Raw genomic sequence first — 70,941 nt, forward strand, 5'->3', positions numbered from 1 at the left:
CTATTGTTGATCTCGATTTAATTGCTATTTAATCAAAGTGACATCCATCGCTCCACAATTAATAGTAGACAAAGATGATAATCGTGAGGGGTCATTATCGAGATTATGGATGATATTGAGCCGGGACCATCGCTGAATAGAGAGTTCAGAGGAGACTATAAATTAGATGAAGAGTTGAATTCCTCACCTCTAACATAGTCGATATCATAAAGTAAAATTATATTAGCTTAGTTTGGTGAATATATATATAAAAGAGTTTGATATGCTACCACTTTATGTTGCACATTCGGGATCCATTTTTTTTATACTAGATATTTACGGAGCTTACGGAGTGTGTAGTATAAGACATCCAGCATATCAAGTATATATATATATATTTTGTGTCTTTCCTTAAGGTAATGGACCCCAAAAGTAATAACCATGATTGAACTAGTTCAACCTACAAATTTAATGAACAACTACATGCATGATTTTCTTTTCTTTATAACAAACTCAATTATGACTAATTAGTGACTTCAGATCACTTTCACGCACTGAATTATAAGGATTTGACATCACCACGCTCTGTTTACTTAATGTCGGACCATGAGCTAGAGTTTTATTTCACTATCTAGATCTAGAAAGATAACTTTATATTATATATCAATGATTGCGGACCATATTATTCTGTGACATAATACCTACAAAACAACTTTTAATCTTGTGAAAAAGAAACATATTAACAAAGCGAATCTTGAATGAATTAATTAATGACCTCACTTGAAAAATCCCAACTCACTAAGAATAAACAATAATATATATATCAACTCACTAGAGCTGCCCAAATCGGTACATACTGAGGGGAGTAAGATTTGTTCAGTCCAAACGGAGCTATATATACATCGACACTTTAAAGGATGGGAAATTAATTAATTAATTAATTAACTATCACAGGTGGACGATATCAAGCCCAATATCGAGATTCTTTTTGTCGACCAGTCTCGATCCGATCGATCGAAGATAACTATTAAGAACAAGGAACAAGGAAGGAAGGAAGAAGAATAAATTAAATGCCCGAATTAAATCCCAAACTGATGCGTCAAAATCAACAAAATAAAGTCGCAAATAATTGAGTGAGGGCATGCGAAATGATCATTTAATTTAATTTAATTCAATTATATTTCAACTTTATGCAGTTCTGGGGTGTCCTTATCGATTTACCTTCTTACAGATGGTCGTGAGACTAACTGTATGAACCGCTAAGGTGGCAAATCGACTTTATGGATGGGTTGTCCTTGTCGGCATCAGCAGCAGCGGTCGAGATGGATCCATTTGCCGCCCGTCGATCGACGACGACAGATTACGCGTCAACGACGAGTCTTACCCATGACCGTGCCTTTCTTTTCTCCTCCACCTCTCGCTCCTTTTCTCGTGTAGTGTTTTCTCGTGGCTGCTAGCTGATGGATATACTCATATACAATAATTTAACGCGTTGGGAATTTTCTTTACGTATAATTAATTCGATCGAAGAACATGCACGTTGCGAGTTTATTCACGGGAAATTAACTTGATTTATATGACTGAATAATTTCTATTGAAATCGAGTTCTGAAGAGAAAGATGCTGAGCTGTTGTCCTCCGCTTCCCCCCGCCGGGTCGATCATGTGGAACGACTCCGAGTCTGTCGAGCCGATCACCCGCTCGAAGCTGGCCCTCAGGTAGAGCAGCTCCCCTGCCTCGCCGGCGGCGGGGGAAGGTAGAACCCCGGTGCCGGCCGAGACCGAACGCATCATCCTGAACACCTCCGCGTCGGACTCTGTTGCCCTCCTCCGGATTGCGAACCCCACCTTCCGCCCGTTGCAGTACATCGTCCACACTGGCTCGCCGAGCAGCGGCCCGCGGCCGCCGCCACCCTCCAGCGCGACGCGCAGCAGGCCGTGCTGCATCTCCCGCGCGAGGTACGCCGTGGGCACCGTGAACTCCATCAGCAACAGCGCCAGGGAGGCGGTGGGCTGGTCGTGGACGCAGAACCGGACGCGGCCGCGGCGGTGGCCGAAGAAGGTGCCGGTGACGGTGGTAATGGCGGCGGCGGCGGCGGGAGAGGAAGGGATGCTACTATTGGTAGTGGAGTTGTTGTCGGAGTCGGAGTCGTCGGACGACGTGTTGGAGATGGGGAAGCCGGCGCAGCAGGGGACGACGCGCTCGATGAGGCTGCGGAAGGAGCGGCGGCCGAGGCGGACATCCTTGGTGCAGTCGACGTCGGTGGCGGTGTCGATTATGTAGAGGCCGGTGCCTCCATGGCTGCCCAAGTCGATCATCCTCATGAGCTCTTACTGTTTAGCTAATGTGGAAAGGGGCAAGGCGAGAGTGGCCAAGAGGTCGCAAAAGGGCTGCGGGTTTAAATAGGGAGACGAGACAAATATCATTTCATCGCTCGGTAATGAGGTTAAGGGTAGACCCGATAACTTTTCGGGAAGCAACGGTTCGATAGTTATTAATTGCCAATTTAAATGTCTCACAACATAATTGAGTTGGTTACAATAAAACAAATTTAGTAAAGTGGATAAGAGTTTAATTTAGGTTAAGTTGAGTTAACGTTCTCCTTCATCGTGATCAATTGTAATTTCTCAATTTACCTCCTCACAGATAATTATTGGATCGATCGTATAAAATCGCCGGAGTGACGGATTCTATCTTTTGTTAAAGTAATTATCAATTAACAAAACTGTCTGACTCTTAATCTTAACTTTTCAAAATGATTATAATTTACTGTTTGAAATTAGATCGCAACACTTTAAAATTATTATTAGTTATTTATAAAAATATAAAATATAAAAAAGATTTATATTTTTTTAAGTTACCTATGTATCCCCTTAATATATAAAAAAATAAAATCATGTGATTTGTTAGTTATTTCAATATTATCATCTTTTACTTCATCCTTGAAAAATATTATCGTCAATTAACGATAAATAGTAAAGTACACTATATTTACAATGAAAATGATTTCGTCATAAAATATAATTTTTTTTCACCTATTCGGCTCATTTTTATATTTTCTCGTATATACAATTAATGATCCAATCGGATTGATCCAATCATATGATATATATATCAACTATATAAATAATTTGTTCATACATAATCCATATTAACTATACAAACAACTTGTTCATACAAAATCCATATCTATTATACAAACAACATGTTCATACAAAATTAAAATAATGATACAAAATCCATATCAAACAATCCTTCAAGTTATAATACAAATCCATTTCAACCATGCTTCAACATGATACAAAGTCCAAATGACTTGAACTCAGCTCAGCTCAGTTCAGCGCAGCGCCTGCGCTGTTTACTTTGCTCTGGCGTCTTTGCTTCTGCTTGGCGTCTCGCAAGCTGCAGTACGATAAACAAACTTGAACTGATTTGGCTAATAAATTAAATTAAATAATAAATTGAATCGGATGAGCCTAATGATGCATTTTTTTGTGTGTAATTTTTTTTTTTTCAAATCTTACAGAAAACTTCCTAATTCTTCAGTTAAGCAAAGTAAGTCAAGTCTTCTATGAAAAAATTGCAAGGCCCATGGAGATTTTCGCAATGCATGGGCTACATTAATCCAATAAAATGTTCTGGGCTCAATTATGAATTTTCTACTTAAAAAATGTTCATATATTCTAGATTTTTTTTTTTTACCTCAGCGCATACGATAAGATAAACAAATTAAAATTTTATTATAAAGATTATTTAAAAAATTAAAAAGTTTAAATGTATCAATATGCTTTTTAATTTATAAGTGCCATAAAATAACAAAACTTTTAAAGTTGAAATAATTTTATTTATAAGTGTCTTAGTCAATTTCATCAAATAATTTCATTTATCCCAATTTAAAATAAACTGAGTTTCTTTTAAAAAATAAAAAAAAAATATTTTTAAAAAAATTATAGAAAAATTTTTATTATGCAACTCAATGGGCAGTTTTGTATTTTTAATCAGTCAAGCTATTTCACAGATACTCGTTATCAACTAAAATAATTTAGCTTTTAAAAACAAAAATACATAAAAACATTTTTTTTTAAAATTTAAAATAAAAAAACATTCTAGGAAATTAATGTATATTTTAAGAAAAATGAGCATGGAGTAAAGCGGAAAAATAGTATATTTTAAGAAAATAAATAAATGCATGTGACAAAAAGAACCAATAATAGAAAGCTATTGACTTTGACTTTTTACAAGCATGCTATTCTCCGGTCCAAGTACACGACAGGAAGGAAAACGAAGGACGTTTATTACTAGATGACCATGGAGATTCATGATGCAGATGGAGAAGACGACTATATTAACGCCGAAGAAATGACAAGGAAACAACCAAACCCTGCAGATAGAGCAGAAGAAGGTAAACTACGAGACTTATGATCAGAGTCGTTATCGCTGAAAGCAATGATGATCCAACTTGTTCGTCGATTTCTTCCAATTTGTTTACTGTACTGCACTGTGCGGCCTCCCAAGTCTTCGTTAATTTTGTCTCGATTGTCGATTAGACTGAGGAAAGTCCATCTCTGCTGAGGTATTGCGAGGTGGCGTACCCGGACGATGACGCATAGTTGGAGGATGTAATGCTGATGCTAACCATCGCCGTTCTCCGCCGCCGCGCCTCCTCCTCGTCTTCGTCGTCGTCGTCCACCGGATCGGATGGCCACACGAAGGAGGGCTTGATGGCCGGCAAGGTCGGCGGAGGCACCGAGCGGGACAGGATCTGGACGATGGCGTCCGCTTTAGGGCGTTCGGCGGCGATTGGGTGGCTGCAGGCGAGGCCGAGGAGGAGGAGGCGCTCGGCGTCCTCGGCGTCGAACTCTGGGGCGAGGCGCGGGTCGACGGCGTTGAGGATGCGGCCGTCGCCGTGGAGCTTCCAGACCCAGTCGGAGAGTAGCTGGGCGTTGTCGCCGCGGGGGCGGCGACCGCAGACGACCTCGAGGACGACGGCCCCGAAGCCGAAGACGTCGGAGGTGCGCGTGGCCTTGCCGGTGTGGAAGCACTCGGGGGCGATGTAGCCAAGCGTGCCGGGGATGCCACCCAGCTCCAGCTCGGCGTACGAGGTCTTGTCGGTCTCCAGCGCGCGCGCGAGGCCGAAGTCGCCGAGGCGCGCGCCGAAACCGACGTCCAGCATGACGTTGGAGGACTTGAGGTCCCGATGGATCACGCGCTGCTCGTACTCGTCGTGGAGGTAGTGCAGGGCCGAGGCCACTCCGGCCACGATGTTGTACCGCCGCTCCCAACCCAACAGAGGCCGCCCATCGTCGCCGCCGCCGCCGCCGCCGTAGAGGTGTTGGTCCAGGCTGCCGTTCGGCATGTACTCGTACACCAGAAGCAGAATCCCCTTTTCGTGACACCACCCTGAAGCATGCTTGCAATTAATCGATGGATTGATCACATTTTCTCCTCGATCGAGAAATGGATTTTTCTAGCTGGATTGAAGGACTCACCGACGAGGGGGACGAGATGCTTGTGACGGAGGCGGTTGATGATAGTGAGCTCCTTGAGGAAGTCGTCGGTGCCGCTGCTTCCCCTGGAGAACTTCTTCACCGCCACGTCGCGGTTATTCTCCTCTTGCAGAATCCCCCGGTAGACCACCCCGAAACCACCCTGCCCCAGTTTCATTTTTTCATCGAAGTTCCTCGTCGCCCTCCGCAGCTCCCTGAACTCGAACTTCCTCGGCGTCCCCGGCAGACTCTTGAGCGTCCACGCCACCACTGCGCTCTGGCCCACGCCCCTCCTCCGCCTCATGTACAACCCCGCCACCACACCCACCACCAACGCTGCCGCTGCTGCTGCTGCCCCGCCAATCAACGCTCCCATCTTCCACTTCGAGAGACCGTCGTCGTCCCCATCCGGCAAGATCTCCACCGTCAGATTCCACGCCAGCACGCAGTTGAGTTGGTAAGTCTCCCCCGTCGACGCCGCGAAGCCGAAGTAGGATTGCTGCTTCAGGTGTTCGCTAAGATCCAGCGGCGCGTGCAGAGCCGGAACTGCCGGCTTTGACTCGTCGGCGACAGCTATATACACCCGGATGTCGCGCGCGCCACCGTCGTAATCAATCCACACCATGTTCGTCTGTGTTGCATTGACGGAGGCGATCTGGATGCCCAGCGACGTCAGGCTGGTCGTGTTTTCTGAGACAACGCCGTTAATGTCGAGGCCGACGTGATTGTCGTTCGGGTCGCTCGCGTTGCTGCTCATGACGGTGTCCAGCTCGACGGCGACAAAGTGGTTATCAGGTTGTCCATTTAGGGTCGCGTTGGTGAGGCCAAGGAAGGGCCCCTCGCTGCCGGGCGGCGGGCCGTCGAGGGAGGGAGCGATGAGGAAGGCGAGGCCTTCGCCTGGTTCGGTTCCATTGTAGAATATGCTGAACTTGAAGGAGGTGTTGAAGGACACCACGTGCCGGGTGGCGTTGGCGAGGTCCTCCCAGAGCTTGAAAGCGCGGTTGAGGAAGACGCGGCCGGCTTTGTTGGTGAGGTTGTAGTTAGGGTTGGGGTTGCTGGAGTCGGGGGTGATCTGGAGGGCTCCCTGACTGTATCCGGCGTCCTGGAGAAGGAGGAGATTGGAGCCGTTGTCCACGGTGTAGAAGGAGGGGAAGATGAAAGAAAGCGAGTTCGAGGAATTTGTGGCAGAGGCGGACGAGAGCTGGGAGAGCGCAGGGAGGAAGAGGGAGAGGAAGAAAGCGGCCATCAGAACAGGATCAGGGCGGAGGAGAAGCTTCATTAGGGAGGATGAAGCGAGGCTACGCTAATTCTTCTCGACTAAGCACTAATTTATAAAGACTATAATCTTCTCGACCGCATTGAGCCCCCGCGGTTTGACCCAGAATGAACCAAACCGATCAGTTCTAGACGATTAGAAAGTTTCCAAATTTTCATCAGCAAGACAAAGTCTTATTTTGGCCTTTTTTGAAAATATTTGAAGGAGGACTTTACAGTATGAATGAGTTTAGTGCTTTGATGTACATATTTTTTTAAGAAATAAATTTTATATTTAACGATACAAATTAAATAAATAAGAACAATTTTCTTTCTCCTCTCTTCTCTCAAGTACACTGAACCTAAACAATGCTTTTTTGACTGACAAACATTTGACTCATTCGTGGACCCCTTTGATTTTCCCTGTTTATGCTTTGAGAAGAATAAAGATATAAAAACTATATAGTAGTCCTGCTCTGTCAACAATGATTTTATAACGAACTGTTAGTTGTAAATTTTTTATTCGGAATGCAAGGGAAATAAAGAAATTTAATTTTCATCAAAACATCAAATAAGCACGAGTGATACAACATGACTTCTTTCCAAACAACAAAATATGAGCGTCAGCCCAAAAATGTCTTTAATGTTATTGCCAATAATATGACATAATAGGCATATTAGCCTCTACATTAACAATCATCTTACTCAAATGTCCTACAGCTTTGAATTAGTCTTCTCAAGACTTACATATCCTTGAAATGGATCTGCACTTCTGTTCTTAATTATTTTATATAACTAATTAATTCCTCCTTAATCACCATCTACTCACCGTGTAGGATAAACTATTCTCCCATGCATAGTGCCACCGAAGAGGTTTGTCCTGTGGTACACTCAATTGGCAAACTACTCCATGGTGTAATTTCATGGAAGCCTCACTGAAAGCAATTTTGAGATGAGTGGACATTTTATTCTGCATGGTTTCACATTTATTCTACAAACCCTGGTCAAATCTTTGACTTGTATTTATCAAACTAGTAATCTTACGGCTATCCTTGACGTCATGAATGAGGTAGGATAGTTAGGACCAGGGGCCTTCTGTACTGTTCCTGTACACTTCAATGGATGAACAGAGAGGATCATCAAGAACATTTATTTAGGGTTTGCAAATGGATATACAAATATTTCAGATTGCAACAAAGCTAAATATGTAGATAAACTACTAGAGCATGGAATTCCAACATGTATCTTCTACAAAACTAAGTTTGAAGAAAGAACTGCTAACTATGATAAAGCTTGAGGAGTTAGACATTTGACTTGCTATTTTGATGGGTCTCGGAAGGTTTTCTTGAGGGGAAAAAAAAGTTTGACGAGAGCAGAGTTTGACTTTCCTGATTCTTGCGGTCAATCATCAAGTTGAGTTGATGACACACAACTAGGTTTTTTTTTTTTAACTAAGATAAATAGTTTTTTTTTCCTTTCAAAAAAATAAATCCGCTACCTCAATGACCCCTTTAGAGCCAATCTCACGGATATGGAAGAAGGTTCATGCAGGTACACAGACGTTAGGTACAAGACGAGATCGACCCTAAATCATCACCTCTTGCAATCGACCCCTGACTGTTACACTAGCATTCAATCTATCTTCAAGTTATTATAAAAGAAAACACAATTTCACTGGTCCATGCAGACCACATGCTTGTACCGATAATGTTGCTTGGCCAAATACTAGGAAAGTGAGACAGGTTCTCTCCATCCGTTCTCTCTGAAAAGAATATGATCGACTAACTTCTCGTCAACAAATGACCTCCAGCTTTGTCCGTGAAGTCGACGACTGAGTATTCCTTTGAGTCAGGACAAAGTTTTCAGGATTTTATGTCTTCGCAAAGCATCTCCATGAAAACTCAATATTGATAGGATAAGATTGTCAAGCTGTGTTAATCTCGACCAATTACATAAATCTTATTCCATCATTTATAATATTATATCACTAAAAATAAACCCTTAAACAGAAGTGAGACACTATACCAACGAAAGATAGATGTTCAAGCAATGAACATTGTTTAGTAAGAAGTGGAATATGTTAAACAAACGGATGAAACTAGGTTTAGCAATAGGGACATGAATATTAAGAGTGCAAACTAACCGAAGAAACTCACCAGTAGAGCTGCTCCAGAGCCAACTGCAAGAAGAAAGCCTAACAAGAGGCCATACTGATTAACAGTTAAAAAGGTAGTTGCTTGCTCTTGAGGTGAAGTAGCGCTGAAGGCAGTAGCACAAGCTTTATAATATTTGTTAGTTTGCTGAAGAAAAAATAACTAAAATTTGAAAGTTTTGATCAAATCTAGTCCGAACTTTCATATTAAAAATCTATGATAAATAAATTTATCACAATTGCCCATTGTTAAAGTTGACTACTGTTTGTTTTAGGAAACTTACGGGAGCCAAGTGGCAAACATAATAGCGGGTGACAGTTCTTAGCCCATTTAAAAATCTCGATTAGTTAAATAAACTCAAGAAAGAAATCAAATATCATACTTACTACCAAATGTTACACGATTAATAATGAATTTATCAATTAGAAGAAAAAAAGTTTTGTTGATCATAACATGGGATGTATTGTTATATATATAGATTTATGTTTTGTGGAAAAATGAAAGTTCGGACTACATTTGTCAAAACATGTACTAAAAATGATTGTCAAAATTTATCTATCTGGAGCTCATCGGCCTTATACCCAAGCACATTGTTTTGATTTTCGGTGGCTCGTAGAAGCCTACTTTACCTTATCCTCGATCCAACACTCACTAAAAGCAAACACAGGGACGGCAGCCCATGACATATCTTTCGAAGTTTAAATCTGATTTATCAATCGCGATCAAATGCGGACAAATTGGGAATGAAGAACATACCACGCACAAAAGCATTTGTAATCTCGCCAGTAAAAATTTCCATACCTGCAACCAGATATTGCCATGAATTAAAAAAATAAAGTGCGCAAATGAAACACGCATGACCTTTATAAAATTGAATAAGAAATATCCCATGAAGCGAGTGACGATGCCACTAAACACGACATTAGAACTTGGGACTTTATTTGTCCCAACAGAGGAACTTTTTACTCTAGCGTTAGGAAATTGAAATCATACCTCCCTTTCATATGAATACAATGGAAGAAGTTGAAGATACACCACGGTAACCATGAGCCAACTTCAAGCATCATATTTTGCTTGCATAACCGAGAACAATGGAAGTCAGACCATAGTTGATGAATAGATGAGTTTCATCTACCGCCTTTAAGGTACATATTAAGCCAATCTTCCGTATAATTCTAAGAAAAAATGAGCACCTGTTAAGTATGATTTCCAGGCACCTTGTTCTTAGAATCTTGAGTAGTGTTTGTTGCCACGCTAGTAACTAATTAAGGATATTGAAACAAGTCCGAGATCCAGTTGCATGCATCAATACTTTGGAAAAATGGTGATACAAAAAAATAGCATTAGTAATTAGCCACAGGAGTAGAAAGGTATTGTCACATCCAGTCTACTCTTATTTGGAGGGGGACCAATCCATTAGAAGATCCATCGAACTACAAACAGCAGCCAACTACACAAGGACAGGGTTTAGGCCTTTACAAAATTCTGATGCACCAAGCCATTCATCTTTCTGCAAAATGTACTAACAGAATTGAATGGAAGATGGATGTGAAATTAGGTATAACTTATATCTTAAGTAGTTGGAGCAGGCAATATAAGACTACAACTTTAAAGAGATGGAGAGAAATGCACCGTGCTATTGGTGGTTGCTACTCTTTACTATAAATCAATGAATCATTCAAGTTATATCCGATACAAAATTTACAAATTTCAACAACCTCACGTATATTGAAGGGACAACAATTTATTAACCTTGATGCAGGAGCTTGTGAGCAGTTAGCGAAGAAATCGAGCAAGCATTTTGCTTCGCCTGAAACATGTTGTTCAAAATTGAAGTTATACATCCACAGAAATGAGCATTACGTATGGTAAGCATAGTACAACAGAACAAATTGAGATGGAATCATTATGAACAAAAATCGCATATCAAGCAAACTTGGAAAAAATATACATATATCAGTTTCTGAATTGCATGTTTTTGAAGCATTTGCATCTTAGTCTATTTTGAATATAGAATATAAAGATTCTAAAAAATGCTTTAAATATTCATATGCACATGCACCATTGATACGTTGAAATTTCACCTATGTACTTCTAAATGAACCCTATATCCATCAAGGTTGTCAAATCATCGTCCATATTGTGAACCATTTTGATGAATTCTTGAGTCATGAATCATAAATCATAAGATTCAATTAAAAATTTATTAAATGTGTTTAAAAAGATCTACTTCATCTAGAGTAGTTTTGACATCCAAAAAAGTATAAAATAATAAAATATTTTATTAAACAACATAACAGTGTCAGATGAAGTTAATGATGATTCAAAAACAAAAGTACAAAAGTTCATATCTTAACAAGGAATAATTATTGTTTGTTTCTTTCAATAAGATTAAATGAAATGAGAATTTCGTTGTCAAATGGTTTTCATATAAAAAGACAATTGTCATTAGATGAACGATGAATTTGCTATAATATAAATTATAAATCACCATCAACTTTGCCTTCCTATCATTTTGAGCATTCATGTCCGGTCCAATTTGGCTCTCATCAATTGTGTCTCCATGTGAAATTTGGGTTTAATTTATTTTCTTAATGGGTTTTGTTAGACTTAACTTGTATCTAATATATTGAATTGAGATAAATCATCATTATTCTTTTCATTTTGGTTCATATGTATGATACAACTAACGAATAGTAAGATTATGACAACTATACTATCCATATTTCAGGATGCAATTTAAAGTAACTCAAAACTGCAGGGATCAGCGCAAATCCCAGTACCGAACTCTAAGGTCATACTATCATCACACCACTGTCAAGATCATTTAGATCACTTTTAACCATTTATACATAATTATGCAAACTCTCTCTTATCCCTAACATAAACAATATTTGTCCTAATCTCAGAGGATGAAGTTTAGGGGTTTCCTTAGGCTTTAGAAGCTAGGCTGGCAAAAATCAACCAACAAGCACCACAGACCTGACAAGTCTGGAAATTCCAGATCTCAGGTTGGATTCAAGTGTAGTAATCGGTAAATTGAATGTTTAGGTCATTTAAAGCTCCAGACTAAAAAATGTGATACCTATTAACTTAACAATCAACCTGTATCTACCTAAGCTCCTGATTACTGAACTATCTGTGCCTCCTAGTCCCCCACTCAAGGAATTGCTATCTTAGGCCCACTGCTTGTGTCTGTCCCTTTCCTATCTATGTGACTTGCACGACTATAGCCGTCATACCTTCACCAGCCCCTAGCCTTTACTCGTACTCTATACTGCACCCGGTCTCGGGCATGATTTGGTATTGGGCAACACATCACTGATGTCAGAATTATATATGAGCACCTGGGCATCTATCATGTAAGACAAATGCAACCTGCTCCTTTATTCTGAATAAACTTTGTGGAAGCCAAGGAAAGTGTTTAAAAATTATAGAACATGAAGGATAAGCCTATTCTTTGGATTACTTATATGTTTCTTTTTGATGATTTGCCCTTCAGCAGCAAACATATTCAATCTCTTAAATCATAAAGGATGTCAAGCAAACAAAGCGCAGCATACTGACTGCAGATCAAACTCATCAATGAGGATAGGTAAAAAAGATATAGTAGCAGACCATCCAAAAGTGTTAACTTCCACTTCATCGATGTTGCCTGAGGTGACACATATCGGGGATGTAATTATCAAATAACACTTTGATACCTTTGAAGCTAATCAAAAACAATGCAACCACCAGTACAGGCACAAAGCCCTAGAAAGGCCAAAATGAAAGTTCATAAAACATCAGTAGAGATGAAAAGATATTTCACAAAGTTGAGGAGTAAATCTAACACAAATGCTCACCATGCATAGCAACTTTTTTCAGTTCATGGATCCTCGACACCTAACAAAAGGAGAATATTAGCATGTCAAGTATCTCAAATACCAACTAACTGTTTCAGATAAAATTTTAGTCTTGAGCATCTCTCTCCCTTGCAAAATTTGATTTTCCAGAATATAGAATATGCAACATCTTAAGCTATCCTTCAACTTCTGGAAAGATTTTTTAAAAAATGTAAAAGGTCCAAAAAACTGAAAATTTAAACATGTCTTACAAGAATATTGATGAAATATTACAGATAGGGACTAAATAGTCTGCAGAAAGAAAGATAAAGGACTACAATATTTACAATGATAAATTCATGATAGCGACATAAGGTCGATTGGAGTCATTTAGACAACCGAGCTGTCCCTGCAACTAAGAAACTTGGAGTCTGGCAACTTAATAGTCTTGGGGGAATCAACAGAATTGGTGTTTTTGGGTTTTTCCTCCAAACAATTGAGTCTTGGTGTAATCAACAGAATTTTTTTAAATTGGTTAGTTAGATCAATATTTATTGGAGTCTTCTTTCACCTCAAGAATGCTTGGTGTCACGTAATAAAGATGTAAAACAAGCATACGAATGACACAAGGAAAAGAACAGATGGCCACTATGGGTGTTATGCTATACTGGAATGAAACCCAGAACAGAATTGTCAATCCTTGTATGAATTGTTCTAATTTTTGAATGGGCCAACAGTCCAAAATGTCCATAGGAAGAGAATATAACATTCATTCAGGATTTGACCTGGAACGAACATTTCACCTTTGAAAAATCATTTTATTTGGTTTTCTAATATGGTTGTGCATAAAACAAAAAGGTAATTTTAGAAAATCATACTATAATTATATTTCGAGCCATTCTCCTAAACAATTCAAGTCAAATGAGATGAAACAAAATAGTAAAATGACCATTCCACCATTTCATTTCTGATTTTGACTTGCCATACTAAACATTCCCTAAGATGGTGCACACGTGTTCAATTTTGAAACCTATTTTAGCAAGTAGCATAAATTCAAAAAACACTACAAAACACAAAAGAAAGACTGAACATTGTGACATAAAAATGAAAAACTCAACAGACAATAAATTGGATTTGATCCTATTTTGGTCTATGTAATGTGAATAAACCTCAATGCATTACAGCTATATTATGACAACGGTCAAACAACATGCATTCAAAAAACGTTTTGAAACACCAAATACAATATCAACTGGGAAGGATATGTTAAACCAGCATTTATCAAATCAAATGAAAAATAAATATTTGCAAACAATATAAATCCAAAATTTGGAATTGCTTATGACAATCAACATCAGCTAGCATACCTTTGAGAACCACAATTGCATGGAATCTTTTGTTCTTCTAGAGGAAATTTGTAATTGTATGTTATTTCTTCGCCAGCTGATATATGTCGCTTCGCATAAATAAAAATCTTTTTCTGACCCTCAACGGTAATAACTTTTGTATAACAGTTTGGCTGTAAAAAGGATGATCATGTTCCGAAAGTCGAAACACAGTAAAAATTGAGAAGAATCAATGATATTACCTCACAGGAATGATTTATAAACCTTGCTAATCCACCACGTTTGGTTGCATCAACCTACAAAATAGAAGACTGCAAATAGTCATATGCAACAATATAAAAATAGAAGAATCGGCAATCGATGCACAAATACATTGTTAGTATTGGAACAGGTAATTAGCATGAGTGGTACAAAATTGAGGATCCACAAAATATGTATTACTTGGTAGGTAATTGCAATGACAGCCTATTTCTTGCTCTAAACACTCAGAAAGTTAAATCAGTGAATCAAATTATAAAAACATCAAGGAAAATCATGGAAATGATTAAATAATTGGACAGAGAGAAGAAACATCCTGAACATTAAGCATTGAAAGAGAAGAAGATGGATATGAAAGAATGTTACAAAAAAAGACAATTCTGAAATATGTTACACCTAGAGTTATATCTATAATAAAACACAATATTCAGAATTAAAAAGAGTATATTAGCTAAAGTGATGCCATAGATAAAGTATGACGACAAATTATATATAAGAAATACTAGATTGAATTAAACAAATATGAATAATATGAATTTGAAAAACAAAACAAGTTAAAGCATAGGAAAAATTACCCACCACATAATCATCATCCAATCTAAAGAGATAACTACTGCCGATTCCCATCCTTTCATATAGGTGCTCACGTATATCAGATATCTGCACGAAAAGTGCTGCTGAATTTTTTTTCCAAAAGAAGAAAAAAGTATAGTGCTAAAAGAACATAACTTACTCGACGGCGGATCAACTCCCCTACATATTCAATGACAAAATCTTCTGCATCAATTGGCTCAAGAGCAACCAGACCCCAATCATGTATTTTGCTCCTTTGAAACCGCAGCCGTTTCTTTCTTGCCTATTAAGTGAAGAGAGCTTGTAAAATATCAAGACTTGAAAACACTATAAGAAAGTGGTTCTCTCTCGCACCTTCAACTGAGTGACTTTCAATATATCAGCACCCTCGGCAGCAGCAAGAAGATTCCGATACTTAACCCTATTTGTCCTTGCAGAAGGGCCCCTCGGATTTATATTATGTGGAGCATTAATATGAAAATCTAATGAATAGTTTTTACGAATTCCTCTCACACGCGCCCTATCAGATGGAAGTGCAGTTTTTGACCACTTATGCCAGTCCCACCCGTTGATTGCACACCGAGCGCAACCATCTGACTTTGGACATGGTAATGTAGCTTTAACCTTCTTCTTTGCCACGCGTTTTTTCTTTGATATCTTCTCTGACCGTATAGATGATATTTTTGAACTTTTAGGAGGTGGTAGTTCATTCAACTCAACCTTCCTCTTAAGCTGGGATTTTCTTCTTGCTACTGAATTGAAGGAAACAGAAACAATAAATTGACTGTTTAATGGAAGCTAAGAAAAATTCATAACCGAAACAAAGTGAATTATATTCTTACAGTTTGCATTATCATTAGAAATGGGCAGTTCCTTTTGTCTTTCCTGTATGCTCAAACTAAAGTGATCAGTGTCATCAACTTTGTTGTTCATGTCAGAATCCTGCTTCGAAACTAAGATAGCATCCAACCTGTCTTTTCCATTACCAGTGGAAATCCCTTGAACCATATAGCAATCATCAACAAGATTATATGTATCAGTTGTTGTCAATTCAGCATGGGAAGACAGTGAACAAGCATCCTCACAGCTCCTATGAGCAGCTTTCTTTAACTTGTGCTTTTTTCTTGGTATATCACAAACATCCTGTATGTCACAAAGATCTGATGATTCTTTACAATCATCTGCCTCATGCTTCTGACCAAGAAAACCCAATTTAGCTATGCCAAGTAAATCATCAATATTAGAATCTGCATCATTCATAAAATTCAATCCAGAACTGCATGGAGGTACAGATGGTTCTTTCTGACACTCATAAGCCTTCCTCAATCTCCGCCTTTTTCTTGGTACACTGCAAGATTCAGATGATTCTTTCTCGTTCAAAGCTAGCACTGATGGTTTGCACTGATGATCAATATTGTGACTTTCTAGTTCACGAGAACTTGACTTGTGTGCAGTCTTTTTAACTAGAGGCCTTGACATTGATTTATCCTTCTTTTGCACTCGCAGAGTGTCCATAGGTTGCTCAGGAAACCCAGAACAACTTGAAGTTGCTAGGGGCTCAGATATTTGCTTGCCAAATCTTTTCTTACGGAAATATTTATATTTACCAGTCCTCAAAGAATCATCAAATAACAGTAAACTGTTAGATATCTTGGATCTTTCTTTGTGTTTCTCTAAAGCAGCAGATGGAGCAGAGTTACCATCTTGTGCATCATTAGAAGCTTGACCCTAAAAAAAGGCAGTGATACAGAAGTGATCAACCATCAACCTAGCTAGGTATTTCCTTACTCTCACAAAAGAGGAGATAAGGCATAACTGAAGAGCAAAAATAGGCAAAGAAAAGTTAAGAATATACCAAAACAAAGTCTTTCAGACGGTGTCCCTTGCAGTCAACATCAGTGACATTTACTTGAAATTTTCTCAAAGCCTTGCATGAAAGGAAATGTTTGCAAAATGAATCACTGTAGTAAAAGGGCTTCCACTCGTTAAGAACTTGTTCATGAAGCCTTTGACGAAAAACAGCTAAAGCCAAATACTTATTAATGACAGGAATATATTCAGTTGACTTTCCAGGGCGGAATTTAGCTTTCTGATCAAGAACCAAAGGTGAACAATCATCCAGACCAGGAGGTGGTGGTTCATCCAAAAAGACATCCGACTTATCATAAAAACTGGAGCTATTTGATGAGTTCAACAGCTCAAAAGCATTGCACAACTGTTCAAGAGCTACAGTTGATTCTGTACCAAAACACAAGAATTCTGCGATCAAAGAACAAAAGAAAAATTCCACAGAAAGAAAATAAAAGAAAAAGACATGCTTACCATAAGGCTTTGTCACTGCACCAGCAGTCATATCAACTGAGCAAGATGGAGACTCATCGTGGTTTTCGGTCAAATTGACCATGCCCTGTACCTAGAACAATTAATGATTAGATCATGTAAAGACATGAGGTCCAATGAATGACATTACGAGGATGCCATATCAGCACAAAACAAGTAACTAAACAATGCATCTCAATAATCGAAGATGAAAAAGAATAATATAATGACAATACCCAAAAAAATGAAGTACAAATGTAATTGTAAGTCACTTACAGCGGTTGAATTGTCCTCGACTGTTGAACAAAGTAAATCTGTCAACGCATCTTTGATGACACCTTCAAAAAATTGAAATAAAGATACCTTGGCTGACACAAATAATTGATTTTCCAAACTTCCCAGGATAATAGTCAGAGTTCCAAATAAGGAAGTGGAATCCTTTGTCACGTCCACTTCCTTCACCAGACAACTGCCTTCTGAAGTCAAAGATGACTGAGCACAAGTATCTAGGGCCCCTATGTTAGGTCCAAATCCCGGAGGGAAATCCATATCATGTCTTGAAGATACTGGTTCCAACTCCATGACCTAAAAAAAACATCAACACTACACCATGTAGAGAAAAGATATTTCCTAAAGATAAACAAGTTGACAGAAAGAACATTATATGGAAATTAAAATCATTACTTTATCAGCATTCTTTAGCACCATATCCATGTGATTTGGATCCTGCACCTCAGAATTAACAATTGAGGATGAACATTGTAAGCCAGACCATCGCTTTTTCTTGAGCCATGCACCACAATACTCCATTACAGGATCATACAAGACCGAGTCCCACAAAACTTTCATACAGTCATAGTAACAAAATTTGCTAGTTTCTAATAATACTTCTTTAATGTTTTCATGGATGTCAGCAATTATAGAACATGTTTGCTGTGAAGAATTGACTTCTTGTAGCACGTTAAGAGGAGCTTGTTCCTACAAAGAAATGTGTTATGTGCCACTTGTCAATTAAGAGAAAGAGGTTCAGCAACATTTTTTATGAAAGATGGTTCAATAAGTAAAATTGCTCTCACAAACAATCATTACCTTCCCTTTCGATAGATCATAGGTTTTAGCATTCTTATCCATAGACTCAGCCCTAAGATGCCGTTGAGCTTTCTTTGTTGAGATAAACTCAGGGATGATAGTGCTAAATATTTCGTCCAGTAGGACTCGACGAGCTGCTTTCATTATGGCAGAGTGCAGCTGAATTGAGATTTCTTCTGATGAATTAAACAATAGATTCATGAAAGAATTGTCTAATTCAGCATCATCACCCTCGCTCTTAATATCATTTTCAGATATATTCTCACAGTTAATTCTGCTCCATTCTTCAACTAAAACAGCAAGAGAAAATGGCCCCAACCTATTGTCCACATGGTAGATCTACAAAAGGATGGAGTTTAAGCAACGGATAAGAAAATTGAGCTTATAGACCACAACAAGGACTATAAAAAAAATGTATTAAATACCATACGGCATTGCAACTGAATACAACAACAATAACCAAATGGAATATACAAATCCTCCTATGTCATTGGACTCAATCCCCTACTATATCCTCATCTATATTTAAATGAATTTTATCACTTGCTAACCAAGTCTTCAGCATTGCAACTGAATATAACAAAAAACTTGCCTCCAATATATGCCAGCCAGCTTAGACCTCTAATCCATTTAATAATATGACAGAACAAAAAGTTCTCATAGCAAGGATCATATCATGCAAACTTATCCTGTTCTCAAGCAAGCAATAAAGATTTGCAAGTAGTTTTAATGATAAACTCTTACTGTTTTTTTAAGAAGAACATAAGTTGCCGAATGGAAATGCCTATTAGAAGGCTGAGCGAATAGCACAGACAAATAAGAGGCATCATATCTTGGAGGAGACAACCATAAGCATTTTCATACTAGTTTAGCAGAGAACACCTCCCTCCTTTGTTATAAAATAAAAAATTAAGAATACACATTAAGAAGCAATATTCTGTAATCCAAAATGCACTATTGGCATGCTGGTTGCCAACAGCTTTTCACAAATACAATGAAGTCGGCTATGGCCGATGTGGAAGTAAACAATCTATCAGAAATTAGCTCGAACCCATGCCAATTTGTGTCATAATATAGTCACGGGGTCGAGCTAATTTCTGCTGGATTGTTTGACACAAATTGAAATCCACAATGGGAAACACCTTCGTGGAAAGAAACTAAAACATCTACCAAGACAGTGTGAAAGCAGGGAGATACTCTAGCATCATGATGAATCTTCAAATAAAAGTGGTATTATTAACACTAAGTTAGTTCAGTCCTTTTATTTATTAAGAGAGAGAAAAATGGAGGGGAAAGAAACCCATTTAAGTAAAGGAATTTAAGTTAAGGGAAAGAAAAACAAACAAATCAATCATAATTTCCTCTAGCATCTTATTCAATTGAATGGAAACAAAGGAGAAGACAAAACAAAATTCTTTTCCACTATGGAATTTACAGGGTAGTTAATATAGATTACAGAAAGACGATAATTAATATATAAGCATCATTCTTATGTATGGAAAAATAGGAAAAAAATGTCTGTTTCAACTCCCTTGTCTCGATTTCTCCATAAACCAAAATAAAAAGGGTTTATTTGACATATATGGATGGTGTTGATTCTGTTTCATCTTCCTTTCCCTTATTTCAACATAAATGACAAAGAGAAATCATTTATTTTCCTTTCCTCTTCTTTAGTTTCTTTCCCACCTGCTTACATAATGGATGCTCTAATGGGGTGTTATAACACCCCATTGGTGTTAAACATCATTGTAGAGGGGTGTTATAACACTCCTCCAGTTGAACGCATTCAAACAATTGAATGCATTCAATTAAAAGTGGGGTGGGCTAGCCAGGAGGCTGGCCCACCCCACCTGTATTTTTTTTATTTTTTAATTATATTTATTAAAACGGTTAGTTTTAACGGCTATTTTAAAATTAAATAAAATTTTATTAATTGTTAGTTTTAACTTTTATTAAAAAGTTATACATTTTAAAATTAAAAATTGAATAAAACGGTTAATTTTTTAACAGCTAGTTTGAAATTTTATCTATAAATATTTTAAAATATTTTTAAAATATATTTATTTAATATGATATAATTTTAAGATGATTGAGTGGACGGTGGAATGCATAAATAATAAGTGTTAATGTTAAAAAGAATGTAGGTGAAAGAGATATGTTGTTATAACGAGTATGTGGCAGTGGACCCCATGCTTTTTAATGAGGTGGTGGGTGTTATAATGGGAGTGTGTTGTGGATGCTCTAATAAAGGAAAGAAAAGGAAAGGGAGGGAAAGAAAGAGAGAGAACCATATTAAGTTGTTTACTAGGATCTAGAAAAAAAGGAATAGAAAATGGCTTATCATTTTACCAATTGTGGACCACATACAACTCAGCAGCAGCAGTGAAATGACTACAGAAAAAGGGAACAACAGGACACGGACCTGTCATTGTGTAAAAAAAATGTGTTTCCTTATTTTGCTGCTTTCCACTAAAGTAAACAAAACAGGTGGCATTTTCTTCCCTTTCACTCTCTTATGGTTTGAGCCTAGAAGGTTGGAATTATGTATCAGCTATTCAGCAGTGCTAAATTTGACCACAAGCTTCTCAATGCTCAAGATGGTAGCATTTACAAAAGAGATTAGCATCCCAGTACAAACTAATCAAAAGGTTGTACAATTTTGCTTTTATTATATATGCACAATTACCAACCTAGACTAATCTTCAACCACAGAGAAAACAGACAATCAAGATAAGACTTAGAGCCCAATAAAGGAATGAAAAATAAGACAATTAATAAAACATTAAAACTTATGCACAAAATATAACCAGCATAGGAGAAAATTTCTAGATTTGCACAGTCAAACATAAGGAATAGAATGTAGCCTATGAAAAACAACAATGCCTAAGCAATTTAACAAGCATGTAAGACAGATTAAATAGATTTTCTACAAAATTTCATTGATTGGGGGAATGAGGAACACAAAATTATAGGAATACCACTCAAATGGATCACCAGAATTAGCAACAAAGGTATTGACACACAATTAAGAAGTGCCAAGGTTCCAAATGCAATGAACCCAATTTAGCCATTGGCTGAACTATGAGAGTCGCTAGCCTTGATGTGTTCATATTCTTGGTGTCATAACATCAAAATATCAAGATCACCATTTTTGCCCATAAGTTTTTACAGGCATCCTACTTTATAAAACATAGAAGTCTAACAGCATTTGCAGAGGAAAAAACGAATCTGAATGATAATAGCACTTGAACAAACAACCAGCCAAGAAAGCCTTAAACTACACAGATAGCTAAGAAGTGCCAGAATTATGTGCTCAGAGCCAGATAAAGTTTACCAATTTGTGAACCCTGGAAATAGGGTTGTAAATGGACCAGGCGTTTGTGAACAAGCTTAGTGTTTGATTCAATAAAGTTTGTTTATATTCATTCAATAGTAAAAATATATATAAAATAATGAAGCTTGAACACTAGTAAGTTTGGATCGTCAACATTCATGAAGAAAATTCAAGAATAATTTATGAATTAAACTTATTTATTAACTTGTGTAATATTTAATTGTAAGTTTATTTCTTAATTTTTTATTCAAATATATAAAAAATTAAAAAATAGTCATTTATTTATAAATTTTCATAATCTTAAATTACTCATAATATATTAAAAATAATAAAATAAAATAAAATTCATGGATTAGATATACATTTACCTAATTTATAAGGGCAATAATGTTGTTAGTTGAGCTCGTTAAAAAGCTCAAGCTCTTGGTTGGATAAGATTTTTCATAAACAAGTTTGAACAAACTCGATGACTAAACACAGCCAAGTTACACCCCTACTAGAAAAGCATCCCTCCCATAAGCCATTATGAGCATTTCTAAGGAAGGCTTTTTACTGAGTTTCCACAAGAAACTCACTTCAGTTACAGAAGGAAACTCCAAAAATGAAGGATGAAACTGAAAAATTGCAGATAAAATGGAGATATTGCATTGTTTGCGCTATACGCATAGAATGAAAATTTCCCATAATAAGAATATTCATTCAAATAGAAAGAAATAAAGGTGCCTGCCAAAAAGAAAAATAATAGACTAAAAACACAAAAACATGTTATCTGAACAAACTAAGAAATTAATTTAGTGTATAAATACATCATTAATTTATTATCTCTTCAGATTGCTTCTACTTTACAAAAAATAACTCAAAAAACAAAATGATATAGTTCTGCAAATGTCTGTCTAGGTAAAGTGTACTGAAGACTAAGAGCCGTGTACTTTCCAGTATCAAAGGAGTATCCAGCAGCAGAAACAACAAAAAAACAATAGAAAGAAAGAACAAAGATAATAAGACCCTTACTCAACAAATGTCTAAATGGCCCATGCAAATAAGACAAAATTCATAAGATTGTCATCAAGGAAAAATAATCCACAACAAGATCACAGAAGAAGCTTACAGATTAGAAGACCCAACTAGCTGTGATTGCAAATTTTCATCCTGAAAACTGGCATATTGATTGCTTCAAATCCAGTAAAAAGAGCGTGTACAATACGAAATTAACTCTTTGGTTGAAGGAACATAAGGTTCTACCATTGACCATCAACCAGAATTCACTAAAAAGATGAAAGCAGTCATGCAAAAACTGTAAATAACATCCTTGTGTAGTTCAAATACAATGCAGTATTTGTAGAATCCATCAATAATCATACATTTGTAACAAACCTTCCAAGGTTTAGGAAAAAAATTTAATACATTGAACAGAATGGAAAGCGTAATTCGTCTATGATTGAACAAGAAAAACACTCATTCGTACCATTAATGAATCTTCAAGATAACTGTTGTGATGCCAATAACACAGTTCAGCAAGCGAATGTGGCCCATGTTTCATGCCTTCCTTATCCTCGAACATCCAGCAGCTCTCTTCACTTGAAAGTGACTATCAGAAACAAATCCATGAGCTTGGAAATTAATGCACCTTAACTGATCTGTTTGAATAAATTTTAACTTACCCTCATCAGCAATGATGTAGACTTGGTCATTCCAGTGTTGTTTTTTCCCTGTCCAGAACCTTGAGAAGCAGTAACCGTTGCATCATGTAATGTTCTTGAATATAATGAGGAATAACTAACTGGATCCTTTCCTGCCAACTGAGAATTTTCATCTCTTGTCGTGGCATCTACACTTGATGGGCAATATCTTGGGCTTGAAAACTGTTTCAAATATTTGAGGGTTACTGAAGTACTGATGCTTCCATTTATAACAGGATAAACAGGAAGTTCTTCAGGTAAGAATCCAGATGATAAGCCCTCGATAAGCTGTTCTTGACTGTACGGTCCACACATATGGCCATTTTGATTAACATACATCCATCCACTGATTGAAAATTGAGCATATCCATCACCACTACTGTTCTGGGTAAGTGTGGCACCAGTACCATGAGGTAGCTCGCAGATATTACTAAAAGATTGAGAACTTCCTTCCATTGCAACATAAGGGCCTACATCCACATGTTCGTGCAAACAGGAGGAACCACAACCATCATATGAACACCTAAGTGTTGTATACAATTATAAGATTATGCTCACGTGAGTTACAAAAAAAAAGTCATAGGAACCAACAAAAAACTAAGTATGGGAAGCAGAAGTGTACCAACATGATGAGCACGTGACAGCATGACTGTGAGGGAAGAAATCATTTGTGTCACTAGCACATTTTGTTGATCCATGTTCAGGTAATGCATGTCCAGAAGAATTTATTTTTTCATTATATACATAACTAGTGCAATCACAGGATTCTGAACAAGATCTTGAGCAGTTAGTGCAGCCTATGCAGACTACTTCATTGGGTAAAAGTTCCTCGCTTGCCAACTATGTGCAGGAAAGAGGGGTAAAAAGAAAAGAAATTAGCTCAAATGGAATAACTGGATTGGGAACAAAAGAAATTTTGGAAGGAAAAGGAAGAGAAATGTTTGGGATGCTACATAAAAGTTGCAATGAGCCTCAATAAGCAGAATGAATTCAAAACTTTCTATGGAAAAGTAAAATTGTCGTTAAGTTATCCTGGGTAGGTTCAAATCATGTAATGATCTGACATAAGACTATAAGGGCCTAATGCTATGGTAGCCTCATCAAAGGCTAGAAATATTTTAGGATACCAGTATCAATAGGAGGACAAGAATATTCTGTTTGTGGCAGAGATACCCATTTCAAGATAGTAAGATTTTTGAACTACATAGTAAGGGACTACAGATAAGAAGCTTAAAGTAAAATTAATCTTGTGTGTACATCATCATATTCAAGACACTTTCTAAATATATATTAATATATGATAATGTTAACCAACATTTTAATTAATTTTCTAGAGATTAAAATTCATTGTGTGTGACCTAGAAATATAGAAATATTTTATTGCCTGTAAATTATCATAGCCACATATCCTAGCTCCATACCTTCTATCAACGACAAATAAAATGCCCTAAAATTCATTTTATTTAATTCTATATAAGAAAAATATGGGAACTTGTCTTAAGCCTTCAATGAGAATGGCTACAAAAGATATGACAGATTGAAGGATCTTATTTAAAATGAATAACCTGAAAGCAACATAACAATAATGTTTCTCTCAACAGCGTTTCCCACAGGTAACAAACAATTTCCACCCTCCATTGGTAACAACCCATCTTTAATTCTAAATAAAAGACAGTGTTGAAGAGGTACCCAACAGATTTGCCATTATTAGGCATGTAACAAAGGCATTCTCTCATAAGCTTACAAAGTATATGAAAAAAAAAGGCAAGAACATTTCATCAATTACTGCTCCTTTTTTCTGGATAATGACAAAAATTAGAATTAGCCATGCCATGGTATATGATACATGTTAAATGTTCAACTTTCTCATGTGTTGCTTGATATTCAATTTAATCAAAAGTATACAATGTTGTCATATCACGAAACTTTGAAAAATGATGACGAAGAGAAAACTACGAGATGAAACAAAATATTTTGAAAATATTTTAGTTTTATGCCTGAAAATATCAACTATATTATCAATGACGACGAGGCAACTCATCGATAATTATATATAAAAAAGAACATTGTGAAGAATTTTATCTACAAAAGATGGTATTAAGGCTATTGGGTGTCTAAAAGATGGTCACTTCATGTGCATAAAATACCTCACATGTAATAAACTTTCTTTATCTATAGGCATAAAAAAACCAAAAAAGAATGTAATAAAACTTTCTTTATCGTCCTTCAAACTTGTTTGTTAATAAATGTTTACAGATATCATCATAATAAAAAATATGAAGACCTCATGTGTTGTGTACTTATGCCTACAAACTGTCGTTCTAAAGCATAGTGGAACCTTCTAAAGAAATTTAACATTTCAGCACATAGACTACCTAACAATGAGCTGATGTTAAATAAGTCCAAGAGCATGCATGAGCCGATTGGCTTGGAAACCGAACATGCACCATAGATAGTATTACAGAAATGGGGTTATCTAGATTTGGGCCTAAGTAGAGGTAAGCTCAACTGATAAGGATTAAAACATGAACAAGAAGGTGGACAGGAGAAATTCCTCAATATCAGCGTGTAACTAATTAATGATAGTATGAAAGTTCAAGATAAGTATACAATGAAGCTTAGGCCTCTGAATCACTGATAAATACATTTAAAAATATTGTACAAACAAAAAAAAAAAACGCCTCCCGTCCCTAAATTCAACTTCGCAACTAACTGCAGAGCCTTGATAAGGATTCTCGAAACATACAGTTTATGGTCATAACGAAGAAAGTTGCTTCTGGTGCATCAGCCAATCACTAACCAGGCCCAATACAACAATGAAATAAATAAATCCCTAATCCAAAAAGAGCTCAGGCAGGCACATTATGAAACCCTAGTCCTAAGAAAACAAAAGATCTGACATCTAATTGACGAATCGGAGAGTTCGGCGTTGCTGGAAAAGATGATCGTGGGAGCAGGAAAGGAATCTTCACCGGATCGATGTGCGAGAGGCGAAACCGCGGTATCCCTCGACGAGAGGGAAGGCATGGATGCGGCATCGTCGATAATGGAAGGGCTGTGCCCGGATCGGAGATCCTTCGGTCGCAAGACGGCGGAAAGAGCGAATCCTGGGGAAATTGGAGAGATAAAGCTTTGGAAACAAGAGGGGAGAAGGAGAGGTAAGGGAAAGAAAAAATATAAGGGCACGCACTTTAGCTGTTAACGATGCGCGGAAATTAATAGATAATGGAAATTTGGGGAAAATAATAATTAAATGGGCACAACTTTTTTATCATAAAAATATATCCTAATTTTTTAAAATATCAAAACAGCAGCTATCCTATTTTCCATTTTTTTAAAAAAAATCTACTATTTTTATCAAAATTATTAAAATATAAAATAAAATTATTCCTATTTAATGGAAATTATTATACATATAACACTGTTATGTTAAAAATAATAATGAAATTATTCTAACTTATCAAAAATCATTCCAATTTTGTTAAATTTGATTCAATAACCATTTTATTTAAAACTACTATAACATATAATAATTTTGATAAAAAAAATCTTCTAAATTATTTTATATTTTAACAGCATTGACAAAAAATATTATAAATTGTAATAATTTTTTAAAAAAGTTACTACTAATTGTAATAATTTTGGATAAAATTATTACATATTGTAACAATTTAAAATAAAGTAATTATAATATATAGACATTTTGAATAAAGTTAATACAATTTTGACCTAAATTATTATAATAATAAAATAATAGTGGTATTTTATGATGCAAAATGTGACGTGGCACAGTTTTATATTTTTAAATATTGAAATGTCTATTTGATGAAAAATGATAATAAAGCACACTCTTTTAAATTTTGAAAACAGAAGTTAAGCCTTCGGAACATAACTGAATTGGACGGGATCTCTTGTGCCCCCTGATTGAATCAGCACACATACTCCTTCAACGATTTTTTGGATTTCTGTTTGATGAAGAAGAGGTCCATAATTGTCTTCCGATACGTCCGGCTAATGGCGAAGTGCCTTAAAAAGGCGCTCCTGAAGTCATTGAAGGAGCAGATGAACGCCGGAGGGAGATGATTGAACTAACGGAGTGCCGAGCCGGCCAAAGTAGTAAGAAAGACTCGGTACTTGATGGCATCCGTGTACTGGTGCAGCAGGGCCGCATTCTTGAATCGACCCAAATGATCCTCCGGATCAGCTGCTCCAGTGTAGTCAGAGAGTTGGGGGAGCTCGAAAGTGGCGAGGGAGCTCCTCCTCTAAGATCCAAGGGGCAAAGGGAGACTTGTGGGAACTGCTGCCCTCGACAGGGTATGGGCCCTTGCCACGTGCTGGATGACGGGTGGAGTCCGGGCCGCAGCGGATTCCATGGACATTCCGCCGTAATCTTTGATGATGTAAGGTTGAGCCTGGCCCTGGGCCTGGGGCTGATGGGCTTGGGCCTGATGAGCTTGAGCCTGAGGGGCCTGTGCCTGATGGGCCTCCGCAGGTTCAAACAACCGGTGTACTAGTGTCGGTGGAACTTCAGCATAAAAGGAGGGAGGTCATGACGGGACGACCAGCGCCTGCGGCTGCTGTCTGGAGATCGCTAGGACGGCAGCGGCCACTGTCCTGTCAAAATCTTCCTGTGTCATGGTGAGGAGGCGAGGTTGATGAGAGTCGTCCGTCGACATCTCAAATCCGGATGCTGACCTTCCCACAGATGACGCCAAAATATGTTCCGGTTGAAAAGAGCGTCTAGACAAGTCACTGGACCTTCTCCGTCGTCAGTGTAGAACAGGAAGATGGGTTGAGTGCGATAAGACCTCTAGGATCTGCGAACACAACACACGTGAGTAGGAAGGCCAGGGGGTGCCCTACCACGACCACTCTGACGCTCAAATCAGTAACAATGGGAGAAGGGAAAAGATGAACAGTAAGTGACTTGAGCGGGGAAGAGAGTAAGAGAAGAAGGAGAAAAAACTTACCTGCTAAGGAAGGAGTGGTCGTTTTAAGGGGAGATGAGCGTGCCCACCTGTCACGTCATCATTTAAGGAATATCCTATCGAGATTAATGAAGTGTCAGAAACAATTGAGTTTCTTGTTCCATCGCCGATAAGTAGCCATCTTGTCATGGCTCACGCGGATGTCAAAGGGATGGCGGTAATAAATGAGAGTGTGGACTTGTCAGAAGTCATGATGGGATATGCTAAGGCACTGTAGGACGCTTCGTTGATTCGGCTCGATAAGAGATATGCACGACGAGGGCGGTGGCTGCCTGGCGATCCGGGCACTGAATGCCCCCCATTCGGCGCTACAATCGAATAGGGGTGTAACCGAATGGAAGTGGGGACGAATGGACGATTCGGCCACTGAGCAGACCGAATGGGCGATTCGGTCATTGAGCGGACTAAATGGGTGATTCGGCTATTGAGCGAACCGAATGGATGATTCGGCCACTGAGCGGACCGAATGGACAAATCAACCCCTGAGCTGCCCGAATGGGGATTCGGCTCGGCAGCTTATTCGCTCCGAACCGAATGGGTGATTCGTCGATGGTTTCTTTAAACGAGTAGAGAGGGAGAGAAGGGACTTGGCCAATCAAGTCTACAGGTGTGGCTGACTGGGCCTTTGGGCGAGACCAAGATCAGATTCAAGTCGAACCCGAAGGATCTCTTGGATTATCCCCATAATATTAATTATATTTTAGGGGCCACGTTGTTAGAATAACAAACTAGGATGAAGTGCCCTAATTTGTTTTCAATATTGAGCGTGCTTGGGTAGCTCCTGTTCTGTTGGATTTTGACTGCCCGCCAAACTTTTGTGACATTTTACAATTTCCCACCTGAAAGTTTTTGCATCATAAAAAATGTCATCGAGCTTAAGTAGTTAGTCAACGATTCTCTTGGGCTGAGACCTGATTCAAAACATGCTGACGATACCAAAATTACCTTATTACTCCCAAAAAAGGGTCTCTTCGCTCACGTGTCCAACAGCCAATGTTGACTTCCCGAAATTAAGATCGAGGGCGTTTTGTTAATCAGCAAGAAATTATGGGTCGAATTGCTATTTTCAAGGGCGGAATTGGATTGGTGCGGATTAATCCGATCCGGAGCTTCCCGGTAGTTTCCTCCCTCGACAGCCAACCAAATCCAGTGAGTCAGTGACGGCGTCCAAGGACGAGGCAGCCAATGCAACGTCGCCAGCTGGAAAAGCTTAGATTTGACCAACTATAATTAAATGTTGATTCACTTTATGTAAATTAATTTTTTATCACTAAAACTAAAACTCCGTGTGCAATTAAAAATAGCTTCATTTAATAAAAAAAGATAAGAATTGCAAAAACATCTAAATTAAATATATAAATAAAAAAGTAATTAATCTTGAATAGGTTTAAATATCAATATAGTTAATAGTTTAATTTACCGCTAAACTGAAAATATATAAACATTAAGGGGTATTGTGATAATTCTCTCTTCTACTGCGACTCTGCGAGGTGACAAGAAGAGGTAGAAACCGCTAGCTTAAAGCTTGGATCGATCGAGAGGGAAGAAAGTTGCGACACGCTTCCCTTCGGCTCCTCTCACGGATCGCCCCCCTCTCCTCTTCCTTCCTGTCTGCCAAGAGGGTGGGAGGGATCTCGATCAACGGTTGACTTTCCGTCTGCGAGAAAAGCGGATAGGGGATGGGTGCGGCGAGGGATGTGGCTGGGCCTGCCGATGACCTTGGACCTCCGGCGATGGATCCCGTTCTAGGAGAGTCCAAGTGTTGGCCGCCTGGGTTCAGATTCCACCCCACCGACGAGGAGCTCGTTCTCTACTACCTCAAGCGCAAGGTCTGCGGCCGCCGCATTAAGCTCCCCATGATCGGTGATGTCTACGTCTACAAGTGGGAGCCCTGGGAACTCCCTGGTATGCTGTGTTATTCTATGCTGATCTGATGATTCTTCTTGGTCTTCGCATCTGAATCAAGCGGATCGTGAACACCAGATTCTAACCTAAACTAGTCAACGACTTCCCTTTTTTCTGCCCTATTTTGTATGATCAGTGGGTTTGTCATAGGAAGGCTTATTTGATCTCTCGATATTACGCGAACTCTTCAAATTGTGCCTTTTCGTCGATCGAATTTCTCTATTTTACTTCTCGGATCACCTTTGTTATTTCATTTCTTATCGTCTGAAGTAGAAAATGTTTGTCTTTAAAATTCTCCTCTTTTATTCAAAAAAGAGTTGCAATGTCAAGTTTCTCCAAAGTTGTCGGCTTTTTCGTTTATTTTTCTTGGCTGTCTAAATTTTCTCTTTGTTTATGTTTGCAGCGAAATCATTATTGAAGAGTGGTGACAAGCAGTGGTACTTCTTTAGTCCGAGGGATAGGAAATATCCCAATGGATCAAGAGCCAATCGGACTACAAATTGTGGTTATTGGAAGACCACTGGTAAAGACCGGACCATCTCTCAGAATTCTAAGGCCATGGGCAACAAGAAAACACTCGTCTACTACCATGGACGTGCCCCTAAAGGAGAGCGCACAGATTGGGTGATGCATGAGTATACCTTGGACGAGCAGGTGCTCTCATGCTATAACAATGTGCAGGCAAGTCTTGGTTGAACAAAGAAGAAATTTTGTCATAATTCTTGGAGAGATTTTACTTTTAATTTGTTTGCTGCATAGTTTTTAACAGTTCAATTTGAATTCTCAACATGTGCAGGATTGTTATGCTCTCTACAAGGTCTTTAGGAAGAGCGGACCTGGTCCTAAGAATGGGGAGGAGTATGGAGCACCCTTCAGAGAAGAGGAATGGGATGATGACGTAATGGATGAGAGCTTCAGGAGCCGGGATAACACAGAATCACAAGTGAATCATCAAAGCCCTGCAGTGCCAGTGACCGAGCCTGTTCAGGATGTAAACTCTAGTGGCAGAATAGATGATGTTGGGAACAATCTTCCAATGAATGATTTGGAGGATCTTTTGCTAAACTTAACTGATGAGCAAGACGCGACCGGGCAGTATTCTGAATTTGCTGCATATGCTGCTGAGGTAATCCTGATTTATTTCTTTGGTTTTGCTTTAACATGGAATTTAGTCTCAAGTAATAACTTTACTAACTGATGCACGGAAAACACACACGAAAAAAAATGCAACACGAGTTGTAATCACAAGAACCAAGCACAAGCATTAACAGACACACACATGGCACACTTTATGCAATCATCAATGGTGCATCTCCACTCTATGGCACCATACTTGGAAGCAAGCAACATAAGTACGCTTGCCTTCCTTGAATTCCTTTCAATCAAAGAAATAAGATATTAACACATCTTAGATCAATGATTCTTTGATATCCGGATTGATTAACTCAATTAGGATTGGTATATATAGTTAGTTTCTGACTTGGTCCTTACTTTGTGCAGATTGATGTTGAAACAGAACTTGGAAATCTCAATTCATGTCTGCCTTTAACTGAAGCTAGTTCTTTTGAAGACAGTGTCATTTTGTCTGAACTGAGCACCTTGGAAGACAACTTTTTAGCACCCGAACAAATTTCTTATGCACATCCTGTTGAAAGTCATGAGATGCCTTCATTAACCTGTAACCCTGATCCGTCTCTAGTGCAGACTGATGAAGAGTTTGTAGAAATCAAAGATTTAATCGATCCAGAATCTTTCATACTTGGCGAGGAAAGTTTATGTAACAGAGACCCGGTAGATGGCCCTGATGGTTTATATGGATATGATGTTTATTTTGACGCCCAAACAGTTTTTGAAGATTATTATGGTACGCTACCTGTAGCAGCACACAACTCATATCTTGATGATTTTGGTGATGATGGAATACTAAATCAACCATGTCTCACATCTACTGAACTTTGGAACCATGATCATGGTGTCGCTGTTTCAAACACCAATGCAAATCAGATGTTCATAGAAGCATCAACTTCAGGTGCTTAATCAATTTGCTTTTACATGATCCAGAATTGCAGACCTCTTACTGTACAATGTCCATAGTGTCAATAATTCCTAATGCCTTCTTTCTATATATCCCCAGATGGTGCTTATGCTTCTCCTTCATCAAATGCTAATGAGGTCTTCTCGGCATTGCCAACTTCAGGTCTCATTATACGATTCGAAATACATACCTTGTACGACTTTAGGCAATATATAGAATCTTTCCTTGTGCAGTTTCTCATTTGTCACTGCTACTTGATGCACAGGTGTGGCATACGCTTCTGCATCACAAAATATTGAAATGACACAAGGGCAAAACACCCACGTTGGATATGACTCGGGATCATGGATCACTTCTGCACTCTCAACCTTGTTGGATTCTGTGCCCAGCAGTCCAGCACTGGCATCCGAGAATGCGTTCATCAACAGGGCACTTGAACGTGTCTCGAGTTTCAGAGGAGCGCAGATCGGACTTTGTGGTCCAAGCACTGTAACAGATGGACAATCTTCTACTTCAAGAAGAAGACAGTTCCACAACAGTAGTTTCCTTCTTATTTCATTGCTGGTTGGGCTTAGTGCCTTATTCTGGCTCTTCATTGCAGGTGCTTCAGTGAAACTGTTCAAGGTGTTTTTCTCCAAGTTCAGTTCCTCTTAAAAGTGGGAATGAACATGGATAATTTACGGTCGTAACCATATTCAAGTATCGTATAATTCATGTGTAATGAGAAAGGAAGCTCTAGTTTTACTTCCTGATTTAGTTGGCTTGTGTTTGCAGTCCAAAATATTTATCCTATCTAAGATTTTAATTTTAATTTTTTTATTGCTTTTATGAGTGCTTTGTCATCGCACTATGAAAATTTAAAAAAAGATAGAGCAAGAATAAATCATTGCTCTAAGATTCAAACTCTTGTTCTACATTTTCTAAATTAAGATGGTAAATTCGACCAACTGAAAGCTATCAAATCGCAACCATGAGTCAATGAATTAATTCGAGAACAAAACCTTTAAATCCTTAAATTCAAAACATTTCCAACTACATCACAAGGACCAATTAATTACATTAATAATTTGCTATTAACAAGCTATATCCCCAAAAATTTTCAGCACCAGAACATAACAGTATTTATATAGCACGCATAGCAGTATAGTAAGCTAACATCAAGGTTGTCCGATGGTGAAGTTCCTCGTCAAGTAATCTTCACCATCGTCGTCGTCGTCGTCATCGTCATTCGTCGTCACCGTCGCTGTCGACGACAGCAAAAGCCCAGACCTCCAACTTATCACACTTCTCTAACACACTCTACATGCAGAAAAGCTTGAACTCATTGCCTTGATCACGGTGCCGCCACTCAGGGCGGAGCTATTGCTTAATTTACTTGGGTTGTAGCCCGGGGACTGATCATAGTAGACCACATTGAAAAAGAGAATGTCAAAGGAGTTGGCAGTGGGAGGAAGGAAATCAGCCCGGGGAAATCGATGGCGGAAGAATGGAAGACGCCCGAGGCAGAGATGAGCCTAGGTAGAAAAGCAGTTTTGCCTCTGCCATTGCCACTACCATCTTGGCACACTGCAAGAAGCTTACAAGCCCACACCACGCGTACACTTGCACCAACAACCCTTTGTGTGCACGGTCGACTGACTTCTGCCTCCTCATTATATCATCCATCTCCTCCTCCTTTGCTTCCGCCTCCCTGTGTCTCCGCTTCCTCTCACAGTGGATGTCACCGTTGAGGCTGATCGTGACACGCTCCTCTAGGGAGAGGAGGTTGGTGAGATTGGTCGCCATGGAGTTGGTGAGGAGGTACAACCGGTTCTATTGCGCTACTAGGTCGGACTTCTCTACCACCTTCCTCACAATAAACCATGCACCATTGGTGACATTGTCACCATAGAATTACCATCTCGCCAAGTCACAGTCAGCCACCTGCTCCAGCACAGTGTGGGTGGTCTCGCTATCATCACTAGGACACTTGCGTTTTACCAGTATGGTGGCTGATGTGGTGGAATCCTCCCACCTCCATATGACACTTTGTGTCAACAACTGTATTGATCTAGTGGTCAAAGTCAACTTGATCAAATATGGTCCAAGAGGAATTGAACTCAGCTCAAGCGATGTTCAAATCTGATCAAACTCACTTTGTATACTCATCCCAAGGGATAGAACCTAGCCTAGATACAAGTTAGCCAATAAGTCTTCACACCATCTCTGTCTCGACCTTAGACCTCAGCGTCCTCACTGTTTCAGCCTTAGATCTTACACATTCACTGTCTCGGCACCCTCAGTATCTTCGCCTCAGATATTGGCGCCATCTTTTTCTCAATCTTAGACATCGACACCATCTTTGTCTCAGTCTCATACCTCGACACCATCTCTATCTCAACCTCAGATTTCGACATCATCACTGTCTTGGCTTAGCCTCGGATCTCAGCACCATTACCATCTAGGCTCAGCTTCTCGAATCTCGACACCCTCTCTATCTTGGCCTTGGATCTCAACACCTTTACTATATTGATCTCAGATCTTAGCACCCTCACTGTCTTGACTCAGTCTCGGATCTTGATACCCTCACTGTCTTGGCCCCAGTCGCCAACACTGTCTATTCTCAAGGCCACTTAACATTGACCTCACTTGCTTATCCATCTTCGGGCCGAATCAACACTCTACGGAACCCATTGAAAACATGTTCGGACAACAACAGTGAATATTTCAAAACATAGGACACCACATGTTCTATAGTTGTCAAGTCTGATCCCCTTGATGTCATCCATTAGACACGTGCTGTTCAGCTAGTGGAAAGGCCACCAATGACTGTCAAATTTGATCCCCTACTAGCTCGCATGGGAATGATGAAAGAAGGATAATGTCCAACGTGGAGATTCTAGTATTTTTCAATTGTTATTATATTTAGTAAGGCACCAAATGCTTTTCTCCTTTTTCCTTTAAGTGGCGAAGACTTTGCTTGCTAGGAAAGAACTAATATCATTTAATTTTGGATCGGCTAGAGTATAATATTTTTTCGTCAAAAATTAGAAGGATGCCCTAATTTTTTATTTGAAATCATCAAAGAGATTTTTAAATATTTTTAATAAAAATATCTCATCCCACTCGTAATTCATATATAATTACCTCACTACTCTTTAGTATACTATTTTTATTTTTATCTCTCATCTAAATTTTAAATTGATCCAATGCGTTATTAAAAAAATGATAAATCCCTGGGAATCCGGTCCCACGGAAGTTTCTCACCGACCACCAGGATAAATGGTATATAGCATCCTTTGATTATTCCCATATTTAATATCTTCGATTTCGTAGTTACTGTTGCACCATTGCCTCGGGGACTGGATGCGTTATAACAATTACAATATGTAGTTGCTATACATGTTTAATATCTTTAATAATTATGATTTATCATCTAATATTATTATAGTAACTATAAAATCGTAACTATTATATATATTAAATAGTTATAAATTATAACGATTATAATGTATTTCCGATTCAGAATTTAAATGAAAGATAACAATAAAAATATACCGAAAGATAGTTAAGTAATTATATATGAATTATTAATGGGGTGTTATTTTGATGATAAAAAAATAAGGGCAGTTCTTTTTTATTTTTTTATTTTTTATTTTTTTTAATTATTATATATTTGATTGAATTGGTTTAAATAATTCAATTATATGTAATATACTTTAAAAATTAACACATCATTTTTTTTTTTTGAAAAAGCTAACACGAATCCAAAGTTGGCCGCCTTCCACTTTTGCCGTCCCCGCCAGCCATCTCGCGTAAAGTAATCGATACGACAACGGAAAATTGCAATTCTCCACTTTGAATCTACTAATCAACACGTGGATTCCACTCATCTTTTATTGGACTCTTTGCTTTCGGACCCACTCAACACGTGGCAATGTCCTTGACGTGAACGTTGGCGATTGGTTTCGAGTTGCAACGTCGATTGGAGCGGATCCTTCAGAAGAATTAAAAGCTGGGCTCTTTAATTTCTGCCCTTTATAGAGACTTGCGCATTGCCAGTCTGTTCGAACAGGAAACATAGAAATTCTGGTTTCCATTGGGTGTTTTTTTAATAGCCCACATGTAACGGCAGTTTTTTTCCTGTTTTGTACATTAAAGGAGACAGGGAATCGAGACCTCGATTACCACCGGCCTCGGGACTTTCCATTTGTTTTTTTTTCAAAAAATTAAAAATAAAAAACGTTTTTTTAAAATAAATAGCTGAAACCTGCCGTTTTTTCTTCGTTCCTCCATCTTACACTCCTCCCTTGTTCTGCTGCGATCAATCTTCTACGTTCTTCCACCTCCTTCGATCTCTGCGATAGGTAAAAACCTCTTGTTTACTCTCTCTGGTATTTTCTCGATCTTGGTTTTTTCTATTTGGATGCTTTGCTTTAAAATACAGTTTCTGATTTTTGTGATCGGTTGATGTTTGGGGATAAAATCTTTCTTTCGTATTTGTCTAGTGTTTCTTTCTTTGGTTTCTATAGACTCCCTAGCGTCTGCACAAACTTGTGATGGCTGGATCGAGAAGAGATGTATTAGAAGCAGTAATTTTTGTGGAAATACCTTTTTTGATTAACTTTTATTGATATATGGTGGCTTTGCAGATGCTGAATTCGCTATATTGACTGGTAGTAGTGGAAAATACTGATAGATATTGTTAACTTTCTGGATCTAGTTCAGTTAACAGTGAAAGGAGGGAGGATCCTTGTCACTTACCTGACGAGTGTTCTCTTTTGGTTTTCTCTCGGCCTTATTTTGTTCACTATCCTTTTCTGTGTGTGTTTCGTTGATTCATTCTACACGGTGCTGCACAAAGTTTTTGTTTGATCTATATTTTCATTGGATAGTATATTTGTGATGTTATCTAAACTTGTCTAAGATCCTCACATGCATAGTTCTCTTAATACAGTAGACTCTCTAACAGACTAGCACAGGGTAGCATATGGATCATGAGGAGACAACATCAAAATAAAATCTTTTAGCTTTGAATATATGGAGCAAAAAGTATCCTTCTGGATTTAATATGATTTGGTGTAAGAATGTAATCAACTTATTGGCATTTTGTTTACAGGACAATGAATTAGAGTTGAAGTTCCACAATATGGTAGTTATTTAAGATATCTAGCCATACATTCTTAGTTTCCCCCTGCCATGAGACCTAAAGTTTTTTCCTATTATTGAATATTAGATGCTCTAGTTTCCTGTTGTGATTTCAATATGCACCTAAAGTAATTAAAATGTAAGTCTGCTGATTCTTTCGCCTTACATATATATTTGTTTCAATGGGTAAAATTGCATGATTGATTACCTTGTATCATCTGTCCTATTGAAGTGTTTTAAACTAGTCTTTCTTTGCATTGTGATTCCTTTTTGTTTTCAAGTAGCTCTCCCTAATTTCCATTTGATAAGAGTTTCTCCGTAACATGTACAGTTCAATTAAACAATGGCTGATGATGACATTCAACCTCTTGTCTGTGATAATGGAACGGGAATGGTGAAGGTTAGGGATATTTTCATCTGATTATTTTGTTATTCATTTAGTATTTTATTTCTCGAAGGGAATTCATTATCTTCATTGCAATAGGCTGGGTTTGCCGGCGATGATGCTCCGAGGGCTGTTTTTCCTAGTATTGTTGGACGACCTCGACACACTGGTGTGATGGTTGGGATGGGACAGAAAGATGCTTATGTAGGAGATGAAGCCCAATCAAAACGAGGTATTCTGACTTTGAAGTACCCTATTGAACACGGAATTGTTAGTAACTGGGATGACATGGAGAAGATCTGGCATCATACCTTTTACAATGAGCTTCGTGTGGCACCAGAAGAACATCCAATTCTTCTCACAGAAGCCCCTTTGAATCCTAAAGCGAACAGGGAGAAAATGACACAAATCATGTTTGAAACTTTTGATGTCCCTGCCATGTATGTTGCTATCCAAGCTGTCCTCTCTCTCTATGCTAGTGGACGAACCACAGGTAATTTTTCATGTTCATTTACTTGCATTTATTTGCCATAAATTGTTCATCTTACTCAAAAATAGGAGACAACACCAAAGCCTACACAAGTGTATTTGATACAGTTACTCAAATATATGATAGGATCCTAATAATTTTGGCTAAACATTTTTGGTAATCAAACCTCAACTAATTTCTAGTTCCTTTTTCTTTACCATTGATTTATGTTTACAGGAAAAATCTAGCTATCCAAGCTATCCTTTTTTTTGTTTTATTTCCAAACATGGAAAAATTATAGAAATCCTTACTGCAACACTGCTATTCTTGTGAAACTTTTTCTATATCAACAAACTTGCATGTGCCTATCGTAAGGCAAGATCATTGGTTAGTTTGAACTTTTGATGTTTTCTCTCCTCAGGTATTGTGTTGGATTCTGGAGACGGGGTTAGTCACACTGTTCCGATCTACGAAGGCTATGCACTTCCGCATGCTATCCTACGTCTCGACCTTGCCGGAAGAGACCTGACAGATTCCCTCATGAAAATCCTCACTGAACGTGGATACTCCTTCACAACCAGCGCCGAGCGAGAAATTGTCCGCGACATCAAGGAGAAGCTTGCCTATGTGGCACTCGACTACGAGCAAGAACTAGAGGCTTCCAAGACGAATTCAGCAGTCGAGAAGACCTACGAGCTACCTGATGGGCAGGTCATCACCATCGGAGCAGAACGATTCCGCTGCCCGGAGGTGCTCTTCCAGCCTTCTCTCATCGGAATGGAATCCCCGGGCATCCACGAGACGACGTACCAATCCATCATGAAGTGTGATGTCGATATTCGTCGAGATTTGTACGGGAACATCGTTCTTAGTGGCGGTTCGACTATGTTCCCTGGCATTGCCGATCGAATGAGCAAGGAGATCACTGCGTTGGCCCCGAGCAGCATGAAAATAAAGGTTGTGGCTCCGCCGGAGAGGAAGTACAGTGTCTGGATCGGTGGCTCTATCTTGGCCTCACTGAGTACGTTCCAGCAGGTAATGCTCTAGCCGACTTACCATCGCTTCTTTTTCTGCATCATTTTCTTTAGCCAAATGATAGCTAGCATGTCTTCTGTGTCGCAGATGTGGATTTCGAAGGCAGAGTATGAAGAATCTGGTCCTGCGATTGTTCATCGGAAGTGCTTTTAGATGCTCTGGAGTTTATAAATTAGTCTGTTCTGGAGTTTTGGTTTGCTTTCTTTTCCTTTGTTTGTCGCTGTAATGCTGGTCGCTTGTGTCTTGCTGCAATCAGTCTTTGGGTAATATGTCAAGCACGTCTACTTGAAAGTTTGAATCAGCAGGAATATTTGGAAGACTATAATTATATTTGGGGGAAAATCAAGAAGGTATAAGACATGCTCTATTTAAATTTTTTATCAAAAGAATGTCATATCTTACTGTTTAATCGTATATAATTATTCAACGACTTTCAAATATTAAATAATATTTGAGAGTAATTAATATGATTGGATAATAAAATGAAGTATTTATTTGCTAAAAAAATTAAAATGAGAGGTCTTTTTAATGATTTAAAAAATATATATTTTTATCCATTATATAAATTTTTTAATTTTTACCCATTATATTTTGTAAGTTATTTTGTGTTTTATTTACCTATTTTATTTTACAGACTTCCCAAGTTTAGTATATTTTGACATTTGTAAAAGTAGCACTCAATATAGTTCCATTGAAAATTGCACTACTTGCAACTATCATTACTTATTTGAAAATTACAACTTGCAACTTTTATAATCAAAAATCAAAATTAAAAGGATATTTTTATTTTAAAAAATATTATATTTTTAATTTTTATTTTGAAAATATTTTTTTTTATTTTAGAGTTGTTGTATTATTTAACCGTCCTAACATGTTAGCAAAGTACTATTATAATAAAACTTTTTAAAAATTTAGTTAAAATTGTAAAGTGATTTTAGTTAAATTGAAATGTTTGATTAAGTTTAAATTTGGGAGCCGATTTCAACTTACCTAAAAATTAATAAAATTGACTTTAATAAATGGGACAAATTTATTAAAATAGACAAGGATCGAATTTTAACGAAATCGAAATAATATTTTTTCACATCATGATCAATTGTAGTTTTTCGATTTACCTCTTATTAAATTTATTATGTGAGATTGTTAGATGATAAATTCCATTTTTACTAAATTAAAATTGACTTCAATAAAAGTATCTTTATCCAACAAAATTATGAAATTATCATTCCAACGGATATAATATAAATGATTAGATATGAATGACAGATACAAATGTATAAGATTAATTTTTAATAAGGATATTTGTCTAGCTCATAGAAAGTTCAATCGTGAATATCAAATCACTTTGTATTTTTTTAGATTTATTTTAATGATCAATAATTTTTTTTTTATCGCATCAGCAAAATTAATCGAAAAAATACTTCGAAAAAAAAAACTATAAATAATTTATTTTTTTTTATTAAAACAAGCTTTTAAGAAAAGGCTTAATAAATACTACTAAATTTGGGTTTCTCTTGGGGCTAATTATAAGTTATTTGATTTGGTAGGTAATTGTCCCTCTTTCCTCCTATTTCTGCTTTCGATCCTCGCGATGAGCGCCTGTTCCCTTCCGGCGGCGGTGTTGACGGCGGCAGCAAGATGCATCATGAGCTAGACGGCTTCTTCATGAACGGTAATCCTCCACCTCGTCTCGCCTTTTTTTTTTTTTGTTGTCTCTCTTTCACCTGATTGATTTCACCATTTTTTTCTCCTGTTGAGCGATGAAGTGAAGGAAGGGGTGGACGAGATGATCAAGTTCTTGGCCAACGAGCCCTCAATGGGATTCTTCTTCGTCCAGAAGCATGCCCATGCGTCGATGCCCTACCTTCTTGACGTCAAGGTAGCTATAGCTTTGTTCCTTTAGTCCATCACTTCCAGGCCTGATTTTTGTTCTGGATCTCCTTTGGTACGAAAACATGGATCTGCCTGTGGCGACCCAAGTCTTGCAAATCAAGTATTGGTGGGCGTTGTCGTCCAATTTCAATCAAAAGTTAATTTTATCGGACTCACTCCAGGTGGTGCTCCTCGCTTCATTAGGATTTTATTCTACTTTCGACCTAATAGTCATCTTTTAGAAATAGCAGGGGTGCAAAGGTCTTTAGCTTCCCTTTTTAACATTCATAGCGCCTAACTACGGAAACTTTGCTGAAGCCTTTTCTCTGCATTATACATTTGTTCCGTATCGTTTTGATGAGGTTGTTGTGTAACTTTGATTGCTTATTTACTGTAACCTGGCTTGAACACAGAGGTTACTAAATCTTGTTCCCTGGTACAGATTAGTTGAATTTTCGATGTAGGTAAGCATTTGTTCGCTTGAGCCTGCCACACTCTCACCAGCCCAGTCTAGGAGGCACCTGTTTAATAATGTTTACTGTAGAGATATCTGCTGTCGAGTAGAAGATTTGTATGTTGAAGTTGGTTTTTTTTGGAGGATATCAATTAGATGAATATGTGAATTTCCTGATTCTGTGGCATGACATATAATCTAACCATGCAACATGTCAACCTTGCTTCTAATAGCAACATTGAGATGCCTATTTGAAACTTTATGTTCTTGTGCTTTAAATGTTCGTAGGAATATACATATCTTATTTGGAAGGGATTTAAAACTTAAATGTGGTCTACATTGCCGTCGTGGATAGTAGACACTAACCTATTGTGGATGTACAGTTCATTTTATTGGTGATTGGTTTGCTGCCCTTCCCAGAGGAATGAGTGAAGGAGATCGAGTCAAAAAGTACTATGATATCTACATTCTTACTGCATAATCTTGTGTTTTGCTTCTCTATTCTTACACTTCACTATGCATATTCTTTTCTTCTACAAGTTCCTTATATATTACTTATGTAAACTGTGTCCATAACATCCTTGTTGCCCATTATGATTTTTTAGTCTACATGAGTTTTTTTCTCTGATCATTTGGAATTTCAACCATCAATCTTTATGGGAAAACCATTATTGGGTAGGATTTTCTTCTTTTAGGACAAGTTCGACGGAAAGATTCGTGAAGTCACCCTGCATACAGAAGACTTAGAGGACTCTATCTGCTCAGTGGAATCAATAAAAGAATTTGGCGTTCCTATTGTTGAGGAGATGATGAAAGATATAAATAAATCTCTGCTTATCCTGTCAACATCTCAACCTAAGAGAGGGTATGGGTCTACATCTTTTGTTTAAACCTGATTTTGGATATCTTTGGCTGTCTCTTATTGATTATATGCGTTTGATTCATTTTTTTGGATCTTACAATCCTACAACTCAAATAGGCCTTACTGATTCAGACCATGAATTGGATCCAAATTAGCTGGAATCTCACAAACCTAGATTAGATCTCATATTTTATTCTCAATCATGACAATCTTGACTAAATTAAATGTAGCTGTAGGACATTCACTAAAGCTTTTCATTGTATTGTAAGTTTATCATCTAAACCCTAAAGCTTTTCAACTGTTTAACTAATATGTAGAATTATCTTTTTTTAACTTTATCATCCATATTCTAAAAGTTTCTACTTGTAAAGAACAAAAAAATTTCTACTTGTTGTTCAAACATGCTACACCTTCACAATTGCATTCTATATATGTGTGATCGCATGAATAATTTTGATTATACTTTACATATTACAAGAATACATAATTTGAAAAGTTTTAGTATTATTAGATATTAAAAGTTAATACATATGATAAATCACAACTGCCCAATACAACATTCAAATGTTAAATTGCAGTTTCTTATGATTTTACAGCTCAATCTTATGATCCGCATGTCATTCCTAGTTAGGATCTCTATCATGACAACGTTACATCTTTACATTTCAGTTTGATATGATTAGCTACAATATAGTAGGAGCCAGGAGATTCTCATTTGTATTCCATTTATATGTTTTTTGAGGAAGTATAGTTGAAGCTATATAAAGTTAATTTTTAAAAAAGTTTTTTAAAAAAGAAGATACGATGGAGAGGGCAGCCCCTTGCATAAGGTTCTTGCAAGTGCGGTGTCTCGGGGAAGGATTGGACCACATTGGGTCTATTGTACGCAATTTTACCTTGCATTTTACATGAGGTTATTTCTTGAAATATCAAATTGAAAAGAAAGGAAAGATTTACAAATAAGTTTAAGCTAATGGTTATTTAAAAATCTTCTGATATTATAGAATTTCTGATGCAATAAAAAAATTATCTTAACCATATGAATTAGTCAATGGTCTACTTTTTTATTTTTTTATTCCTGACTAAGAATAGATTATATAACTTCTAGTGTAACTAACCTTGTTTATTTTACATTGGATCACTATATGGTCTATCAAATAGGCCTTCCTCCATTATTCATTCATTCGACCATTAATCAAAAAAGACTTCGTTAGCAATAATAAAATAAGATAAAATTTATTTAAATATAAATGATGATATAATTGGGGATAGAGCCCAATGGTGTAGAATGATTCATATAGCCGACCTCACCTAGTGAGATAAAGTTTGTTGTTGTTGTTGTATGAGATCATGAGTTCATACAAGGATGGACAAGATAAGAAATGAAAATATTAATGAGAAAGTCAAAATTGCACCTATTGAGGGAAAATTTCGGGAGACATGTTTAAGATGATACAAACATATATGTAGACGATCAATAGATGCTCCAATTAGGTGATGTGAAACTATGACAAATGTGCATATCAAATGAGGAAGAAGAAGACCAAAGAAGACTTGGTTAGTAACAATAAAATAAGATAAAATTTATTTAAATATAAATGATGATATAGTAGGAGATAGTGCTCAATAGCGTAGAATGTCCCATATAGTCGACCCTACCTAGTGGGATAAGGTTTGATTGTTATTGTTGATGATGAGATCATTGGTTAGGGAACACAAATTAATTCGATGATGCATCAATTGGTATTAGAGCTCAACATCATTTCCCACACGATATATTTTGTTCTCGCTCACCATGTAGGTACTTCCCTCTTGAAGCATGTCAACATCTCGTTCCCCTCTCACTTAAACCCCGTATGTGCCAGTCCACTTCCCCACATGCACCAAATTTCCATGCTCATTTTCACCAAATTGCTCCGCTTGTGTGTGACCTAGCAAACCCACCACTGCCCACCTTTAACTACCACAAAATGAAACCATTCCCTCAATTGCCACTGCATCATTTCCTCTTGTGAATGTGGATTGCCCTGTCTAAGTGTGTCCATGTCAATTGCCATATCACTTTTTCTTTCTTTTTAGTAGCCCATCCAACAATATTCTAGAGCATCTAGACATCATATTCTGAGTGTCATGTCGTCGTATTTTTAACAAGGAATTGTAAGATGCCTTATGCTTATAATGTTTCTCTCTCTTTTCATGTTAGTCTCCATAATAATTAGTGCATTGTAATCTCTAGGTACGTTGGGTTAATCCCCTTTGAGATGGTCACTTATTAATCTGTTTCTATTAATCGTATCGGCTCTATATTACTTTGAAACACATCAGTTAGCTTGGCCACCAATAGGCTTGAATTTTGCACTTTTCTAAAATAGGACTAAAACTGTTCTATTGGGGACTAAGACTGTAATAATCTCATCAACTAACATGTCTTTTGGGATGCAATTCACTTCAATTCTAGAAGGATTTTGCTTCGCATATCTACAAATTCCTGAAAGAAGTGGGATTATGTTTCAAGAAATTTGATTTTGGATACCATGTCTGCTAACCTCGGAGAGCATTAGTTTGCATATGTTAGCAATATGGTTCCTTTTCTTCTGCTTTATTTCACTAATCTTCTACTGATCTCCTCCGGAAAAACCATGTTAATGCAGTATTTTTTAACCTCCTTGCTTTGGCTGGTGGTTTGTATCGACACAGTTTAATCCGCAAGGCGAACGGACAGGACCCTTTTGCACCTGGTGACAGAAGTGATCAGCACGGAGGGAGTACTACTCGCAGTTATTTTTCCTCTTTTTTCAGCTCAACGAAGCAGAAGGCGGCTGCACTCGGACAGCCACAGCCATACACAATGTCAAAAGACGATCGCAAGAACCATCAGTTACTGGGGATAACATCACCTGAAGACCATCTGCTTCAGGAAACAGTTCGCCCTTTTGAAGATTTGTCTGTGCAATCGTTTGAGCTGCGAGACTACGATAGATTTAAAAACGACCAACAGGTTAAATATGAGGAGTGGCTTGGTGAACCGAAGGAATAGTAGTAACATGGTGTATGCACTGAGTTGTTATTGACTGTTTATAGCAATGTCGATTCATTCCTCCTGTTTATCGCAATCTGCAGTCTCTACCATTTCATATCTTTGAAAGTTTTGAATTAATATTGGAGAATAGCCACGATTATGTTAATAGATTTTGATTCAGTAATTTTGCAGATACAAGAAAACCTTGAGCTTTATACTTGCAAAGCAATATCATCATCTCGGCAACCTATAATGGTACAATTGTATATGTAATTTTTTATTTAAAGTTGCCTCGGATTTGGGTGTAGTGGCAAGATGTGTAGTTTTTCAAGTATTTAAGGATTGAATTTCAATTACGATCAATTTATGATAAATGTTTTTCAATCTTGAAGATCATCTGTTAACGGTTCTGATTTACTTTTTTATCTGATCAGTAAAAAAATTGAAAATTATTTACTCTTTCAGATAAATTATGAATGTGAAAGGGAGAGAGTGTTTCTGGGGTACAGTTGAGTTAATTACGATGGAGCGGATTTGTAGAAGAGGATAAAGATTCGAATGTTGGTGAAGTTGAGTAATATCTTCTTCTGTCGTGATCAATTGTAATTTTTCAATTTATCTTCTTATAGATGGTTGTGAGATTGATTATGTAGGACTACTGGGATGATAAATTCTACTTTGATGAATATGAAAGGGAGAGAGAGTAAAGATAAACAAATTAAAATTCAAAATTGAAATGTCGCGTTTAACCAAATGAAAAATAGCTCACAAAAGAAACGTCTAGGGTTACCTTCGGTGAGCTCACCGCACTCAAAAGTGCAAAAAAAAGGCCTAAATTGCTTTCAAACGCGGGAAAACTAGTAAATTTTGTGACCTCAAAATAAACGCTGTGTCCAGATCTTTTTTATTATTTTTTAAATTTGGACTTCCCAATATATCATGCGGCTGGAAAGCTTTGGCAAGCGGAATTATTTTCTTAAAAACTATTCCTAGCATTTTAAAATCTTCCAAAAAAAACCCGCATAATTTTTAAAATCATCAACATTTCATTTTTTTTTACTCTTTCATCCTTTCAACCACCATTAACATTCTTATTTATTTAATAAGAAAATCATAGGTGTATATGTAATATATCAATCATATTATTAATCGATAATTTAACTATATTATGACTATATTATGATTAAGAGTGAAAGAGTAAATAACAATAAAAACATAAAAATAATATTGTAGTCTTTTAAATTACTATCAAATCACGGACTCATAAAATGAAAGATATATGTTAACGATAAAATAATTTTTTTTCAAGAGCATCTTAATATTAATAAAATGTTAGTCATTAACTAATGGATTAAGAGGTATATCCGGTGACTTAAATTATGATACAACAATTTCAAAGTGTAAAGAGCAATCGAAATCAATTTGACAGGCTCATAAATCGAGAGAGTATCCAGTGACTTAAATCATTAATGAATGAAACAGTAGAGCAATACAACAGTGTTGCCCACAAGTTTTCTTTTCTTATGGTAAGAACAGTTCTGAAGAAAGCAAAATTATTTAAAAACAAAAAGATGTACACATGATACAACTCGAAGTTTAGTAAAATGATTCATAATGGTTTGGAATAACTTAAAGATATCTCCCAGAATAAGCTCCGTGTCACACTCAAGAAGATGCCCATGGTGACGATGATACTCTTGAGCTTGAAACTTGAGGCAGAAATGCGGTCGGCGAAGAGAGAGCTGCGGCGAAATCAAACAAGCCGAGCTTCTCGATCAGCCGATCGACCAACACCCCAGCCACATAAGAAATACCCGACGCCGACGCACCGAGGCTCAGGTAGTAGAAAAGGGTTTTTAGATATGGCTTTTGCGGTTTAACATGTGCCTTCCCTATTGCCAGCAGAGCTATGCATAGAAGAGATGCCCCAGAAACAGACAGGAGCTTGTACTCCCTGTTGTCACTCTTCCAAAATGAGAAGCCATAGATAACTGGAGGCAGTAGGCCAACGATAATGTACGAGATTATCGCAACAACAAAATGAAGGCGGAAATTTGCTCTTTGGCCTAGTACTTCCCAGTATCGGCCGACTCGTTCAGTAGGGTGATCTTGAACAGCTCGAAGCTCAAAAAGCTGAATACAAAAAGTACCCAATGTCACAACTGGAAATGTCATCATAAACAGCATTGCCTACCAAGAGTCTTTATCTTTTTTCAGAATACTTAAGAGAGATTTATACACCACAAAATTCATGAATTACAAGTAAAAAGAAAAGAAACTTTTATATCCACAGAAGAAGAGTACAAAAGGCAAACCTAATGGTTGACTTACTTGATGTACAATTACAAGAAATCCACCGATTAGATTTGCCAATCCCAAAGCAAAGATGTTCACTGCAAAAGATCATGAAAAAGAAAGAAACAAAGAGAGGATGATTTGAATCTCTTATATCAATAGAGAAAAAAAACATACAAAATCTAGTGATGCTAGTTCCCGTTACAAACCAATGAACTAGAAATGGTGATGCTAGTTCCAGGTACAAACCAACGAACAAGAAATTATTTCAGATTATGACTTCTAAAACAATGATTAGAGTTATCTTAATAGGGACTAGGGAATTTAAAACAGTTCAGTGATTAATCAGGAAGTATTGTAAAAAAAGTGGATGATTAATAAAATGAAGATAGGTCAGAGCATAGGAGATCAAGGTAGATGATACATCTGTTGAAGTTTGGAAGATTTTTAAGAGATCAAGGTATAAAATTTAATCACTAAATTATTAATAAAACTTTTAAAATTAGAGGGCAGGAAAATGAAAGAAAATTTGTTCAGCACCTATTTGTAAGAATGAGAATATAGGCACAATGTAATATTGTTTCAATTATAGAGTGATCAAGTTGGTAAGTTATACTTATGAAACTTTGGAAAAGAGTTACGATAAGGAGATTAAGAGATGAAACAAACATGTTTTTATAATCAATTTGGTTTTACATGGGAAAGTTTGCCTATAATTATTTATTTAACAAAACAATTAATGAATAAAATAGAAAAAGGATTAGCATATGATTTTTACTGACTTACAAAAAGTATATCATAGAGTCCCTAAACTCTGTTATAGTGGGTTTTACGGAAGACATGAACATTTTAGTCACTATTGACGTGATATGCATGATAACACAGTTAGGTATATTGTTAAAAATCTAGGTTTATATCAAGATCAATTTTGCATCCCTATCTATTACACCAATCATATCTAAGAAAAACCTCAGTGCATCTTGTGAACCATGGTTGAAGTAAAAAGGAGCTTCTTGAGTCTCTTGTGATTGTTGTTTAACCTTTAGGCTTGGTGAAAATTTTATATGATCATGGTACTACTATGTATAGTTTATGCTTCAAAAATATTGGATTGTTAGGAAATAAAAAAAGGTAAGAGTGATGATAATGTTTATATAGATGCTAGAAAGAATAATAAAGCACTAATTTTAGGGAGCGGCTAGGTATAGTTAAATAGAATATAAAATAAGAAAACATATGTAGATGTTTAAAGGCAAGAAATAAAACTATTATTAGAAGAGTTAAATTGATTGAGTGAAAACTGTATGGGTAGTGTGATCAAATTTAGTTAAAATAATAAAATTTAATTTTATTGTTCTGAATTTTCTGAATAGTATAGTCTAACACAGAGCTCAGTTGATGATGATAAATCCATATAGTTCCCTAAATAGCTGAGACAAACATACTTCATGATGATGAATGTCAACCATTATTCCCAAGCTTTCAAAAAATATAATGATAATAGTCATGTCAGTTATACTGGAGAAAACATCAATCAAATACATGGAATTGAGAAAGGATTTTGAATTTGAAACTTACAAGTTGAAGCACCAGCACCAGCAGCTGATGAGACAACTCCTAGGCTGGTAATTGATTCAGTCAGACCTCCAAAAACAATACTTTTAAGTAGATCCCAACTATTGCTTATTTCACTCTCTCTGGAAGTTTGATCAGCTACGGCAATCTGGACATCATCTGATTGTAGTAACACATTTGTAGTGGTTGTTTGTGAGCCTTCAATTCTCTGCTCACTTTGAGAAGTTATTTGAGCACCATCTGCATAGTGTGAAGAAAGCTCAAATCATAGAAGTTGTCACTTCTCCTAGATATAGACATCTGATGGCTCTCTGAAATGTATTGCAAATCTATTGTATCATCACACACTTATCCAAGAGACGCCTAATCAAAGATACTGGTCAGTACCCAAACCCAACTTAAATAGGTCGAGTTCTGCAGGTTTCTATTTAATCCTACTTGATTGCCATCCTTAATTAAAACCCACAAGTACATAACCTCTACACCTAACTAGTTATTGAAATTATATGTACAAGACTAAGTCTACTATTCCTATCATTTCTAATAATTGTAATCACAAGAGGGCACTCATAAATTAAATATACTGTATATGGTAGCATAAGCAGTGCACATAATTGTTTTTCAGCACAGAGCACCTAACTTTCAGGTAATTGAAGAGGAGAGAATCTACCTGTATCATTCTTTGTTATAAAATCACCAACTTTAATCACAGTATCAGCGAATTCTTCAATCTGAATAGTAGCTCCAGGTGTGGATATAATCTGAGCGGAAGGATCATAGTGTTCTGGTTGTTCCTTCAATGGTTCATAAAAACCAACAGTGGGAAATCCACTAACTGGAATATCTGCTATCATAGAATATTAGCATTTTCTATGACAAATTGCAAAATTCAAAATACATATGCTAGTGTCAAGAAAGTAATAGAATATAGAGTTCAAGAAGACGGTTTAAAGAAAGCTAAGATCCTTGCAAAGCCACCATTATACACATGAATTATAGCTTTATTCTCTAAAAGAAAAAGGAGGGGATGAAGGGGGGGAAGACAATAACTTAATGATAATAGACGACACAACCTTAATTATAGGGTGAAAAAAATTTAAGATCAAAAGAATAAATTGGAACTAAAATGACTCATGAGGATTATGTCAAGGTTACATGGTGCATCTGAGTGTGTATATATATATATATATAGTTGTACTGGTTTTCTTTTGGCGAATACATTTTTAGACTTCTCAACTTGGTATGAGGGAGGATTCTCTACTAGTTAGTTTTTTTTTTCTTTATCAATCCCTTAGAAGGTTAAAGGTTTGGTGTGGCAACATGACCTCCCTTCCTCCAAAACAGTTACTTTCTCCACACCTAATTTTTTCATCCTTTCTTTATGCATCCTTTCACAACTCCTACCACAAGACATCCACGGCATGGCACATACACATGTGCAATCAATCTCCTCCGCTCCTTGAAGGAAAGAAAATACCTGTTGACCAGAGCCCTGATGGTGCTTCTGTAATTATACAAGCAACCCCTTCCAAACAACTAATCCGTTTTGCATTGGAGCTGATTGTATTAACTTGTATTGATGAAAGAATCGATCTATTAACTTGCTGCTATTTCACAAAATGTTTAAGCTAATTAAAGTTAATATAAGTTTGCTTATTTAAGCCCATAAACCAAATTTGACTAGTCTACAATTCTCCGTCCAAAACTAAAATAGGATCTCAGAGTTCCAAGCACCTCCTCTCCCTTCTCTTGTGACCTCTGCATCCTAGCCTCTTACACAATCCTCTATTCCTCCTTTGGTGACAATAAATTCTTCTGTGTAGACATTGCTTAAGAATTGTGTCGAGGCCAACTATTGTGGGTCAAGCAAATGATCTCGTGAAAGGTAGACACTATCAGTCAGCGTTTTGTGTCAACACAATCCATTATAAACCGCACCCATTTTGTCCATAAAATTGTTTACATTCCATAAAGCATAGCCGACTTGCTACCCACCTTGGAATATCCCCCTAATGGCCTCATCTCAGCACACTACAGCCTCAACCACACGTGTCCCTCTGTAAGGTTCAATGGGAACGGTTTCAGGTTAAAACTGTACCTTTGACAAACTGAATACTTTCTTGTAGCCTAATTCAGCAAGTAAATTTGGCATAGGTATTCCATGCCTCCAAGAAAACAAAGCACTAAATCATGCATTAACAATCAGCCATAGTAATTAATGTATGACATCCAATGTGTATAATTGTCTTATCAGTCTACACAAAAAATATATTTAAAAAAACACAACATATTTTTCTCCTCAATTGCTGCTAAATAAGCATTAAAAAACAAGTTGTAAGCATCGATTATTACATCTAGCCTAATGGTAACAATTCAAGTAGGCAGGCCATAAACAATCATGCCTCATTGCCCCATGGCTTGTTTATTCTCAACCAGAATTCAATCCATTTAATAAACAGGTCAAAATCTATGACTCACACATGACCCTTATGCACCCTTTATTACCCATTTAATTAAACGGATTAGGTGGGTCATGTGACATAACCCATATAATTAAAGATTATAAATGAGTCAAATGACAAGGCCCATGTAACAAACTCAAATAGGCTTTGAATACAAACAACATACTAAATATTTTAATCATACAATTCCTTAAAATATAATCCACATTATGTTATGATATATATGCTATTACACTACATCTTTATAACTTATCTATTTGATTATATATTTATAATTTATATAAATTACTAATAAACAATTAACTAAACATCTATATATTTATAAATGGGGCATAAATGAATGGACCCATTTATGACCCAGACCAACCCATTTATTTGAGTCATATACAGGTCAACTTGTTTATGACATGAACTTATTTACTTCAAACCTAAACTTGAAAAATTTAGGTCAGATCTTGTAAACTAGTTGTGTCAACTTTTGCTACCCCTAATCTAGACTAGAAATAATTCACATGTTACAACCAACAGACAACATTATATTTAACATATTTCAAGAAAATAAAACTATAAATTATAGTGGATAAAGAGATGAATTGCAATCTTAATACTAAAAAGAAATGACTTTAAGGGACATTAACCACAGCATATATCCACTGACGATAATTCCATCGCTATAAATAAACATACATTCAGCAGCAACTAGAAATGGAAATGCACCACATGACATGGCTGTTCTTGGTGTGGTTGCTGCAAGGTTTGGAGAGAGAGAGAGAGAGAGGAACAATTCCTTATACTAAAAAGGGAGTAGTTAGTCTCAAGTTAGGATCCATTTCAATATCAATAGTGGATGGTCCAATTCTCTTCTGTCACAGTCAAACCATCCTCCTTGATCACATCTCAGCCTGGAGGGTGAGCAAATGGGTTCCATCTGTTTTATAATATCTAGAGAGCTATCATAACCATTGAGTAACAAGTGGAAAATGAAGGATGTATGGAATATACAAACTTGGAGGAGACTAGATCTGTAAAAATTAAAGAATAAGTGATCATCTAGTTCATCTTCCAGCTATAAGAGAAGATAACATATGGTCTTTCTTGTGTTAAAATAATAAATCGGAAGGATCACAAATGGGATACTTAAAAAATGAGCATAAAAAACTTAGAAAAGTTGAATGTTAATTTAAAAGACAAAATGTCAAACAAGGGCATGCTAAGAAGAAGATATGTATAAAAACTTAACATAGTAGCAAAGCTCAAAATACTAACATAGATACGTGGATTTAATATTAGAAATCAAAACTACTAATATCTGAGAGTAATTACGTGTAACTCCAATAGACATAGACTAAGAGCACATAGGTTGAGATGATATAAACATACTCAAACGTACCCAATAGATTCCATAATTAGAAGATTAGAAGAGTTGAATTAATTAGAGTGGAAAATGTAAAGGATAGAGGGAGATAAAAGCACCTTAATCAACGTAATAAAAGATAATTTAACTAATTTGAATATTGCTAATGATATATCCTTAGATCTCCTCATGTAACTAACCTCAAATAGTTGGGACAAATATGGTATGATTATAATGATGATGCATATACACTTCCTACAAATTAATTATACTGCTCAGTAAAGAACTTTAAGGTTGATAGTATGTTATTTGACAAATTGCATGTCAACAGCAATAGGTTCATTTGAATAATGCTTCGATTGCCATGATGGATAAACTTGTACCTGCATCAATTTCTTCAGTAGCAACACCATTATCATCAAGCTCTCCTGCTTGTATAGGTATTCCAAGGTTTGGCTTATTTACTTGGGAATGATCATCCATTTCCTCTCCACCAGCAGTTATCTCCTGGTTAAATATTCCTATATCAAAGAAGACAAGTATATTTTATGACTGGAAAATAGCATACATTAAACCTTAGTGGTTAGATAACGAAATTACTAATTTTCTTGAGGCATAAGAGGTAATGGTCATTTCTCTAGGAAGGTTAAAATTTAATGAACCTCTGTGCTCCCATATGATATTGTTCCTTTGTTTGCCTGCTTTCTGCAGTAAATGTGGTATTTCACATAATACATAGTGAAAGTATACTCGTTTTAAGTTACTCCTAATCAATAATTTACTAAGTTACTAGAACTTAATACGATGTTATTCAGGTAACTCATATTGGCAGGCTAACATAAGGTGCGAATTGTATGCTTTCAAGGTTGTGGCATGCTTATGTTATGTAAATCATAAAAAATTCTCTTTAACTGCATATATCAGAAATTCATGAGGTAAACTCCAATATTCAAGACATCAGTTATCATACACTTTTCTATTTTAAGTTTGGTTGATGAATGAAATGTCAAGCTAGTCACTACTGGTGCTGATTTAAAATAAACACAAATGATTCGGTAAGGAGAGATTGAAGGCTTGTATTCTACCATTGCTTGACAGAGCAGTATTGAAACATAATTACATGAACATATTGTGAAAACTTGACTTACAATAAAAATGAAATTCTTTTACCATTATGCAGTTATGATTGAATATTTGTGAGTATTTTTTAGGAGAAATTATGTCCATAGCAATCAGCATGTGAAATTGATTTTTCTTAATAAGAACTTGATAGCTATTGGCTGCAAGAAATGTGAAGAGTAATATATAATTATAGTGATAAATAAAAAGGGATTTTTTTCATAATTGATATGTTCATAATTTACATTGCCAGTAAGGTTATCATGATATAAAAACTTAGTATATTGCACTATCTAATAGACTATGTGATCTAAGATGTTAGTTAGACTCAGTACTAAGCACTAAGCATCTTGTAATCAATGTCATCTGAGTTGAATTGATCAGGCACATTATGAGCTTCCAAAAACTACTCGTACTGACAAGTAACAATATACTATTTATATTCACATGTTAGTAACCTTTTCTGCCTCTTGTAATCAACAGACCATCATTCTTTTGAGAAATAATTTGACCCTCCCCAAAGTTCAGAGCACCAGGAATGCTGGGTGATGGTGCCGTCTCTTTCTGTACCAGTTGATCAACCCTACTACTGATGGTAGATGATTCATCAGGTGATGAAATTCCTATAAATATAAATACATAAGATTCAGTAAAGCTTATGAGGCACAACAATATGATTAGCTGTTCACATCCATTTTATTTGTAGAGATTAATGAAAAAAAACCTCAGCTAGGAAGCAGCTGTACTTAGAAACAGTGGATAGCTAATCCAGGAACAGAAAGATTAAATAGAATTAAGGTAAACTATCTACAATCTCAAATAATTGACTAAAATGGAATAAACCACTTTGGCAAGAACTATAAAAATTTTCAAGTCATGGTAGACAGTCAAGATAATTGAATAAACAATAACAAGATTTATAATCAATAGTAATTAGATTAGAGTTCATTAAGGAATTATCACAAAATTACTGTTTGGTTAACACATTCACAACTAAAACAATGTCTAGCATAACAAAAGGAAGTAGGAATCCTAGGCGTCAGGCAAAAATTTCATTTTGTTGGAGCATCAAGATTGCAATACATCTTGTTTGATTTTATTTATGTTTGATTTTATTTAAACTGGCTTCACATCTCATGCTTCATGAATGAACAAGGTAATCATGTCATTTGATGAATCTAAGAATTTCAGGATTAACTTACGCTAAATATTACACGAAAAAAATACCCATATGATCAAGGTCATAGAAGGATGCAGTCCATACTCCTTGCTTACCTGATTCAGTTCCTTTCCTTTTGCTTTCATCCACTTTAACAGATGAAGTGGAGTCCACCTTTTCTTCAGACGCTTTCTTGGAACTTTGCAGTTGACTTTCCTTTCCTTTCTCAAATATACGGAATATGTTAAAACCACCCACTGTCAGATATGAAGAGAAATCATTATCTCTACTTAAACAGCACTTTAAATTCCACTTCATTTAACATATATACTTTAGTAATTTAACATTTTAATATCTTTCAAGACATTCTAGAGACCGTTTCTCATATGTAACCAAACTCATCTAGGCAGAAGCAAAAGTTGCTTACCTATAGGAATGAAAAAGCTGAAGCATGATAAACATCTATAAATGTCTGGTTCTTGTGCATCATCTCGATTTGTTAAATGATCTAGTGGAGCTTCTGTAAGCGACTTCTCAAGAACAGATTGCTCTTCATGGGCTTTTTTGGATGGCACATCTTGTTGTATTTCCTTAACTGTCCTCTTTCTCTTACGTAATATCACTCTTTTTGTTATGCATGAGCTGCAATTAGGACAATATAAATCATGAGTATCTTGTTCGTCTAATATCCTCTCAAGATCAAATTCTACTGCTTCCAAGGCACTCTTTTTTTGTACTGTTATCTGTTCCAATACTGTTATTTCTTCACTTTTTGTCATTATATTAGTCCGAATGTTGGGATAATCCTGTGGTTTGGATCCATTCTCCACATTTGCATTCTTCAGCATTTGATTTTCTCCTTCAGTTGTAATACCCTTATGATCATCAACAATATCAGATGTCGACTTTCCGTTTGCAAGTTCCTCCTGTATAACATTCTGGTCATTCTTTTTGGGCTCCACGCCACTAGTCCGAACTGCAAGTAAAGATTGGGCTGCACTCACCACATTATAAAGCTGTTTAGTCTTCATATTTCAAGCAAGAACAGAATTAAAGCATACTAAAACAGTAATAATACAAACAATAGGAAGGCCTCAAAATGGTTTCTATTGACTAAACATGAAAAATCTCAATAAGCGCCCACCATCACAAGCATCAAAAATTAACTTTCATTTTTCACGATACATTCATGAGCTCTTAGATTTCACTTGAGGAGATCAAACTTCAAAAATGACATTGATCAGGATGCTTTTGCAGATTACACAGTTCATGGTTGATACTGCTGAGTTTAAATAAAATTGTGAAGTTGAAGAGCCTAGTGATATATCAAATACTGACCAATGACCAGAATAAACTAATGTTCTCACTTTGGCATAACTTTTTAGCAACTGAAATCGACATAATCATCAAGCATTATCCAAAGTTCCATGTCATAAATATCAACAATAAGCAAAAAAAAAAAAAAAGCACTAGATATGATGTGTATTACAGTTGTTAACAAAATGAAAGCCATATTGGATGCTCAAAAATACACTTCATCTCTAAGAAGACAACTAAGTCAAAGAAGCAAGGGAAATATTAATCAAGGAATTAACAGAAACACAGAATTCAGTTCTATAGGATATGATTGCCACCTAGCAACCCTCACTGTTGAAGAATTCGAACAGTCAACTTGTTGTGTATCGCATTGATCTCTTGCCCTGGCCTCGCTGAAAGACGATAAAAGTCAACACCAACGTGGGACCCGAGAAGCGAAGTTTGGGGTCCAGCTCATTCCAAGAAGGATGTCAAATTTGATGCACGAATATTGTGCCTAACACGACAGGAGTTGAGAAAACGACAGGGCGCCCACTCCCAAATGCGGTCAACCCGAATCCAAGTCTACCTCCTCGAGAATAAACGCAGGCTATCGAGGTTATGAAGCATCCCGCATTCAAGGAACACTTTTTCATGGATTTTGTTAAGAAAAAGAAAGAAATTAAACCCAAAACCATCACTGAACAAGACCATAGCCGAAGCTACAAGACGAACACATTCTTCGCCATTACGATCGCGGAAAGGACAGAAGAAAGAAGACGGAGATGACGAACTCAAATCGAACGAAATGAGAAAGAACAAAAAGGAAGGGGAAAAAAAAGAGATCTGTAAACGAAATAAATAAGGTCGATACCGTAAAAAAAGCCACTCAAAAGATAGAATCACGCCGGAGCTGAGCCGGAGCAAGGTACAGTTCAACAAAATACGAAAGCAATTAGGTCACTCGGCATGCCACACAAAAAGCAGAGAAATACGAAGTACCAAACCTTGGTCGGCGCCGTCGTCAGAGAGGCAACTTTCCTCGGCTTCTTCGCCGCTGCTCTCCGCCGTCTGCGGCTGAGCTCCATAGTTGTCGGTCTTCCTCCGCCGCTGCCTCGCCTCGAGGCCGCCGCCGTCGCCCTCGCCCTCCACCTCCTCCTCCACTATCGTCTCTTCCCTCTCCAGCTCCATCACTCCTCCGTCAACTTCCAAAAACGAGTCGCATTCAATTTATTTGTCTCTATTTCCTTCTTTTTGTTTTTTCCATTAATAGTCAAACAAGAAACAACTATAAATTAAATTTATTATAATATTTAGAAGTAGATTTTTAACATTTAATCCAACTGAGAAATGGCGAATAAGGATAAATAAAATTATTTTATACAAAATATTATAAAGATATGATAATTACTTTAAATTTTATATTGACTTGACTTGAGAATAATAAATACATCAACAAAAGATATGAAATTCGTTATTTATTTAATATTAAAGAAATATCAAATGATATATAAGCTTAGAAAGTTTGAAAATTTATGATGCTAAATATAATTTAAAACCCCAAACTGTTATATCGATGAGAGTTATAAATAAGTTTTACTATAATGAATCTTATGAATTTTTAATGCTTCTCGCTCAACATCCATAAAAAAAAAAGATAACATGCATTTATCAACACGAATTCATGGTAGAGCACTAACAACCACGTAGCTCCACAATTGAATGATTGATGATATTCAATTCGAAGTATCAACAACCACATTTGACGTTAAAAAAAAAGTCATTTGTAAAAAAAAAACAGTTCTTTTGGATGCCTCCATATCATTTTGTCGATCCACTTTCAATGTTGATTTTGACATCTTTCGGGCGCCTAGATACTAACGTGGAAATTATCGAATCAACTTTCACTCCGCAACATCTTATTTAAATCTAGGTGTCTGGAATCTCTCCAGACACTGGAGGCTGAAGTGTAAAACCCCAAACTTTTTCCATTATAAAAAAATATAAGATTTTTTAATGACCACTGGGATTCTGCCATCTCATCCACTTCGTTGGCCTATTCAGACTGATATCCGATATTTTAAGTTGTATATGCATATAAATTTTAACCGTTGAAAAATTTCGATCTTCATTGCGTCTTTATTATTATTTGTTGCTTCTAGAAGCCCAATTCCATGGGCCATTCATGGGCTTGGCCGATAATGCAAACCGAATCATTTAAAGTCGGACCGGAAATAATTAAACCAGGATTAACCCGGTCCAATTGAAACAATAAAAGTTTTTTTTTATTGAAATAAACGCCTCGAAGGATTCGTCTGCTCGACTTGGCCAAACTCGCAAAACAATTTTTTTCCGGCGAAGCTCCCGCGATCGACAAAGGATCAAATAGTCATTTCTCGGTGGCCGGAGACCGAGCCGTGCCTCCGAGTTCCCAACCCGAGCTCGACGACGACGGCGCCGTCGTGGTGAGAGGCACGGAAAGCAGAGGGCGGCGAGCCTGGTCAAACATCATCACGGGCGAGCTGTCTAAAGCCGGCCGATGAGAAGTTAACGGCGTGGCATATCGTCGGACGTTGGTGGCTTCGTCGGCCGGGAGGCGGAGGAAGCAGAGGCGGCGATTGCCGTCGAAGACTTGCCCCAGGCACGTGGGTCTAAAGCAGGCCGATGAGAGTTTAATGGGCCGAGAGGCTTCGGCCGAGCTCGCTCAAGTTCGACGCCGTGTAGCCTCTGAAGCGGCGGAGGCCGGGACAAAGAGTCTTTCTTCTCAGTAATCCCTTAATTTGTCTTATTTATAATTTTATATTTCTCTTTTTCATTTTTCTTAATCTCTTTTCTATAAAGAATGATAAATCAGAGCAATAGTTATAAATAAATTAAACTTTTGCAAACAATCTCAGTGTTAGCTTATTTATATTCAGTTTAATACGGTATAAAAGTCAATTAAATAAACAAATTTAAATAACTAATTAAATTAAATAAATAAATTTAAATAATTAATTAAATTAAATAAATAAATTTAAATAATTAAGGTTGAATAGCTAATTAAATTAAATGAACATATTTGCATATTAATGTTCATAGCAAAAATTAAACTTATATAATAATATTCATGAACAAAACTTATAAATCATATTCACGCCCGACTAAGGCCTATGCCTAAGGCTCAAATTTTTTTAATATATATATTATATATTTATTAAATAAAATATAATTATTAATTTAAAATAAATTTTAATTGGGATTTATATACTAGTTGATAATTTTAATTTTTACTAGTCAAATTAGATTTGATCGATAATTTTTAATTTTTTTATGGGTCAAAAATTAAATTTGATCGATAATTTTTATTTTTATTTTACTTTAGTCGGTAATTTTTTAAATTTTCACTGATTGTAGTTAGATTTGATTAGTAATTTTTTTTTTAATGATTAAAATTAAGTTCGATCAATAATTTTAAAGTTTTTACTAGTTAAAATTATATTTGACCGAAAAGATAATTTTAATTTTTTTATATTGATAACTTATAATTTTTAAAATAAAATTTATTGATCAAAATTTAATTTACCGATGAAAATTAGATTTATCTAATAAATTAAAAATATTTATTTGTAATTGATAATTTTTTATAAAAATTCAAAGTTTAAAAATATATTTAATATTTCTCTTTAAATTTTATTTTCTTTCGTCGTCATTTTTATACTTTCATTATCGCGTCCCTATTCTTTTATAAGTTATTGTACACACTCTTTCTATTTTTTATAATCCATTAAGAAAATACTACTAAATAAATATTTTTAAATAAATAAATTCGACGTTAATTTATCAAAATTAATTGATTACTAAAAAATTTAAAAAATAAAAATAAAAATATATATGAACTAATATTATAATAATTCATCATCAAATTTAGTTAGTATTTTTAATATTTTATTGATTAAATTTAATTTTATTTGATTAAAAATATTTATTAGGTAAATATATTATTTTTTAAATAAATTATATTTAAAAGTTTAGAGATTTTTTTTCAATTTTATTGTGATCCGTAGTCATAATTTTCAATTGTGAAAATAATCTTTTACAATGTATTGAATTATTCTTTTTAATTTTACTAATAAAATTAAATATCTTTAATTCTATTTTATATAATTTAAAAATAATATTTAATTAAAAATATATTAAGACCTTAATTATTTTTTTGAAAATTTAAGAATATGTTCAATAATAAAATTATTATCAAACTTATAGATAAGATTTTGGTGTATTGACTTCACAACAACAACTATAGTTGACTAGCATCTCATATGAAAAAGATTGGTAAATACAAATGATTTGGACATATACCAAAATTGAAATTTGACCCAAATTAAATTTAGATAAATTCAGTAAAATATTTAATATTACCGGTCAGTAAATAATTATAATCATGGATCAAATTTTATTTTGATTTTTTTATTAATTAAAATTAAATTTGATTGATAATATTTAATTTTTTATTGATTAAAATTAAATTAAATTGATAATTATAATTTTTTATTGATAAGTTAAATTAATCAGTAAATATTTAAATTTATTAAATTTTTTTGTTTAATTTTTTTATACTATTTTTTTTTCTTTTCTATATTTATTTTACTTAAGTTTTTTCTGTTGATTTTATTTGCCCCCTAAACCCCCAAACCTACTTACGTTCAGGACGCACGCTTGGCGCTTTCCTCTTCCTCTATTCACCGTCGAAACCTAAATCTCACGGCAAGCGGGCGAAACCTAATGCTGTTTGATTTTTCTTCCCTATTAGGAGCAGCGACGAAGCCTTCAATCACCAATTGGCTCGCTGCCAGCTCTATTATCCTCCGTTTGAGACACGTCGAGAAGCCGGAGCCTTCTTCCTTTTTTCATCGAAGAAAACAATAAGTGTCAAATTGCGAGGTTTGTTGTTTACTTATATCTGTGTTAAATGTGCTTTCTAATTATTAAATGTGTTGTAGACATTGTGCTACTGATATGAAATGCAAGTTTTGTTAGAATATACTAGAGAGCACCCCAATAAGGATTTTGTGTTTCATTTGCATTCTTCCATTATAGATGCATGCACCTCTGTTAAAGTTGATTGCCTAACCACTTATCCAAAAGATGTTAGTTGCCATTATGAGAGTCTGGACTTTGGAAATGTGAACCTATATCACTTACAAATTACAATATTTGACTTCTTATTTATGAAGATATAACTACTTATGTGTCATAATTCATGATGTTACTAACTGATATACGGCAATCTAGCTATTATCTTGAGCATAAATTTTGACAATTTTGAAACGCTTGATTCAGTCCATGATGCTCATTTTCCAAATCCTTATTACTCACCTTTCAACTTTAGTAGTTAAATATTTCGTTTATCTGTCTTTATCCATCAGAATTATGACTGGTGTTCTGTTTTTGGTTTGATGTTATGTTGTAATCATGTTGAAAAAAATTTGCTTGCTTGCTTGATTAATGTAATAACTTGTTTGAATGATATTAATTATATGCATCACACAATCAGATTTTGAAGAATGGATAAAAGTTGGATAATGGAGCGAAATAGAATTAGTCAGAGGTATAAGAATGGAGTTGAGGAATTTTTAGATTTTGCAGCTTATCACATGGAGGAGGAGTCAGTTATTAGATGCCCTTGTATTTTAGTCAAAATTTAAGTTTGGAGATCTGGAAATGGTTAAAACTCATATTCATCTGCATGGATTTGATCAAACTTATTTGATATGGAATAATCATAGTGAAGAGGTTGTAGATCTATCTGAGAATGTAAATGTAAGAATTGATATTGAAAATGATAATGAGATAAATGAAAGGGAACATGAGGATCTGGAATTTATTGACATGTTGAACAACTTACCTGACTTAGAACGAGTTATGCAACAGAGTCGACAAATTAACATGGACAATGGTAACAATAATGCAACATCTGAGCTGTTTAAATCATTGTTTGAAGAAGCCAACCAAGATTTGTATTCGGGAGCAAATAAGGTGAAGAAATTTAGCTTCTTGGTAAACTTAATGCAAATTAAAGTACTCAATTGTTGGTCTAATCATTCCTTTGATATGCTATTAAAGTTTCTCCGAAGTTGTCTTCCGCAACCCAATTATGTCCCAAAGTCTTATTATGCTACAATGAAGATACTTCAAAATGTCGGGATGGGATATCAGACAATACATGCATGTGAAAATGGTTGTAAATTATTTAGAAAAGAGTGTGCAAATCTTGAAAAATGTCCAATATGCGAGAAGTCACGTTACATTCTGAATAATAAAGAAAATTCAAAAGTACCAACAACTGTTGTTAGACACTTCCCTTTGAAGCCACGATTGCAAAGATTTTATTTGCATAAAGATACAACTATTGGAATGCGTTGGCATAAGGAAAAACGAGTTGAAACTGAGGGTATTTTGAGATATCCTGTTGATGCTATTGCATGGAAAGAATTTGATAAAATGTATCCAACTTTTGCTTCTGAATCAAGAAATGTTCGATTTGGTTTAACAAGTGATGGGTTTAACCCATTTGGGATGATGTCCAATTCATACAACATGTGGCCTGGGGCCTGCGCGCGCTTCACCTTCGCGCCTACGGCCTACGCCTTCGCTTTCACGCCCTAACCCTTCGGCCTTCTCGTCTTTGTCGGTGAGCAATGATTTTTTTTATTAAATGATCTTTATTATTTTATAAAATGACTTTTATTATTATGATTTATTTCATCATTAAATTGCTGACATGTTTTGATGATTCAACAATCAGACTAATTACTTCATTTAATTTGATCAATGACGAGATAATTCTGATTGAAAAATGGAATGAAAATATAATTTTCATGTTCATGAACAAATTGAATTAAGAAATAAATATATATTGATAGAATATGTAAATAAAATATTATAAATTGATTTTTCTTCTGCATATTAAATAATTTTTTAGGGTAAAAATTAATGTATCTGATTAATGATTAATGTATGTGTTTCTTCAGGGTGAAAAGTTTTTAGAAAGTTGAAAGTCTTGAGGGCTTATTTTTCAAAATTAAAATTAATAAAGTCTTATTTACGTTCAACTATGTCTCAAGAAAGATTAAATAATTTAGCAATGTTATCAATTGAAAAAAATTTATTATTAAAACTTGAATATGAAAATTTAATTAATAATTTTACTTCTAAAAAAGCAAGAAAATTTAATTTTATATAAAAATTTATTTTTAAAATTAATATTTTAATTTATTTTAAAAAAATTTTAAACCCACCATTGTCGATAATAAAAAAGGGTGAGAGAAATTTTTTTAAATAATAACAATTATTTTAAAAAAAATACCTAGGACCCCCTGTAAGCTTGAGCCGCCCCTGGTTGTCGGTCCCAAATCTGAATGAAAAAAGACGAAGAAAAATTTTATATTTAAAAAATATATTAAAGGTCTAAAAATAATTTTAGCCTAGGGCCCCATAAAACCTTGAGACGGCCCTGGTGGCCTGTGATACTTGTCCCATACAACATGGCTCCTTGGCATATGATGAAATAGGCTTACACATGATGATGTTCCTTATTCCTGGTCCAAGATCACATGGGAAAAACATTGATGTCTTTCTAGAACCGTTAATTGAAGAGCTAAAAGAGAGATGGCATGATGGGATTATGACACTAGATTCATCAACTGGAGAATATTTTAATCTTCGTGCTATTGTTTTATGGACCATTCATGACTTTCCTGCATATAGAATGATTTCTGGTTGGAGCACCAAAGGATACAAAGCATGCCCTATTTGTAATGGGGATACTGATGCAGAGCCATGTATCAACAAGTTGTGTTACATGGATCACTGTAGAAAATTGCCGTTAAATCATATATGGCGCAGAAGCAAGAAATTTAATGGTAGGGTTGAAAACAGACCTCCTCCACTAGCATTTACATCTGATGATATTTTAATTCAATTACAAACTGTTTGTAGAAAAGAAAACATAGTGATAGCGGGGATGATAGGCATAATTAGATGAGGAAGTCTATTTTTTATGAACTTGAGTATTGGGCTCATTTGAAATTAAGGCATAATCTAAATGTTATGCATATTGAAAAGAATGTGTGAAAACATGGTGATAGAGGGGATGATAGGCATAATTAGATGAGGAAGTCTATTTGTTATGAACTTGAGTATTGAGCTCATTTGAAATTAAGGCATAATCTAGATGTTATGCATATTGAAAAGAATGTGTGTGATGCTATAGTTGGGATATTATTGGATACAATTGGAAAAAGTAAAGATACACCAAAGGCACGAATGGATTTGGAAAAAAAAAGGCTTAAGACCTGAATTGCACTTGCAAATATTGGGGAACAAAACTTTTAAGCCAATAGCCAAATACAATTTGAAACTTGATGATCGTAAGGATTTTTAAGTGTCTAAAATCTGTAAGGTTTCCAGATGGTTATGCAGCAAACATTTCTCGGTGAGTGATCGAAAATGAAGGGAGGCTACAAGGACTTAAAACTCACGATTGCCATATTCTTTTTCAAAACTTACTTCCCATTGGTATTTGAAAATACTTGCAGAAAGATGTGTGTGAGGCTATTATAGAGCTTTGCAATTTTTTCCGTGAGATAACAAAGAAAACATTGATTGTTGACAAGTTGAAGAAGTTATAAAGGAAAATCGTTATAATATTATGCAAGCTTGAATTAATTTTTCCGTCTACTTTTTTTGATATCACGATTCACTTATCAATTCACTTGCCAAAAGAGGCAATGTTAGCTGGGCCAGTTTTTTCTCGATGAATGTATCCTTTTGAACGTTATTTGAGTACTTTGAAGAAATATGTTAGAAATAAGGCAAAATGATCAATTGTAGAGGGTTATGTGATAGATGAGGCATTAACATTCATGCCACTTTTCAAGCTTAGTGGAGAGACTCTATTTAGCAGACCTGAAAAAAATGTTAATGGTGAACGACCAAGATGCGAGCTGAATATTTTTTCTCAAAAATATCTCATTGGTCGTAAAAAATACGTTAAGTTTGACCAAACAACAAGGGAAAGCTCATTGGTATATATTAAACAACTATAGTGCGGTTTGACCATACATCAAGTAAGTTTTCAAGTTATGCTATAATTAAATTATTTTTAAATATTTTTTTAAGATGTAGGGAGCATTTGGAGTCTATTATAGAACTTGATGATATTGCTAGAGGTCAATTATGTCAAGAAAAGAATTTCCGTCATGGTTTAGAACCAAAATGGAAGGTTTGAGGAAGCAAGTTCTAAGTTGATAAATGAATTATATTCATTATCGTGTATGCTTGATTTTCGTCTATGCATCACAAATGCAGTTGTAGTTGAAGGTATTTGCTATCATTCTCAAGAACGAGATAGAGGTAGAATAACACAAAATTTTGGGATTGCATTGTCATCATCTCATAATGAAGAAAATATGATTTTTTTGGTGTATTGTTGGAAGTTGTTGAGTTATATGTTTGGGTATAATGTATATTTATTCAATTGCATGTGATATGAATGTACCATAAATAAGAAGTCTTTAAAGATAGACTTTGGTCTCACATGCATCAATACCTTGAAGACATGGTATAAAGATGATCCTTTTATTCTTGCAAGTCAAGCAAAACAAGTATTCTATATTGATGATCATTAATTTGGAGGCAATTAGAAAAATTGTTCAAACATTTCAACACATATATATTTGAGATTATCCAGAAGTACTTGATAATGATGACATTGAGCATCAATTACAATTAGAAAATAGTTCATTAATTGTGCATGATACTATTGTGGACTTAGTCAACCAACAACATGATAGAATTGAATTGAATTCAGTAGAGATTCCAATAATGGAATTACAAGTCAATGAGAACGAGAGTAGACATTCATATAATGTTGATAATGATGATGATGTCAACTTAAATTGTCTTGCAGAAAACTATTCTAACACTGAAATAATATTTGATTATGATACTGACTAAATAATGATAGGTATTAATTTTCATGAAATTATTAGATTTTCAAGTAAGTTGGCTATTGCATTACTTGCATATACATCCTTATTGCCGTATTTATGTTAATGCATTTTCCAATGATACGTAAGCAAGGAATTTCTGGTCCTTTATAGAATCATAGATATTTGTAATTGATCATATCATACTGGCGAGGAACGATAAACAATAATATTTCATCATTGCTAGAATTATGGATTATTGAAAAAGTAAGACATGTTATTTGGATATTTTTCTTCAAATATCGACTTTCTATTACATATCTGTTGAAATCAACATTTGTATGTTTCTGCTTGAGCCGTATGATATGAAATTCTCATATATAGTTCTCCGAGGGGAGTTTCTTGGTTTTGGGTTACCTATCTCAATAAAGTATGTGATTGGTTTGAGGAACGTCTCGAGATTCAGGCGATTGCAAATGATATATTATAAATTATGAGATTGATTACAAGCTAAAATAAAAGCGGGAATTCGGCCTCCAAATTAAAGAAAAGGTGTCACATTGGCATGATGATTCTCTAATAAAGCTTGAAAGGATCTCATGGATAGTTAGTCCTTCAGCTATGGTTCCAAATGATGATCCAAGTTTATGAGTTTCTAGTGAAGTGGATTCTAATCACTGGTATGTTCAGGTTGCACAAATTCAATTATTTAAGAGTTTTTCTTATGTTGTTAATTGCTGAATTTTAAGTTTTCAGATTTTTCGCTCTATAAACTCTGGACTAATATAAGGATTCCAAAGAATCCCTAGAAAGTCCAGAACAGGTTAGTTTTTTGTCATAGCATATTCCTGAATTCTTTATACTTGGCTCTTAAAAGTTTTGAATTGCAATGTTGTTGCAGTCTGTTTTCAGCCATGTCACCGCAGAATTGCCACAAGCAAGGAGTGATTCATCGAGACCTCTAGCCTGAGAATTTCTTATTTGGAAACAAAAAGGAAAATGCCCCTTCAAAAGTAATTGATTTCGAGTTATCTATATGTTTAGACCAGGTAATTTGATGCCAGCTTGGCTTCCAGTTTAAATTTAAGTCATTAAACCCCTGAGCTTCAACTGATTCATTTTCCAGGGTAGAAAATAAATTAGCATTTACTCATTCCTATTACATTAGTAAGCTAATAGGATTACTAACCATTATATGTAGCCGGTAAACCCTTCTTTTCTAGCATTTACTGAGATTTAACAAGCAGCAGTTGGCGTGGTATGATGTTACATTGGGACCATTTCTTGTAGCCATGCATAGGAAATGGAAGGCAAGAGTAACATGTACTCATGTGCACTGCAAGCAAATCTGTGTTCTTTTGGGTCCATACTATTTCTTTCGATTTCGTGATCAAGAAACCCGGCCCTATCGTATGGATATGAATGTATTCACCTACTTGATCTAAGACCAAATTTATCGAAGTTACATTCGTATACGAGAATGCATGCCTGTGACCTTAAGAATTTTGAATAAAATTCTTTCATGCTCGAGTAGAAGTAATTGAGAATATGTGTTCCTATGATTTTGAAGGATTAGGATTTAGAAGAGAAGAATATTTGAGACGACTTTAAAAAGGGCACTATCGATTGATTTTACTTAGTTGTGACCATTGAATGACAAGTATGTTGCATTGCCCTTCTATGTGACCCTACATAGCGTGAAGGGCATCCAAAGCAAGAGGTGTGACAGATTTGATAACACGAAGCAAGGACATCGCATGTGTTCATGCCCATCCACAATGCTTCCATAATATTGGACCATTAATTAGTAGGATATTAAATTAAGCCCGGCCGATCAAGTTAAAGAAGAGTGCTTCCGGCTCAAACTTATTTCGATTCGGTTCGGTCGAGAAACTAAAGGTTCGAGCCATTTGTTCACCCAATGGCCCTGTTTTAATGATAGATAGGAATTAATAAAACGAGGAGAAAACTTATGTATTGACCCTTACTCAAAGTTTAGAGAACATAATGGACCACAAATTCTACATTAGTTGTGGATATGCGATATTTAAAATATATAAGAGTCATATTGAATATAATTCATTCTTTCCTTGGAGATGAGATTATAAATATAAAAGCTAAAAATGAAAATAGTAAGGACTAATATATATATAAACTATCTCTTTCCAAACTTTTGACTTTTTAAAATACTAAAATTGATATCAACATAGTCCACGGCTTCAAGATTCTTATTTCATCGTGTTATGTCCTGGGCACCCCCAAAGAATTGAGTCCATGAGATTTATCATTTTATTTTATCATGTTATAGGACATTCAGGTTGTTACACAGTCACTTGCGATTCATCAACTTGGACTGACGGCAGTGAACTCATGATTGCGCGCGGCGAGGAGGCCGACGGCGGCCTCTCCACAAAGAGGCCGTGCCGACGCGGGGAGAATTTCCTTTTCCTCTTGTTTAATTACTTTTATTTTCCTTTCTTTTCCTTCTTAGCCTTTCCCTGGGATAAACAGAGCATCAAAGAAGGTACTTCTGGCCGTGACCTCAGGATAGGCGGTGGGCCACCGGCTGTCGGTGGCGAGCTCAGCACACTAGTTCCGGCCGAGCGGCCGGTCCCGCCTGTCCTCTTGCACGGTCTCCACCACGTGCCCTTGTCTTCTCCCCTCCCGCCATAAATAACCCCCACCCTTTCTCAAATCAATTAAACCTCGACATTAATTAAGAGATTGATCCATGGGCGGAGGAGCAGAGAGGAAGGGGCGGCGGGCGGCCGCGTCCCGGCGGTGCGGATCGTCGTCTTCGGAGGAGGAGGAGGAGGAGAGGGCCGGGGGCGCGCCGGAGGACGTGCCGAGGGGGCACTTCGTGGTGTACGTGGGGGCCAACCGGAGGCGCTTCGTCCTCCCGATCGCGTTCCTGGACCGGCCGGACTTCCGGAGGCTGCTCCGGCAGGCGGAGGAGGAGTTCGGATTCAAGCACCGGATGGGGCTCACCATCCCCTGCGACGAGCTCGCCTTCCGCTCCCTCCTCCTCGCTGCGCCACCAAACTGCACGCTGCAGAGAGAAATAATAATAATAATAATTACTCTCTGTATAAAATATAAATATATGAATAATAAATATTTTAAATTTATGGAGAAATTCTTGCTAGTTAATTAATTAGATGCCAAATAAATAATCATAATGAATGAATTAATGTTGATGGAAAGGGTAGGTGTTGTGTCCTCGTCGTGCGTGCATGGCTCATGACGTGCCTTCGATACGATCCTTTCAGGCCAAGTCATAATTTGGGGCATTACGAAGAGGATGAGCAATAACAATAATTAATATTCGAGTACGTGTGTACGTTTGGTGAGACGTTCACGTACAATTGCACTTTATATACTCGCACATCATCCGTCATTTGTCATTGTCTGTGGGGTGAGTGATGATTGTTGGTTCAGGAAGCACTCAGATTCATGGTCATTCGGTAGTTCGGTAGATGACTATACGATTGGCTCGAGCACTCGATAATTTATAATTCAGACTATTTCTTATTATCTCTTGTAAATATCTCTAACAAAATTGAATTGTGAAATATTATCCAATATCTACTCCATTTCGTTTTATTAGGGTCTTATATCAATTTATCAAGGGCTCCCTAATATTATATGGTAGTCATTTAGTTCTATTAAAGTAGTACACCTTTCTATTTTCCTCCAAACACAGCTTTGTGTTTCTATATATATATCATCTACAGAATTCTTTCGCTTTTTCCTTTGATTTACACCATTATTCTCTTTCAAATATGTTTAGTTTTGTTTATTTCTCATTTTTCATGTATATATTTTCAGTCCTCGTACCCATTTATGTCGCATAATTTTGAAGAACTCATAGTTTGAATGCATATGAATTTTATTTGTGAATTTAGCAAATTAAAATTTTTATATGAATTTAAAATGTCTAAAATTTAGAAGAAGAAGAAGGTATATAATAATTATTCTCTCTGTATGAGAGTGTTTATTTGTAAATTTAGATCAATGAGTTTTTGTTTAAAATTGCTATCTGGATCTAAATTAGTTTAAATTGAAATACAAAAATATATAGTAAAAAAATATGATTAAAATAATATATTTTTGATATTCTTTTAAATTTATAAATGCGGTTTTCAAAAAAATTATAATAAAATTCAGATGAACAATAATGTTAATTATTCCGCCGAAAATTAATTGCAGGCCACGCTATTTACCGCGCATCAGGATGTGACTGGAGAAAGTCGTCCTTGCTGTACT

The 70,941-nt window shown here is 36.1% G+C and overlaps 7 protein-coding genes and 1 long non-coding RNA gene across 17 annotated transcripts; 4 read left to right on the forward strand and 4 right to left on the reverse strand.

Annotated features, from left to right (window-relative positions):
* Positions 1-1,448: 1,448 nt before the first annotated feature.
* On the reverse strand, positions 1,449-2,326 carry LOC141833237 (protein MIZU-KUSSEI 1-like). The gene has a single exon (XM_074720632.1). The coding sequence runs from the start codon at positions 2,300-2,302 to the stop codon at positions 1,571-1,573; it is 732 nt and encodes a 243-aa protein (XP_074576733.1). The 5' UTR covers positions 2,303-2,326; the 3' UTR covers positions 1,449-1,570.
* A 1,881-nt stretch (positions 2,327-4,207) lies between these two features.
* LOC141833236 (putative L-type lectin-domain containing receptor kinase S.5) lies at positions 4,208-6,736 on the reverse strand. The gene is made up of 2 exons (XM_074720630.1): positions 5,468-6,736; positions 4,208-5,378 (listed from the first exon to the last, which is right to left on the reverse strand). Exons 1-2 carry the CDS (start codon positions 6,708-6,710, stop codon positions 4,522-4,524), a joined length of 2,100 nt encoding a protein of 699 aa, XP_074576731.1. The 5' UTR covers positions 6,711-6,736; the 3' UTR covers positions 4,208-4,521.
* A 641-nt stretch (positions 6,737-7,377) lies between these two features.
* Positions 7,378-26,432, reverse strand: LOC141833003 (histone-lysine N-methyltransferase ATXR7-like). Of its 10 annotated transcripts, XR_012602184.1 has the most exons (21): positions 26,266-26,432; positions 23,916-24,133; positions 23,276-23,816; positions 23,080-23,202; positions 18,281-18,619; positions 17,876-18,169; positions 17,468-17,776; positions 17,195-17,285; positions 16,728-17,110; positions 15,715-16,600; positions 15,227-15,624; positions 15,033-15,155; positions 14,879-14,959; positions 14,284-14,337; positions 14,063-14,214; positions 12,717-12,756; positions 12,490-12,624; positions 10,624-10,681; positions 9,865-10,381; positions 8,875-9,672; positions 7,378-7,831 (listed from the first exon to the last, which is right to left on the reverse strand). XR_012602184.1 is itself a non-coding variant. In XM_074720383.1 (17 exons), the coding sequence occupies exons 1-16, from the start codon at positions 26,329-26,331 to the stop codon at positions 12,735-12,737; spliced, it is 4,080 nt and encodes a 1,359-aa protein (XP_074576484.1). In that variant the 5' UTR covers positions 26,332-26,432; the 3' UTR covers positions 10,392-10,681; positions 12,717-12,734. The 10 variants fall into 10 exon arrangements, 1 of the variants encoding a protein (XP_074576484.1); XR_012602188.1 differs by lacking the exon at positions 7,378-7,831 and having other exon boundaries at positions 8,335-9,672; positions 17,195-17,279; XR_012602186.1 differs by lacking the exon at positions 7,378-7,831 and having other exon boundaries at positions 8,335-9,672; positions 9,865-10,046; positions 12,576-12,624.
* A 3,372-nt stretch (positions 26,433-29,804) lies between these two features.
* LOC141833786 (NAC domain-containing protein 17-like) lies at positions 29,805-33,035 on the forward strand. Its single transcript, XM_074721283.1, has 6 exons — positions 29,805-30,186; positions 30,590-30,867; positions 30,983-31,312; positions 31,687-32,215; positions 32,321-32,383; positions 32,487-33,035. The coding sequence occupies exons 1-6, from the start codon at positions 29,961-29,963 to the stop codon at positions 32,873-32,875; spliced, it is 1,815 nt and encodes a 604-aa protein (XP_074577384.1). The 5' UTR covers positions 29,805-29,960; the 3' UTR covers positions 32,876-33,035.
* Positions 33,036-36,489: 3,454 nt separating this feature from the next.
* On the forward strand, positions 36,490-39,545 carry LOC141833096 (actin-2-like). Its single transcript, XM_074720493.1, has 5 exons — positions 36,490-36,567; positions 37,680-37,748; positions 37,833-38,226; positions 38,624-39,237; positions 39,325-39,545. The coding sequence occupies exons 2-5, from the start codon at positions 37,692-37,694 to the stop codon at positions 39,388-39,390; spliced, it is 1,131 nt and encodes a 376-aa protein (XP_074576594.1). The 5' UTR covers positions 36,490-36,567; positions 37,680-37,691; the 3' UTR covers positions 39,391-39,545.
* A 1,244-nt stretch (positions 39,546-40,789) lies between these two features.
* On the forward strand, positions 40,790-45,538 carry LOC141833752 (uncharacterized). The gene is made up of 4 exons (XM_074721247.1): positions 40,790-40,909; positions 41,004-41,116; positions 42,259-42,428; positions 45,123-45,538. The coding sequence occupies exons 1-4, from the start codon at positions 40,876-40,878 to the stop codon at positions 45,460-45,462; spliced, it is 657 nt and encodes a 218-aa protein (XP_074577348.1). The 5' UTR covers positions 40,790-40,875; the 3' UTR covers positions 45,463-45,538.
* Positions 45,539-46,865: 1,327 nt separating this feature from the next.
* LOC141833575 (membrane protein of ER body-like protein) lies at positions 46,866-57,895 on the reverse strand. The gene is made up of 9 exons (XM_074721054.1): positions 57,712-57,895; positions 55,836-56,384; positions 55,525-55,665; positions 54,708-54,872; positions 53,514-53,651; positions 49,985-50,158; positions 49,318-49,554; positions 47,776-47,837; positions 46,866-47,577 (listed from the first exon to the last, which is right to left on the reverse strand). The coding sequence occupies exons 1-9, from the start codon at positions 57,893-57,895 to the stop codon at positions 47,110-47,112; spliced, it is 2,118 nt and encodes a 705-aa protein (XP_074577155.1). The 3' UTR covers positions 46,866-47,109.
* Positions 57,896-67,178: 9,283 nt separating this feature from the next.
* On the forward strand, positions 67,179-67,815 carry LOC141832878 (uncharacterized). The gene is made up of 3 exons (XR_012602166.1): positions 67,179-67,355; positions 67,432-67,498; positions 67,577-67,815. It is a non-coding gene; the product is annotated as an uncharacterized LOC141832878 (long non-coding RNA).
* The last annotated feature ends 3,126 nt before the right edge of the window (positions 67,816-70,941 follow it).

Source organism: Curcuma longa, chromosome 8 (genome assembly GCF_044706935.1).
Source record: "Curcuma longa cultivar G26 ecotype Majalengka, Jawa Barat chromosome 8, ITB_CL_G26_1.1, whole genome shotgun sequence".
NCBI lineage: Eukaryota > Viridiplantae > Streptophyta > Magnoliopsida > Zingiberales > Zingiberaceae > Curcuma > Curcuma longa.

Bases quoted from the DNA above. Each gene is read 5' to 3' on its own strand.
- LOC141833237 (XM_074720632.1), bottom strand. From the start codon at position 2,302: ATGAGGATGATCGACTTGGGCAGCCATGGAGGCACCGGCCTCTACATA.
- LOC141833236 (XM_074720630.1), bottom strand. From the start codon at position 6,710: ATGGCCGCTTTCTTCCTCTCCCTCTTCCTCCCTGCGCTCTCCCAGCTC. The intron at 5,379-5,467 runs GTGAGTCCTTCA...AGCATGCTTCAG, and splicing joins GCATCTCGTCCCCCTCGTCG to GGTGGTGTCACGAAAAGGGG.
- LOC141833003 (XM_074720383.1), bottom strand. From the start codon at position 26,331: ATGCCGCATCCATGCCTTCCCTCTCGTCGAGGGATACCGCGGTTTCGC. The intron at 17,286-17,467 runs GTAAGTGACTTA...TAATTGTTCTAG, and splicing joins TCGAGGACAATTCAACCGCT to GTACAGGGCATGGTCAATTT. The intron at 14,338-14,878 runs GTGGGTAATTTT...TCTATTTTGTAG, and splicing joins GATTGGATGATGATTATGTG to GTTGATGCAACCAAACGTGG.
- LOC141833786 (XM_074721283.1), top strand. From the start codon at position 29,961: ATGGGTGCGGCGAGGGATGTGGCTGGGCCTGCCGATGACCTTGGACCT. The intron at 30,187-30,589 runs GTATGCTGTGTT...TTATGTTTGCAG, and splicing joins GGAGCCCTGGGAACTCCCTG to CGAAATCATTATTGAAGAGT. The intron at 32,216-32,320 runs GTGCTTAATCAA...ATATATCCCCAG, and splicing joins CATAGAAGCATCAACTTCAG to ATGGTGCTTATGCTTCTCCT.
- LOC141833096 (XM_074720493.1), top strand. From the start codon at position 37,692: ATGGCTGATGATGACATTCAACCTCTTGTCTGTGATAATGGAACGGGA. The intron at 37,749-37,832 runs GTTAGGGATATT...TCATTGCAATAG, and splicing joins ATGGAACGGGAATGGTGAAG to GCTGGGTTTGCCGGCGATGA. The intron at 39,238-39,324 runs GTAATGCTCTAG...TCTGTGTCGCAG, and splicing joins CACTGAGTACGTTCCAGCAG to ATGTGGATTTCGAAGGCAGA.
- LOC141833752 (XM_074721247.1), top strand. From the start codon at position 40,876: ATGCATCATGAGCTAGACGGCTTCTTCATGAACG. The intron at 40,910-41,003 runs GTAATCCTCCAC...TGAGCGATGAAG, and splicing joins AGACGGCTTCTTCATGAACG to TGAAGGAAGGGGTGGACGAG. The intron at 41,117-42,258 runs GTAGCTATAGCT...TTCTTCTTTTAG, and splicing joins CCTACCTTCTTGACGTCAAG to GACAAGTTCGACGGAAAGAT.
- LOC141833575 (XM_074721054.1), bottom strand. From the start codon at position 57,895: ATGGAGCTGGAGAGGGAAGAGACGATAGTGGAGGAGGAGGTGGAGGGC. The intron at 50,159-53,513 runs GTACAAGTTTAT...CTATGATAGCAG, and splicing joins TACTGAAGAAATTGATGCAG to ATATTCCAGTTAGTGGATTT. The intron at 49,555-49,984 runs GTAGATTCTCTC...CACACTATGCAG, and splicing joins TATAACAAAGAATGATACAG to ATGGTGCTCAAATAACTTCT.